This window comes from Lagenorhynchus albirostris, chromosome 2 (genome assembly GCF_949774975.1).
Source record: "Lagenorhynchus albirostris chromosome 2, mLagAlb1.1, whole genome shotgun sequence".
Lineage (NCBI taxonomy): Eukaryota > Metazoa > Chordata > Mammalia > Artiodactyla > Delphinidae > Lagenorhynchus > Lagenorhynchus albirostris.
Genome location: NC_083096.1, coordinates 183461445 through 183533533, shown reverse-complemented (window position 1 = coordinate 183533533; position 72089 = coordinate 183461445).

Here is a 72089-nt window from a genome sequence, read left to right as displayed (position 1 = left end):
GTTCTCATCTGTAAATTGGGGACCATAGAGTAGTGCTTGAAACTTTGGGTCATTTTGAAGTTTAAATACCTATAAATTTCATTTAGGGTGGAGCCTAGGTTAATTTCTACTAGTTAATGTTTATTTGTTCAATGTTTTGTGAGTACTTTCCCTGTACCAAGCACTGTTCCTGGTGCAAAAGACACAGTCATGAACAGGAGACAAAGATTCCCGATTTTAGGGAGTTGGCATTCACTTAAGCGGAGACAGAAGATAATCAAAGTATAGAGGGAAGGTATGCAGTGTAAATGTCATGAGTGCTGTGGGAAATCAGGCCTGGAGGGGTGAGGTGTTCCCATGCAGAGTGGGGCTGGGCTCAGAGCTGTAACCACATGGGGAGATGAGGAAGGGCTGCATCTATCGGCCAGGGCAAGGTACATTACACTAAACACCCCGCTGATGTTTCTTATTCATGCCACATGTGTCCACCCATGTTGGTTCTGCTCCGTGTCATCTGCCCTCCAGAACCAGAATCGTGAAGTTCTCCGAATCTGGAATATTCCTGGAATTGTTGCCACGAGAAGAGAAAAGAGCCCATCACTGTTGAAGCTCCTTCTCAGACCAGAAACAAGCCACACGGCTCGCATTTCACGGGCAGACAGACAGCACAGTGGCCAGAGACGCTCCTCCTTCCTGGGCAGGGGTAGCCATGCCTGTGGGCCGGGATGCAGTCCACCAGGGATGTTTGAAGAAGGATCTAAAGGAGGTGAAGGCATGAATTCTCTCTCACTTGTAGAAACCGAGGCACCGGGAGTTTGAGTGACTTTCCTGGGGTAACTCAGCCCCGTCAATCTGTAAGTTCAGCTGGTCACATGACTGCGATGACTGTGTGGGGCTGGGGTGAGGACATGGTGCACACAGGGCCCTGCATGGGACCCCCTCTCACTTCTCTGATGTGTCCTCTGCAAAGTGGCGCTTTTCTCTGGGAAGACCAGGCTGGGTTTGCCCAGTTGTCACCATCTCCTGTCCAGCCACCACGCAGGCCACCTAGAAGCCACCTCTCCCTCCCTTGCACCCAGGCTGAGTCTCATTCCCAGCACCCGGGCAAGCTGGTGCACTGGCTTCTGAGGAAGGGCCGCCTAGTGCCGACGGCTGGCGTTGCCTGAAGCCTGATGGGCACTGGGCTTCAGGCTCGGGGCATGCAAAATGCAGGAGGGGGAGGAGGTGGCTGTCCTTCCCTTAGTCCCCTCCCCAACACAACGCAGCTGCCAGGCACCCTGGGCTGCTGTCCCAGAGCCCTGCTCCTGACCCCTCTCCCCTCTCCCCTCTACACATTTCCCAGCCTCCACAATCAAAACTTGCCTGGGCTGGTCAGTGGTGGGGGAGGGATTTTTAACCTCTATGGTACCTGATGCTTAGTTAGGTTTATCTCTCTGTCCAATCTCTCATGTGAATCCTATGAAAAGCAAGCGGTGGGGATGGGGGTGGACAGGCTGTTAGGAACAGGGAGAAATAAAATGGGAAGCTCTGCGTTCCTAAAACAAACAAAAAGTCAAAAACAACAAAACTTGCCTGGGAAATGTACGTCCCAAATCTGCTTTCCCAGTTCTGCGGTCAGCCAGAGCCAAGGCCTCTAACCGAGGGTGATTCTGTTGCCTCTCTTCTCCCTCCTGCCCCCAAGAGCATCTTTGCGGGGCGTGCACCTGTTCTAGACAAATGGTAGAAGGTGGGCAGGGCCTACACCTAAGGGTGAAAATCCAAAGAGTTACCTCGTGCCGGGTGGGTTCTAATCTCTGCTCCTTACACAGAGAGTTTCATTTAATGCCCGTGTTTCAGAAAGGAGGGACCAATCCTCTAAGTGTATCATTCCCTGCCCGGGAGGTAGGAGTGAAGTGTCCTGTGTTTGACCCACGTGCGTGACTCCAGACCATGCCCCTAGCCACTCTTGCTGTGATTCCAGGAGGGGCTCTCCAGGGTGCCTCGGGCCATGTTGGCAATTCGTTGGGACCCCATTGTTCGTTTCGCCTCTCAATAAAAATCTCATTTTATTGCCCCTAATGGTTGGCTCTGCTGTCACCTCATCCTCCATCTCCCACATTGTCTTGATCCTTGAGAATTCCTCCATTTGGGGCACACGTTCAGTGGTTCCCAGAGAAGGTAGTGCGTGGACACCTTGGCCTGACCCTGGTAACTTGGACGTGTGTCCATCTTCTAAGCACTTTTCAGCCAGTAGGCTCTGCACCCTGGCTGCTCCTCTGGCCAAGATCAAGGGTGCTGGTGAGTAGGACCAGAGTCCTCCCTCCTGCTCTCTGCCTGGGTGGAGGCACCGAGCCCTGGCCTCCCCTTCCTCTCCCTGAGCAAGCTTTTCTGGGTCCACCTCAAAGGTGCCAAAAGTGCTTTGGGGCTGAGCCCCCTGGGGTCACAGCAGGAGCGGTTACATCCAACCCCCCGAGAGCCTAATCAGTTTTGCTTCCTGTCTACCCTACTTAGCCTTCTATGAGCAATAACCAGGAGCCTCTTTCCCCTAAAACCACAAGGTCCAACTTCCACATTTGCTAACTGTCCAAAGCAAAGCAGATGGCCGATCCATTGTGTCCCCCAGCACACCTCCTGTGCAGGCCTTGGGCCTGGTGAGTCATGCTGGGCAGCCAACATGGCTGTCAGGCCATAAGGTCCAGTTCTCCTGCTCTACGCCTTTGGTTCCTTGAGTGCTGGCACTCTGCAGAAAGTCCTAAACCTAGAATTGTCCCAAGACTGGGAACAAGGCCGGGATGTCCCCTCTCATCACTGCTTTTTAACATTGTACTGGAAGTCCTAGATAATGCAATAAACAAGAAAAGAAAATCAAAGGTATGTGAATTGAGAAGGAAGAAATAAAACTGTCTTTGTTCACAGAGGACGTGATTGTCTATGTAGAAAATCTGAAAGAATCACCCCCCCAAAAAAAATCCTCCTGGAACTAACAAGTGGTTATACAAGGTTAATATACAAAAGTCAATCATTTTATATACCAGCAGTGAAATTTAAAACATATTACTATTTCTATTAGCACTCCAAAAAAAAAGACATACTTATGTATAAATCTAACAAATTTGTACAAGCTCCATAGGAGGAAGGCTACAAAGCTATGATGAAAGATATCAAAGAAGAACAAAATAAATGGAAGGTGTGATAGGGAGGGTGGGAGGGAGGGAGCCACAAGAGGGAAGAGATATGGGAACATATGTATATGTATAACTGATTCACTTTGTTATAAAGCAGAAACTAACACACCATTGTAAAGCAATTATACCCCAATAAAGATGTTAAAAAAAAATCATTGTCCAAAGATCAGTAAGTGAACTGATTTTTCTTTTCATGAACTACAAAATTGAGTTTAAACTTTTTGTACACTTCATTGTATTTTTGTTTCATATTTTTGAAAGATGATATTTTCAACAATGTTTAAATAGAAATTTGGTAAATAGATCATTATTTAAAATTAAAATAAATAAATAAATAACTGGAAGGATACTCCATGTTCATAGATAGAAAGACTCAATATTGTCAAGATGTCTGTTCTTCCTAACTTGATCTATAGATTCAACACGTTACTAAGCAAAAGTGCAGCAAGTTATTTTGTGAATATTAACAAACTGATTCCAAAATTTATACGGAGAGGCAAAAGATGCAGAATAACCAACTCAATATTGAAGGAGAAGAACAAAGTCAGAGGACTTAACCTATCAGACTTCATAACTTACTATAAGACTACAGTAATCAATACACTGTAGTATTGTTGAAAGAATAGACAAATAGATCAACAGAACAGAATAGAGAGCAACAGACCCTAGAAATAGACCCACATACATATAGTCAACTGATCTTTGACAAATGAGCTAAGGCAATGCAGTGAAGCAGCGACAGTCTTATCAACAAATAATCCTGGCACAACTGGACATCCTCATACAAAAAAAAAAAAAGAATCTAGACACAGACCTTACGTTCTTCACAAAAATTAACTCAAAACAGATCATAGATCAAAATGTAAAATGAGAAACTATAAAACTCTTAGAAGGTAACGTAAGAGAAAACAGAGATGACTTTGGGTTTGGCGATGACTTTTTATATACAACACCAAAGGCATAATCTGTGAAAGAAATAACTGATAACCTGGACTTCATTAAAATTAAAAGCTTCTGCTCTGTGAAGGACAATGTTAAGGAAATTAGAAGACAAGCTCACACTGGGAGAAGATATTTGCAAAAAGCATACCTAATAAAAGGCTATTTTCCAAAATATACAAAGAACACTTAAAACTCAAGAATAAGAAAATAAGCAATCTGATAAAAAAAAATAAGCCAAAGACTTGAACAGACACCTCATCAAAGAAGATGTACAGATGGCAAGTAAGCAAATGAAAAGATGCTCCACGTTATAAGTCATCAGGGAAATGCAAATTAACACAACGGGATAACATTACACACCTGTTAGAATGGCCGAAATTTACAACACTGACAATACCAAATATTAGTGAGGATGGGAAGCAATAGGAACTCTGGTTCATTGCTGGTGAGAATGAAAAATGGAATAGCCACTTTATGACAGTTTGATGGTCTCTTAGGAAACTAAACATACTCTTGCCATACATCCAGCAATCCTGGTTTCTCGGTATTTACCCAAGTGAACTGAAAACTTATGTTCACTGAAAAACCAGCACATGGATGTTAATAGCAGTTTTATTCATAATTGCCAAAACTTAGAAGCAACTGAGCTGTGTTTCAGTAGGTGAATGGATAAACTGTGGTCCATCCAGACAATGAAACATTATTCAGCCCTAAAAAGAAATAAGCTCTCAAGTCATGAAAAGACACGGAGGAATCTAAAATGCATATCACCAAGTGAAAGAAACCAATCTGAAAAGGCTACAAAGTGTACAAGTACAACTATATGACATTCTTGAAAAGGCAGAACTATGGAAACAGTCAAAAGATTAGTGGTTATTAGGATTTAGGGAGGAGGGTCAGATGAATCTGCAGAGCACAGAGGAGTTTTAGGGCAGTGAAGCTATTCCGTATGATACTACAATTGTGGATACATGTCATTATACATTTGTCAACCCTGATAAAATGTACAACACCAAGAATGAATCCTAATGTGAACTATGGACATTGGGTGACAATGATGTGTCAATGCAGGTTAGTCGATCAGAATAAACGTGCTGGGGGCGTCAATAGTGGGGGAGACTGTGCATGTGGGGAGAGGGGCACATGGGTGATCTCTGTACTTCCTGCTCAATTATGCTATAGACTTAAAACTGTTCTCTAAAAAGTTTTTTAATAAAAAAAATGTAGCTAGGACTTTTTGGAGTGATGGAAATATTCTGTCTTGGTTGTGATGATGTGTACATTCATCACAGCTCATTGAAATGATGGACTTTAATGTAAGTTATATCTCAATAAAGTTGATTAAAAAAACAGAATTTTCCCTTGAGTCGGCTTCCCTGCCAAGAGCCAATATTTTATGAGCAATGTGTTGTGTCCTATGGCTTTGGCCCAGCTAGTTTTGGGAAAAGATGAGATTTCCCACATTTACGTCTCAGCTCTGAATTTGGAGTCTGTTTATATTTTATCCCATCAACCAATCAGAATGGGAAGGCTCCCAGGCTGACTAGAGTTCATCACACTGGTGGTGTGTGTGTGTGTGTGTGTGTGTGTGTGTGTGTGTGTGCATGCAGCATCCTCCCAGAGACTCTGCCTAGAGTACAGAGAGAAGGGAAGTGGGTACCAATCTTGAGGCAGAGGACCAGGGACCAGGTGGAGGTCACTCCAATTTAGTTCAACTCTGCCGGGCTTGCCGAGCTTGGCTATGCAGTCCGTGTGCCCAGAGCCTGTGAGGGAAGTGGGGAGGATGAGCACAGCTTCCTGAAGGAACAAATACCAGGAACAATGATTTATCTATCCTTGGTGGGGGGGGGAAACAGGGGATCTAGAAATCTCTAGGGGCATTTGGGATGATTTCATGGTGATGATAGAGGCTCTTACCTGTGTCTTGATGTGGGGCAGGTTTCTCCAGGTGATGATGCAGGAAGGGCAACCCAGGAGGTGGGGAGTAGGGGTCTGGGGGGTGGGGCAACAACACCTCTGAGCATGTGCAGCTGCCCCTCTGGCTGTAAGGACAACGTGGGTCCAGGACTCACTGAGATGCCCTGACGGGCAGCCGATTTATTCCAATGAGCCCACCCATGGTGTCTGGCTATGACAGTCCCAGAACTGAGCTTTGCCTGAGGAGGAACTCTGGGCTGGTTGCTGTGGCCAGGACCCATGGGGAGGGAGGGACTTTGCACCTGGGCAGCTGGAGGGAGGTTGGAGAGTGCAGCTGGGCAGCGACATTGAGAATGGATGAAGGGGACAGACCCACAGGACACGTCAGAGGCAGACTGGTTCTGTAGCACAAATAAGACAGGAAAACGGAGAGGAGGGTGGATGGAACTTTCTAGAACTCTCAGCCTGGGCGACTTGGTAGAATGATTAACGAAGATAACCAGAAGTATCACTGAATGCCTATATGTGCCAGAGACGTTGGAAACTAAATAACGTTTAGGTAAAGAATTCTAATTTTATCTTCACAGACCCTCCAGGAGGGGAGTGATGAAGAAACAAAGTCTCACGGAGGACAAGTGGCCTGCCCGAGGTGTCCAGCAGGGCTGGAGCCCCAAGCCGCCCTTGTGTGTCCCCCAGCTCCCAATTCATCAGAGCCAATGCTGCAGGGTGTGGGAGTGATGAGGACGGTGGATCTGGGTGCAGAGATGCTGGGGTTGGTAGCTGTCCCCACTGTCCTGAGAAGGTCGCAGCAGGGAGCTTGGAGAGGGTGTGGAACTCGGGGGGCAGTAGGTGCTGGAGCAGGAGGAATGGGGTCATTATGCCAGCAGTGTGGACCCCGGTGGATGTGCCCCAGCGGGGAGCGTGCAAAGAGGTATGGGAAAGAGTTATGCAGGGAACTTCCAGAAGCTGAGCAAACACAGACTGACTCCTGGAAGCTGTGACCCCTGTTACCTCCCTGTCCTTCACCTTCTTTGTTTTTACCACATCATCTTCTCCTTTCTCTCCATCTCAACCTACCAACCTCCTTAATTTCCTTAAATAAACCATAGCTGAGATAGATAGAAACTATCGACAAAGGCTGAGCACAAAAACCTCACCTGGATTTTTTCTTTTAAGAACAAACCAAACCTAAGCAAAATCTGAGCTTTGATTTATAAGATCACTCTCCCCAGCACACTGGGAAGATGCGAGTGACGGCTACTGTGTGGGGTGAGGCACCAAATGAACGGGGACGATGATCCTTAAAAGCATGGCGGCCACGGCTCGCTGCCCACGTTCACATGCCATGAAAGGAAAGACAGGAAGCACACAGCGGCCCATGCTGGGACGGGGTCTGATGACTTCATTCCCTCCCCCAACAAGAAGGCACAGCCTGTGAGCCCAGGGCATCTGGCAGCAGGAGCAGGCTGGCCGGGGGTGGGGGTGGAGGGCCCAGGAAGGAGCTGGGATTTGGGGTTTTGTTAATACCAGTTTTTGTTATTCATCTGCTGCACTCCCCAAGCTTGGACCATCTCAATATGCTTTGAGGTCTTGAACTCTCTTGGCTAGTTCATAAAGGAAATATATATGTGTTGAAATTTGGATGGGACAAATGCTTAAAGATGTAAAGAGAAGTCAGATGAGATTCACCAAGTGAGAAGCAGCTTAGATGTAACCTGCCAAGCGCTAAACGCCCAGATCTCCACGTGATCTGGGTGTCTCCAGTCTCTTGGGAGCTAGACTGTTCCTGCCCAAAGAGATGCGGAAGCAGTTATGGGAAAAGTCCCCCAGGAGCTGGGAGCATTCCTCACTGGGGGTCTGGAGGAGTGCTCTGCTTACCCCCTCCACTCTTATTGTTCCAACTCCAGGGACTCCTCAGGTTTTCTTCTATGAGAACCTGGGGCCAGGCTGGGGCAGGTAGAAGCTGACAGGACATCAGGGCCCTCCCAGCTGCCCAGGCCTGGGTTCGATTTCTGTGCGGCAACTGATCACACTTGACTTGTTGTCACACGTACTATTTTGGCTGCTGAGCTCATGTGGCTGAGCTGTGATAACAACAAGATGCCTTCTTCTCACACTAACTGAGTCATGGCTCTGGATCTGATACAGATATTTTTGGTGTGGGTCAGAATTTTGTTCTGTTTCTAAATGTTCTCTTTCTCCTCCTTTTTAAACCAGAGTGAGGTTTAAATTACAGACACTGAAATCTCCAAGAAAAAGGGTCACGGACAGCTTTGATTTCAGGGCCTTCGAGGCCCCGCCCTGCCCTCCCCCTGCCAGGGGTGGGGTGAGGTGGGGGAACCTTTCCCCTCTCTTTCCCCTCGTCCAACACAAACTTCCCACAGAACAGATTTCCTGTGCCAAACGTTTCCTGATGCTGTGAATCCTGGTTCTGTTAAGTGACATTGATTGAAAAACATGAGATCAGTCACAACATTTATTCAGCATGTAAAATGTTGTACAACACCAGGGTTTCGGCTGGCATGTAGAGGAGTATGCAACATTAAATTAATAACTTCTGAGACCTTGGGACCCCAAAGTAGCCAGCAGATAGGCCTCGGGGAAGAGCAGATGAGTCAATGTGACCGGTTACTTGTCATTTACAATTTAAGTAAACCCCGCATGATAACGTGAACACCCCGTTGGAGACTGGATAAGCCTTTCCATTGGAGGCGGTGTTATTAGTTATCACCAGGTCAGCCTCCCTTTCGTTCAGGCCTGACCTCTAAATTCTTCATCCATTACAGGTGACACTTGGTGACACTTCTGCGAGAAGGAAGCCAAGTAAGCGAGGATGCTGGGCCAGGGCGGCTGCTGCTGAACGGCCCAGCAGAGGAAGCCCTCAGCAGGCTGACTTGGCAGGGGTGGGTCCCCAAACACATTCTCCGGGTGACTGAGCTGCTCAGACTGTTCCGGGCAGGCGTTCTGGAAAGTCTTAGGCGCCTTTTTTTAGTCTTATTTTTATAGACCCAGGTTGTTATTGGCAACCATTGAAAAGATGACTAAATAAATCAATGATGCAGGCCTTGAGCTGCCGGGGCTGGAACCAGGAGTTGGTGTGTTTCCATTTCTGTCCTTCGCATTCCACTCCTGTACACTGGGAACTACCCCCCGCACCTCCAGCCTCAAGGACCGAGGGAGAAGGAGTATTCCCACGGACGGACTCTGGACAGGGCTCCAGCACTGAAACGTTGGCCAAGATGTGCCTTTTCTCCCCTCCCCTCTCCCTAGTTAAGGACACAAAATGTCTACCCCTTTGCTGCCTCCCCTGACCTTAAACTTGTTCCGGCAGCAGTGTTGCTTTGGGTAGAATCTCACACAGAGGACCCTACAAGAGCTTAGTAAGTAGCCCAGGGTTCTCTCAGTGGAGGGAAAAATAGGCAGGTACCACCTGCAGGAGGACTGGAGATCAAATTCAGGGGAGCCTTTCTCCCAGGAGGGGCTGTGGGACCTGAAGACCCTCGTTGTCTCTGTTCCAGAGTTGGCAGGAAGGCCCTCATTCACGGGGGACCCCAGGAGCAGCCCCTCTGGCTTTTCCAAAGCCTTAGACTTGCTCTCTGGGGTAAATGAACACAGCATGCAGAGCCAGAACTTGGATAAACAACTGGGGACTGGCAGCAGGTGAGGAGGATGCTACTTCCCACCCGCCTCCTATCACACTTGCCCCATCGCCTGATCTGGTGGTATCTTGGTCTTCTTTGGGTCTTGAATGTCTTTGAGGAGCTGTTGAAAGCCCTAAACTTCCCCCTGGAGTTCTGCCCCTGGGCAGACCCCAAAGATTTCACTGCCACGTCCGTGGCACCTTCTAAGGGCTCCCTTGGACTATTCAGGGCAGTGGCAAGCGATGGAACTTTCCACGTCTACACTGTCCAACACCATAGCCACCAGCCACACGTGGTTGTGAGCACTTGGAATGTGGCCAGTGCAGCCGAGACTCTGACTTTCAAATCCTATTTCATTTTGATTAATTTATAATATTTAATCAGCCACAGGTGGCTCACAGGTATTACATTGGAGAGCACAGCTCTCAGGGTAAAGACTCCTGGTTTCCATTCAGGGATCGTTGGCAAATATGAAATGCCAAGGGGCCCCTTGGCTTGTGTGTATTTACACATTGACCTTAGCTACTTTCTGCTTAGGGCCTGGGAGCAGGTGGGTCCCGCAAAGGCGCCTGGATAGTGAGCGTTAGGGATGGTCCAGTGGGGTTTGTGCCCAAGCTATTATGAAGCTGCCAGGCACCAACTCATCTATCATACATTTGTGCCACTTGAAGGTGGGCACTGAAAAAAGCTTGACATTCTGGGAAGCCTCACGCTTCCCCTGATAAGAATGCAGCTTCTTTTTGGAGGGAGTCAGGGATGACCCTCATGGACACACAAGCTAAGACATTTTGGAGTGTGCTGGCTTTTTTATTCCCCCAGAAATGCCTTTCCCTGTGGCTTCATGGGGGAAAGGAGGGGATTCTCTTGTGAGTTCACTTAGAAGATATGAGTATCATTGATGGAAAAAACATATTTTTTTATGGAAAACATCTCCTGGTCATTCCCTCCTCTAGCAGGCTTGCTCACTCCTTACTGAGGGGCGAAAGCACACTCTGTCAAGGGCAGGCGCTCCTGTGTATCGTAGGTGCCTTACCCGATGCCTGCCTCCAAGCGTTGTATCCATGCCTGGGTCAACAGAGCTTTCAGCCCCGAATCCCAGCAGACGTTTCAGAGCTGTTTTCCCCACTACAACACTTTTTCAGTCCAGGGAGCTCAGTGTCTCTGCTCTTGAAGGTACAGGGCTCAGAGCTTAATGCAAAGGATCCCGTGATGTGACCTTGCCCCCAGGGCCATGTAGCTGGGCCAGAGAGCCAAGGTTTAAGAGCAAGAATTAATTATATAACAATGCAAGATGGCCAATGGTGTGATGATGTGGAAGCCTCTTTCCCAGCCCGAGGTGGGCCCCCATCACTGGGACATCCATGTACAGTGGGGGCATGGCAGTCAGGGATGGTCCAGACGGCATGACACCCCGCCCCAGGACAGCCAGGGACAGCTCAGCTCTGGTCGCAGGGCCAGGGACCCAACCAGTAGTTCTGGTTCTCGGGGATGCTGCATACTTTCCAAGATTCTGGGCCCTATACTGACCTTTCTCTCACTTTGAGACTTAGTGCAGAGTTGAGTGTTGCATGGTATGAATGGGTTTTGAAAGTCTCTCCCAACTCAGCAGTCTAAGAAAGAGAAGAAGGAAAGAAAATTAAATCCCTCTTCAAAAAGGGGGGCATAACTCCCCACCCCTTAAGTACGGGCTTCACAGAGTGACTTCCTTCCAGAAAGGATAGTGTGGAAAAGGGAGAAAAAAGGACCTTCACAGTGGAAAAGCCTGACAAACCCTCCTCAGTGGGTGGTCAAGGTCAACATCAACATGATAAATCATGCTGATAGCAGGTATCCTTGATATGTGATGAAAATAACACCTTATTTCTGTGATCTTCCTCCCCAAAACCCATCACCCCAGTCTAACCATGAGGAAAACATCAAACAAATCCCAGTAGAGGGTCATCCTACAAACTACCTGACCAGCACTCCTCAAAACAGTCAAGGTCGGGCTTCCCTGGTGGCGCAGTGATTGAGAGTCCGCCTGCTGATGCAGGGGACACGGGTTCGTGCCCCGATCCGGGAAGATCCCACATGCCGTGGAGCGGCTAGCCCGTGAGCCATGGCCGCTGAGCCTGTGCGTCTGGAGCCTGTGCTCCGCAACGGGAGAGGCTGCAACAGTGAGAGGCCCGCGTACCGCAAAAAAAAAAAAAACAACAAAAAAACAACAAAAAAAACCAGTCAAGGTCATCAAAACAAGGCAAGTCTGAGCAACCGTCACAGCCAATAGAATCCTGAGGAGATGTGATGACTAATGTTATATGGTGTCCTGGATGGGGTCCTGAAGCAGAAAAAGACATTAAGGAAAAGCTAAGGACATTTCAAATAAAGCGTGGACTCTAGTTAATAATAATGTATCAACATGAGTTCATGACTTGTTACAAATGCATTGCTAATGTAAGGTGCCAATAATAGGGGAAACTAGATATGGTCTTTTTTTTAATTACTGAAAGTTTGTACCCTTTTACCAATATCTGCCCATTTCTCCTACCTCCAGTCCCTGGCAACCACTTTTCTACTATTTCTATGAGTTTGACTTTTTAAAAAAAAGTATGTACTCATTTATTTATTTTTAGATTTCACATATCAGTGATACCATGCACTATTTGTCTTTCTCTGGCTTATTTCACTTAGCGTAATGCCCTCCAGGTTCCTCCATATTGTTGAAAATGAAAGGATTTCCTCCTTTTTTTAAGGCTGATCAATATTAAATTTTAAAAATTCCCTCCTTCCTCTTGCCCCTAGCTCACCAAAGCGTGTGTTAGGGAGTGTCCCGGACATCTGCTTACATCTGCCCTTCAAATTTTGGGCTCCTGGCAGGTGGTCCAACTCATGACTATACCCAACATCTCCTTGGAGATTGGATAAGCCTCTCAATTAGAGGTGGTGTTAGAGGTGGTGTTATACCCACCTGTGTCAGGACACCCTATTACAGAGGCCTCACCTTGCCTTCTGGGTACTCTGCACACCCTGCATTTTCAAGCTGCATTTTCACAGTTAGACCCCGAGTCTCCTAAGTGTGTCTGGTAGTCCAGTGAGTGAATGTAGGGCTGTCTGTGGCCTGAAGCATCCTCTTTTAACACAGTGGGGAGGATGGCTCTAATGCCTTTGAAAACATTCATGATTCCTCCATGAATGTCTGGTAATGGGATGGGCATGTGATGGCTGATTTATCCCAGGAGCTGGGCACTGCCGCCTGGACCGGAGGACGCACATATGCTTTCACACGCTGCCCTTCACCGCTTCCTCCCAGTGACTTATTTCCACCCAGAGGTGGCCCCCTGGCTGCCTTTTCTTCCAGCTGACAGCTATCCACTGTGTTTTGTGGCAGATTTCCTCTGTGCATGATAAGTAGTCCTCATTTTCTCTCCAGCAGTCCCACAGCCAAAAAAAAGCAATAAAAAGCAATAAAAAGCAAAATGACACACAAATTGTATCCCCAAAGAGCTGTAAAGGCCTAAGATATTGCTGCATGTGATCATCAGATGAGGTTCTTTGCCTTTGAACAAATAACCCCCTTAACAAAGAAGACTATTCAAATAAGGGAGGGGCGGGGCTGCAGGGGAGGGCAGGGACTAGGGACGTTTCTGGCTCCCCCAGGGGCTGGGGTCTCTGAATGCATTTGGAGTGGGTCAGAAAGCGTCCCTTAGCTCGATGGCAAGTGACATGGTGACACATCCGGCAATTTTGTGCTGTAGGACAAACATCATTGCTCTGGATTTTAGGTTAGTTGGGACGAGTTTTCTGCCTTTTTAGAAGCCTTGAGACACACTCATCTCTGGTTCGTGAATCCCCATGTTTTTCGGGGGTGTCCGCCCCCAGACTCTCCTATGGAGGGTCCCCATGAACTGATGCCCAGACCCCAGGCCCAGAGATCCTGGTTTGATTAGTTTGGGGGATCTCAGCGAGTGTGCTTCTGGAAGTAGGTACCTCCATCGTGCAGCTAGGGGGAGCTCCAGAGTCTGCACCCTCAAGGAAGTGGAAAGTTCTCGAAGATGCAGCCTACTGGCTCCTCTGTACCCCGGGACCCTCTCCTCCATCATGGTTCCCCCAGCAGGGAAACATGTGACCTGTTCTACTTGACCAGAGAGAAGGACAGGGGAGGGGCAAGCGGTGAGTTCTGCCCAGTGGGAAGTCCTGCACTGGTTTAATTTCTTTCTACTACTGTACGCCAGGAACCTCCTCAGCCCATCCTCACACCTGCCCGGTGTGCTGATATACCCTTGGGACAAGGGAGGAATCAGGTGGCAGCATGAACCCAGGTCTCCCTCAACCCTGCAGACCATGCCTGGTTTGGAGTTGGGGTCCACGATCGAGCACAACAAGTAGGTGCTGGAGGGAGAGATAGGAACAGTCAATGGAGCTGATGTTTGCAGGGGGAGCAGTTGAGAAGACTTCAAGTGAGGGGCTTGGAGAGGGTCTGGCTGTGCCCCCAGAAGTGGGCTGGGTGGTGGGAACGACAAGGTAAAAGGTGTGCTGCTCAAGAGAACAGGGGGACGGTGGAGGTTGGGAAATCCTGAGTGGGATCTCCATGGTTTACTTTAAACATGAACAATATTTTGCATTTGACTATTCCCCCAATGCTTTTCTACAATGACATTGTGCATTCACGCTAGAGAAGTCACCTCCCATCTTTCAGTGGGAAAACAGTCAGGGGAGGCTTTCAAGCTGGGCACGATATCTGCCCCAAATAATCAGGTGCTACTGCTGGTGCCTATGCTCCCCCCACTCCCCGGAACCTCATTTTCCGTGGGCTGCAGGCCGCATCCACCATCCCCAGGTGTGGCGACCTGTCACATGTGCACCATCAAGGTGACCTTGTCCCGAGCCCATCGCTCACGCCCTGGCTGACATTTACGGCTGCATCTCATCCATCAGGGCTGCAGTCGGTCTCAAGGAGCCTCTGAATGATCACTTACTTCCCCCTGAGGCGGCCCCTGGAGGCACAGGGCCGGTAGGAGGGAATCCAGTGGGTGTCATTGGGAGGAAAGGCAAATCCTGAATCAAACCCCAGAGAGAATCACCAGTGGCAACGCGTCAGGGAATCACAGCTGCAGGTTCGGCACCTCCTGCACTTGTGTCTCCTTTCTGTCCATGCGTGTGGTGGATTGTGCTGTGAGCCCAGCGTCGCAGGAGCGTACTCCATCCAGGCCCATCCACATAACCTCCTAAGTCAGCACAGGGATCCGGAGCATTTAAAATTCTGACCCGGGTTGAAACATAAAGATGTTTCTGGATATTTCAGCCATTAGGAACCCACTTCACCATGGCTCCTGAAACCCTAGCGTTCTGGTCCAGCATGGATTTACTTCACACTGCCCCAGAGATAAGCCAGGAAAAACTGGGCAAAAGTCACTGGTGTGTCGAAAACTTGGCCATCTCTACCATTTCTACCTTTATCTCAGAAGCTGGACTTTTAGACATGTCAAGCCACCTACAACATCCTAGCCCAAAGTGTCAAGCCCAAGGTGATTCTAGCCCAAAATGTGACAATTGTGAGCAGAAAACGAGCATAAAGCAGTGGAAAGAGCTGACAGCAGTAGGTGCTGTAGTCAAGCCACACTCTGTCATCTGGGTGATCTTTACAGTCTCCGTGTGACCATGGGGCACAGAGATTCCACTGTGCCGAGCACGGATATGCCAGGATGCAGGTGCAAATGGGGTGTTCGCAACGGGCTAGGTCATTTCTGGGACACCGGCTGGTTCTCCTGGGCTGTTCTCTGATAGGCACTCTGCTACCTTCCTTTCCTTATATTCATTCATTCATTCATTCACTCATTCATTCATTGGATAAATGTGCGTGTGTCTTGGTAATATTTCCTGATTTGATTTAAATGGCTGGATACTTTTGTAAACACTGGTGGGTGTGTAAGGAGATTAAGACAGTCGGGGTCCCCTTTTACCGCTGTCAGGCAGGAAGGGAGGAGGCCACCAGGCCACAGAGGGACAGAAGTCGACAGTTTATTGAGGATTTATTATGTGCCCTGCACTCTCACAGGCCCATGGCACCTGGTTTTGGATGTTAGCCCTCACTCTGTAGAGTAGGTGTTATCTGTTCCTGTTTACAGCTTAGGGACACCAAGATCTGAGAGTTTGAGTGATACGCCCACTGTCAGGGCTGGAACCCCAGGCTGTCTGAATTCAGCCCTCACCTTCCTGTTACTTGTGAAGCAAGGCAAGCAGCAAAGCTGGGATCCAGACACGGGCAGGGCTGGAAGAGCTCACCTGGAGCTGGGGAAAGGCTCCCTGACACCCTCCTGTGCAGGTAGGGCATGAGCAGGGGCAGAGAGGATGGGGAGATTTCGCAGGAGGAAATCGAGTGGGGTGTGAATTGCCGGGGGATAGAATGGCAAGGACCAAAGAGCAGAGGTGGGTGAAGTGTTGGCTGTCGTTGTCATGGAATAGCAAGTGGCCTGGAGCCACCCCACATGAGGGAGGAGCAGAGAACAAGGGCCAGTGGGGACTGAGATGCCCTCTGGGGAGCAGCTAGAGTTCAGCAGACAGCAGATCATGCCCACCCTTCTGTGTTACGAATGGTTATAAGACCCAGGGTCAGGGTTGCAGAGAGAGAGAGATGATGGCGGAGACCCTGGCAGTGGCCGAGCCCTGGGGCCCAGTCCCACTGCCCTGCCCTCTCTCACTAGGAGACTCATACACGGGGCTTCCCATGGAGCCCAGAGTTCCTCTGGACCCAGGACTGAGCACTTGCTGTCCCCCTGCCTCGAATGTTCTTTCCTTGACTCTTACCTGGCCCCATCTTTCAGGTCTCAACTAAGGACTTCCCTGCCCAACCCAAGCTAAGGTGTCATCTTCCTGTTGCTCTATCCCAGTAGGATTTCTATGTCATCTGTGTCTGATCTAATGGCTTGTCTGTTGACAGCTTTTGCCCATTTATCTATTGCTTTGTCCTCTTCTTATGATTTGTAGAAATTTTTCATTTATTATGAAGACGATCACTTTGTCCTATAATCACCAGTATCATCTCCCAATAGCTGCTTCTTTTATTTGTGATGTCTTTTGCCTGTGGTCACCTGGGACAGAAGTTATAATTTGATACAGTCAAATGTGTTAACTTTTCCTCAAATAATTTCCTCTTCGGTCTTGTTTAAGAGAGCCTCTCCCATGCTGCTGTGCTCAAGGTAGCCTGTAAGTTCTTCAACTTGTCTTCCATTTTATTTTCATGTTGGTTTTCAAATCCATCTGCAGTTTCTTTCTATACATGATGTGAGCATCTAATCGCATTTTCTTTTCATATATGGGTAGACAAGGCATGAGGTGGTCCCACTGATGAGTAACGCCTTTTATATCAGTGAAAAGAAGATCTACTGTTAGAAACACAAGGCCCCAAAATAAGTGGCTGAAACAAGATGGAAATGTATTTCTCTGTTGCGTAAAAGTCCAGAGGTAGCCTTTCCTGAGATGGTTTGGTGCTTCTGCTCCAGGAACTCAGGCTCCTCCGTCCCTGGGGCATGGCCCTGTTACCGAAAGTGGGGTCCAACTGCTCACCACTATAAAGCCAATACTCAAGAGGCACGGTTGGTGGAAAGGAAACTGGCCTCTACCCTAGTTGGAGGCCGGCAACTAGGGGAGAGGGCGGATTCCTATCCAAAGGCCGACTCCCCACTGACAATCAGTGGACAAGAGTTTTAATAGGTGGAGGGAGGGAGCTACATGCAGAAGCAGCACAGTCAGCTCTGACGGTCGTCTTGAAATTGGTCAGGCGGTGGTGTGATCAGCATCATCTTGATTGTTTTAAGTACGGTTAGTCTTCAGTTCCAGGGTCGGTTTTTTCCCATTTCTTTGGACCAGTTCTGAGAATTGTGGCAGCTTGTTATGGCTACAGTCTGGTCATCGTGTAGTTAACTACTTCTACCTAGTCAGAAGTTTGTTTCCTTCTGTTCTGGATTTGCTAGGAGGATTCTGGTTCACTGTTGTTCTGTCAAGTTCTGTTTTGTTTTGTTCAGTTTTATACATGCCCTGGATGTTGAGTGCTGCAAGGTGGGAGCAGGGGAGGGAGACGCCGGCCATCCATCTCCCTGTGGAAGCAGATCCACCCATGACAGTCCTAGACTCTTACCTGAACTGCCTCTTACTTCCCAGGATAAATAAACCCACTTGACTACAAGGTACTGTTTGTTAACACATTGTGAGATTCAATTTTCAAATATTTAATGTAGGATTTTTTGCTTTTATGGTCTTTGTGAGGCTGGCCTGTAATTTTCTTTTCTTGTGACATCCTTGTCTAGTTTTGATATCGAATTATACTGGCATTAAAAAAAGAGTCAGGTATTTTATTTGCTTCATCTATTCTCTGGAACAATTTTTATAATAAAAGAATTTTCTCTTCCTTGAAGCTTTTGTGAAGCTCTTTGTTAAAAACCACCAGCACCTCTGTCTGAATGATTTTTATAATTTTTACCTAGAAAATTGTCCATCTCTTTTAAGTTTTCAAATTTATTGGTAAAAAATTATTCATAATGTTTTTATGATTTTAAACTCTTAGGTTTCTAATCCTATGTATTCATGCCTTCTTTTTTCACCGTGATCATTCCACTCAGTTGACTATTTTAGTTTCTTTTCAAAGAACCAGATCTTGGTTTTATGGATCCTTCATATTTTGTTTGTATTTTGTGTTTGTTATTTTTTGGTTTTATCTGTTATTTCTTTTCTCCTTTCTCTCCTTTCTTCTTATTTTAGTGGGTTCTTGAATTGAATGATTAGCTCATTTATTTCATAACTTTTTAAGAAATGCATTGAAAGGTGTCATTTACTTTTAAAGACGGCTTTAGCTATGTCTCATGAGTTCTGATAAAAAGCAGCATATCTTTCAATCAATTCTAAATAGTTTGTTGTTGAGATTATGATGTGTTCTTTAACTCACAAGTTATGTTGTATATATCTTCATACACATTTTCCCACTTGTTCATTTTAAATATTTCTCTGTTATTTGGCTTTTGGTCTCTTTTAAATGGCATATAACTAGAATTTTTATTATCCATTTAGATAGTTCTCTGACTTTTGTAGGTAATTAATGATTGTCAAGTTTATTGTGAGTATCAATATATTTATATTTATCTATCAACTTATTTTTGTTTTGTATTTACACTTGATTCCATTTTCTCTCCTTTCCTGATTTTGGTTACAAAAAGCTTTTCTTGTATCCCTTCTCCCTTCTAGTTTGAAAGGTATATTATGTCTTTCTCTATATTCCAGCTAGTACACAAATTGTTAACATAACTGTTATTTTTCTAACAGTCTATAAAGTTATTTGATGTTTCTGTACATCTCAAGCTGCTCCCATCTTACATTGTTGTCTGAAATTTTAATTCAGTATTCTTGAATTAAAATTTTAATTAGTTAAATAAATTTACCAAAATACTTTTATCAGTTTCTTTGCTCAGAATTGTCTCTGGCAGGTTGCTCTTTCTCTTCTTGCTGAAATACATCCTATAATAGTTTTCTCTGAAATGATTGGAGGATGGTAAAGCATGTAAATATCTTGTGTTCTTTTGCCCTTGCTCTTGAATCACAGTCTCACAGGGTACATTGAATGCTACAGTCACAATTTCCTTAGCACTTAGATGCTACTTATTCATTGTCTTCTGGTGCTATTGTTGCTGGGGAGACATTCGTTGTCAGTTTGTCATTCCTTTGTAATAATAAGGTTTCATTTTAGTGGCTTTAAATATATTATTTCTCCTTTCTGTTCTGCAATAGTTTCACCATGATTTATTTATATTTATCCTGATCTGCACTCAATGTAGCTCATTAGCTGAAAGCATTTGATTATTTTTCATCAAATCGTAAAAATTTCTAACCATGCTTTCTTCAAATATTGTTTCTCCCCCACTTCCTGTATTCTTTTCTTCATGCATGTTGGAGTCTCAGTTTCTCTTCTATCACTTTTACTCATCTTTCACCTGTATTAACAGTACTGTCTTCTAGTTCACACATCCTTCTGTGACCAGGTTCACATCCATTTGTGATTAAAAAAGAAAAAAATCCAATGACTATATTTTTCACTTCTAAGAACTTTAATTGGGATTTAAAAAAATGAGCTGCTTTTAAGTTGTATCTGATTTATAATCTTTTGTTACTTTTTTGGATATTATTTCTTTATTTACCTCTTTGAGGCTCTCAAAGGTATTCTAGAGTAATGTGGGAGGTTTTTCTAATCTTTGCCTCTCATCAGTGGTGAGCACCTTAAGCTAAAGATGTGATGTGCTCGCTGCCACTGTTAGCTACATCTCCATTATGGTCTTCAGAACCTTGTGCTGAGTTGGGGGTCTCTATTCTCTCTCTCATTCTCTCCACCTGGCACCTCACCTTGTTTAGTTGTTTGACAGTTATTTTTCCTCTGCCCCGGAGAATCCTGGTCCAGACCAGTGTTGCATTGAAGGCACCCATCCCCCTGACAGTGATGGCTGTCAGGGATGGAGTCAGGGGGCTGATGGGCAGCTCAGCCCACATCCAATGATGAGGCTGCTCTGCTCTCAGCTCTTCCTAGTCTCCTTTCACATGCTTCTGGTTTCATCCATGAACTTGGCTGAGGTTTCCCACAACATAGGGGTGCCAGGGTCCCTGCCAGCCTCAGGAGTCAAACTTTGAACACTTCTGATAGACTCTTGGCCCCAGAGCCCATCATGCCCACAGCTTCGGTCTCTTTCCCACCACTCTGTTATGTCAAGTCCATGGAGAGCTCTATTTTCTTTTTGAGCATTGATAAGTACCTAAACTATTGATATATATGTAATTGACCTTTGCTGTGTTAGAGCAGAGAAAGTAGTTCAAGTTGCAAAGTTGAGATGCAAAGTTGCCTGGAAGTTCAGCCCCAGGTCCCCCACACACCTGGTTCAGTATGGGGCTCATCCAGGGAGTGAATGCAGAAGAGAGTCCATTTCTCCAATCTCGTGTATTTCAGGGGGTACAAGTCCCCTCCCTTCCTTTGAGGGTACAGAAAGGGAGCTCCCCAGTGCTGGAAGGAGTAAGAGTGCAGTCCATTTCTCAGCTGAAGGCCACTGGTGGCTCCTTATTGGGGTTTTGGAGAGGAGGCTGCAGGAGAAGGGGACACAGAGCCAGCAGAACAGCCTAATGCAAATTGGGCCCCCAGTCAGCCAGTGTGTGAGGCAATCGCTATAGTGGAAGATAGTTAGGCCATTCCTGGATGGGCTGGCGGCACCGCCTTTCCTAGAGAGATGTTAAATGAAGTTATGGCAGATGCAGGTCCACTGACTTGGCAAGAGAAGGTGGGCACATTCCCATCTCCAGTTCCACTTATTAGCTGCTGCCTGACATGATAAACAAATGAAATTGGAGCTGATGTTAGTAAAGGTCATAACCCGACTCCATCTGAGTGTATACACGTGTGTGTGTGTGCGCGTGTGTGAGTTTGTGCATTTCCTCAGCTGATCCATGTTGGAACACAGCCTATTTGACATTTCTGGCTCTCACCCCAAGTCTATCTGCATCTCCTTTATGAGGTCCTAGAGCTCACTAAGGCTTCTGACCCCGCACTTGGAATTGTACTGACTTTTCACAACTAACAGCCAACACATTGTCAAGAAGGGATTGTTGATGGTATCGTGTCTTGCAGGGAAAGAGAGAAGACATCCTGAAAGCCTGGAGTATTGCAAGTAATTGTTGAAGCGAGAAGTTTACAGATCTATTGCTCCATATACTCAAGTCCAAAGAGACTGGGTCCTCGACTGCATGGAAATCTCTGAAAATATTTGTGTTCAAAGCCCCTTGGTAAACACTCCCTGCAGTGCTGTTGGAGTACAAGCAATAAGAGATGTTTTGTTTCAGTACACTCTTCCTATGATTTTAAAAGGAAATGGGAGAAAGACACAGTGACAGTGTCATCTGGCATCCACAGAATCTGCTCAGCCATGACAGAACATCTATTCTATGCACGAAGGGGATTGTGAAGACTACAACGTGCTACACAATTTGTGTTGGAGTGATGAGCGGTAAAGTTTTCTCCTAAAAATTTGGTCAATCAATCTCATTTTTAATGTAGCACAAACCCGGTCCCATAAAAACAGCATTAAAAATTGGACGACATTAGACTACACTGAGGTGGTGGTGTTGATTTGAAAAGAAGGGAGATGCTGCTATTAGCCAGAGTCTGACCAAGCAACTACAGCCACCAATAGGTATCACTGTCCACATGTCTCTAAAAATTCTTACTTCTCTCTGTGTATGGCCTCTATTGAGTGTAAAGACCTACTGTAAAGACCTATCTCATCATTCACTCTTTTGTCCATTTAGCAAATCATTTTAAGCACAGATAAAGGGTTCTTAACTAAGTTGGAAGTAAGGATACAATAGAGAACAAGTGGGGGGAATTATCTGCCCTCATTTTATTTACAGGAAACACAGAAGACAGATGGACACATGAAATTACCATCCACAAAACCCAGGGAAACTGGAGGATAAATGACCTGGTTTCTTAAATAAATATATTAGAAGGGAGGGAAAGAGAGAGAACATCAGAGGGACATCTTGTAGGTTATTAGACTTAAGACATAATCACTTGCAATGTATAGACCTTAGTATGAAGACAATTGGAAATTTCACATTGACTTGATATTTGATATTTTTAAGAAATTATTGCTAATTTTTAAAGTTGGGATAACAGCATTATGGAACTACACTTTAAAAAATTCCCTATCTTTTAGAAATACATATGGAAATATTTACAGAGGAGAGATCTTGGATTTGCTTCAGACAACACAGTAGACAGAAGACTGGTGGGTGTAGGTGAAATAAGAGAGTCATGAATCGATCATGGAGGGAGCAAGGATGTGGGTACATGGGGATTCATTAGATTGTTCTGTCTACTTAAGTTTACATCTGAAATATTCCATTGAGAAGATGAGGGTAAAAAGTAGCATTGCTTAAACATTAAGAAAGAATTCAACAAATGAAATAATTTCAGATCATGTAATTGCTAGAAAAGAATACAAAAGGGCAGTGAGGTGACTGTGTTCGTGTGGGAGGCGGTCGCCACTGTAGGTTCACCCTGTCCTTTTCTTTCCTTGTCCCTCCTGTTCTTTCTGTTCACTATGTTCTTGACAATTTTGTGTTTCCTTGTGCTCTATGAAGGCAGGAATCCTATCCCTCTCATTTCCTGGGTCATCCCTGAGACCAACATCAAGCCTGGTGTAGCAGTTAATATACCTGAGTGAATAAATTTGTATATCAGTGGAAATTTTTGCTAACTGGCCTTGTCTCATGATAACTTGGGAGTTATGTTAATCCCATTCTTTTTCCCTATTCCCACCATCCTGCTGTATGCAGTTTAGGTCACAATTGCACACTGGTAAATGAATCATTAATTGTCTCTACTCATTTCATGGGTCACTAGGATCTTTTTTCTTTCCCAACTAAATTATTTCTCAAGGGCAGGCATCCGTCTCCAGTTTCTTTATGACTTTTCACAATCAAGGCATTTGAACACCTAATGTCTGGGTCGAGCACTGTGTTCCATCCGTACCTGCCCTCATGTTAGAGTTGCATTATCCTCTCCTTGGTTAGTGACAGTGGGGCTCTGTTGTTGGAAGGGAAAGGAAGCCTGGATAATTGGAAATTCCCCACCTCAGACATTACTAACTAAGGTTAGGTACAGGCAGGTTAGTTTATTTCTTGGGGTTTTATACCCTGCTGTTCCTTATGAATATTCTTTCAGAAAAATGTGAAAAAGGAGAAGTCAGGGCCACAGAGAAAACAAGGAGTTGAAGAAAGATTCTCAAAGCCATTTCTTTGGGAGTCAAGAGCTTGGTCTAATCAGTCACAGGAAAAGCCAACCTCAGATCCCAAGGACCCTGAAGAATGTGTCCCAGCCCCTTGCCCTTTCCCTCCCCTGCCTCCTTCTTTTCTCCTTCTTCCCTCTTACTCTCCTTCTCTTGGAGGTGATCAGATCCAAAAGGAATAAACCAGGAAAATGGTGTTATGGTCAGTTCCACAATCGCTCATGTGGCTTCAGCACACACCTGTCACCACATGGGTGCTGGGAATTCAGAAGAACCAGGCCTCTAGTTCATACTGGACTTCTCAAGTAAAAGGGTCAGGTCTCAGAGATTGGACAATCTTAGTAGATGGAGAAATCTTCTCCCTCCCTTAATGCTTCAGCCCCACCATGGTCTTCATACTTCTGTCCCACTGTGGCCTTCATGCTTCTGTCCCACCGTGGTCTTCATGCTGCTGCCCCACCGTGGTCTTCATGCTTCAGCCCCACCTTTGTCTTCATGCTTCTTCCCCACCTTGGTCTTCATGCTTCTGTCCCACTGTGGTCTTCATGCTTCAGTCTCACCTCAGTCTTCATGCTTCTGCCCCACCTTTGTCTTCATGCTTCTTCCCCACCTTGGTCTTCATGCTTCTGTCCCACTGTGGTCTTCATGCTTCAGTCTCACCTCAGTCTTCATGCTTCTGCCCCACCTTGGTCTTCATGCTTCTGTCCCACAGTGGTCTTCATGCTTCAATCCCACCTCCTTGGTCTTCATGCTTCTGCCCCACTTTGGTCTTCATGCTTCAGTCCTACCTTTGTCTTCATCCTTCTGCCTCACTGTGGACCTTTCTCTATGCCTGGACATTGCTGGTCTTACTTTCAGCCTTTTTGGTCTATAGTACACAACCAAAAATTGGTATTTTATCTCCTATTTGTTCAGGGAGGAAAGTGTTGTGGAATGGGGTGGGCTTGCATTGTGGATTCAGAAGACGTGGCCCTGACATTTACTGGCTATCAGATCTTGACCAAGTTACTCAATTTCTTTTCAAAAAAAAATTTATTTATTTTATTTACTTTATTTTTGGCTGTGTTGGGTCTTCATTGCTGTGCATAGGCTTTCTCTAGTTGTGGTGAGTGGGGGCTACTCTTTGTTGCAGTGTACGGGCTTCTCACTGTGGTGGCTTCTCTTGTTGCGGAGCATGGGCTCTAGGCACATGGGCTTCAGTAGTTGTGACACTCAAACTCAGTAGTTGTGGCTCACGGGCTCTAGAGAACAGGCTCAGTAGTTGTGGCACACTGGTTTACTTGCTCTGTGGCACATGGGATCTTCCCGGACCAGGGCTCAAACCCATGTCCCCTGCATTGGCAGGTGGATTCTTAACCACTGTGCCACCAGGGAAGCCCTACTCAATTTCTTTGAACTTGTATTTCTCCTACAAAATGGAACTAGTCATTGCCACCTGCACAGTGGGGATAAAGATCCAGTGGGATAAGATTTGTGAAAGACTGTGGATTTGAAAGTGCTCTCTGAACGTTAGCTAGTTGTGATTGCTGTGTGTTGGCTACTATCACCAAGGAGTCCAAATTTAATTATAGAGGTGCAGTTCTGGCCTGTGCTTCTTTTCTAGTCTGATGACTCTTTGTGCTATTAGCAGCACAGAACAGGTGGTCATTTCCTGATAGGTGGGTGAAGGATATGAATCTATTCCACAAACATTTCTTAATGAAACATCTACAGTATATTCTCTCTGCTTGGCCCTTTGGACAACACAAAAATGAACAAAACACCATCTTGATATAGTCTCCTCCTTTTTTCTTCCAGAAGGTTCTATTTTTGTCTGATGGTATTTGTGGTAGGTAGCATAATGGCCCCTACCAAAGATGACCATGTCCTAATGCATAGCACCTGTGAACGTGTTCCCTTACACAGAAAAGGAGAATGAAGGCTGCAGATGGAATTATGGCTGCTCATCATCTGACCCTGAGATGGGGAGAGTTTCCTAGATGACCTGGGTGGGACTAACGTCCTCAAAAGGGTCCTTAAAAGTGGACGAGGGAGGTAGGAGAGAAGGTCAGAGAGAGAACAGTGTGAGGCAGGCTTGACCTGATGCTGCTGAATTTGAAGATGGAGGACAGGGCCACCAGTCAAGAAATGCAGAAAGCTTCCAGAAGGTGGAAAAAACAAAGAAGTAGATGCTCCCTGGAGCCTCCAGAAAGGAGTGCAATCCTGCCCACACCTTGATTTTCGCCCACCGAGATCCACTTCATATTGCTGATTTTTGGAACAGTGAGAGAAGAAATCTGTTGTTTTACACCACTATCTTGCATAATTTTCACGGTAGCAATAGAAAACTAACCAAATATTAATTATTATTCTCTTCTTCTTAAACAGTCATTGTATTCAACACATATTTATTGAGTTCTTATTATGTGCCAGCCTCTGAATAGGTGATAAATATAAAATGATGGGGGAAAACCCAGCATGTTCAGTCCTTGCCCTCATGGAGTTTACAGTCTGGCTGGGGAGACAATGCCAGTAAAGTATATGTGGAATTACAACTGTGCTGAGGGCCAAACAGAACAGGTGTGTGATGTGTATCTTCTGTGGTCCCAGCAATTGTCAGAAAATTACCCTGAGACCACCTGTTGGCCCCACCCTGGTACTTCCTCCCCCAAGGATAACAGAAAGTCAGGGCCAGAGCTGGGGGTTGTAGGCCACCTGTCTCAGGTGTTGGGCAGCTGAGCCAGGAGGCTGCTCCTTTAGAGTGGACCACTGGACCAACATCCTCAGAGGCCAGAGCAGCCCAATGCCCTGTCGTCTTCCTCCTCACCATCGATCAATGGAAAAGACACCAGAGGCATTTACAGTGCACAGCTCATCAGTCAGGCAATCAATTAATTAGGCAATCATTTTTGTACTTGATTTTCATTATGGTGAGTTTATTTTCATTTCTTATGTGGGAAAAACAGGTGCTCACATGTAGCTTCATCAGCTTCCTGTGCTGTTTGAATCACATAGTATCTTTAAAATAGGTTTGTTTTGGGGGGAAATGTGACCTGAAAAACCCCACTCATATTTGCTCACTCCTATTACTGTTTTTGTTATGGTGGGTGTTTTTTTGAATTTTATTTTATTTTTTTATACAGCAGGTTCTTATTAGTTATCCATTTTATACATATTAGTGTATATATGTCAATCCCAATATCTCAATTTCCAGCCTTGGTGTCCAACCGCTTATTCTTTACATCTGTGTCTCTATTTCTGCTCTGCAACTGGTTCATCTGTACCATTTTTCTAGGTTCCACATATATGCGTTAATATACGATATTTGTTTTTCTCCTTCTGACTTACTTCACTCTGTATGACAGTCTCTAGATCCATCCATGTCCCTACAAATGATAGTGCTGCAAAGAACATTGGGGTGCATGTGTCTTTTTGAATTATGGTTTTTTCTGGGTATATGCCCAGTAGTGGGATTGCTGGATCATATGGCAATTCTATTTTTAGCTTTATAAGGAACCTCCATACTGTTCTCCATAGTGGCTGTATCAGTTTACATTCCCACCAACAGTGCCTTTTCTCCACACCCTCTCCAGTATTTGTTGTTTGTAGATTTTCTGATGATGCCCATTCTAGCTGGTGTGAGGTGATACCTCATTGTAGTTTTGATTTGCATTTGTCTAATAATTAGTGATGTTGAGCAGCTTTTCATGTGCTTCTTGGCCATCTGTATGTCTTCTTTGGAGAAATGTCTATTTAGGTCTTCTGCCCATTTTTGGATTGGGTTCTTTGTTTTTTTAATATTGAGTGGCATGAGCTGTTTATATATTTTGGAGATTAATCCTTTGTCCGTTGATTCATTTGCAAATACTTTCTCCTATTCTGAGGGTTGTCTTTTCGTCTGTTTGCAGTTTCCTTTGCTTTGCAAAAGCTTTTAAGTTTCATCAGGTCCCATTTGTTTCTTTTTGTTTTTATTTCCTTTACTCTAGAAGGTGGATCAAAAAGATCTTGCTGTGATTTTTGCCATAGAGTGTTCTTCCTATGTTTTCCTTTAAGGGTTTTTGGTTTGTTTTTGTTTTTGTTTTGTGGTACGTGGGCCTCTCACTGTTGTGGCCTCTCCTGTTGCAGAGCACAGGCTCTGGACGTGCAGGCTCAGCGGCCATGGCTCACGGGCCCAGCCACTCCATGGCATGTGGGATCTTCCAGACCGGGGCACGAACCTGTGTCCCCTGCATCGGCAGGCGGACTCTCAACCACTGTGCCACCAAGGAAGCCCTCCTCTAAGGGTTTTATAATGTCCAGTCTTACATTTGGGTCTCAAATCCATTTGGAGTTTATTTTTGTGTATGGTGTTAGGGAGTGTTCTAATTTCATTATTTTACATGTAGCTGTCCAGTTTTCCCAGAACCACTTATTTAAGAGACTGTCTTTTTTTTTCCACCAAGATTGGGAGAGTTTAGGAATGTCCGTGAAGCCGTATCACATCACACCCACTGTTAGTGAGGTCTGTTTCTTCCCATAAGTTATGACTTTTCCTTTTTGCACAAGAAAGGAGCTTAAATTTCAATTACTGGGAGTCTGTGAAACAGGTCAGGCACCCATGTATTGCAATAGACTGAGGCTCACATTATTTCCTAAAAGGCGATTTCTTGTCCACATTCCAATGGCTTCGAGGCACTTCCCAGTGCGTTCAGAGCTGCTGTGAACCGAGACCTAGGGGCATTGGGCCAGAAATGAGCCAGAGTGTAGACCCAGAATAACAACCACTTACCCACACTTCTCACTGCTTCCGGGATCAAATCCCTCAGCCCAGGGCTGGCCGATCCCAGACTGAAAAGGCATCTTTGTGTATCTGAGTCCACAGTCAGGTACAAATGTAAGCAGACTGAGTGAGTGGTATTTATGTTAATTACTTTTCCCCACTGCGTCCCTGAATCTAGAGGGACTGCATACACAGTGAGCTTTCTGCTTTCAGGTAAACGTGCTCTTCCTCGGTCTTGAAATGAGATTCAAGGATCTGTAAACCGCCTCCTCCTCACCACACCCTCCCCTCTAGTTTTCCTTTGTTTGTGATATGAAGGGTTAATATAAAAATAGAAGTTGTCAAGGCATTATGGAGTGCTTCTTTAGTTCCCATGGAAACCAAGCAGTGCAAATATGTGAGAATTTTTTAACTTGGCCAAAAATTTCATCCTCCAAAGATTTAGGGTCATTCTGCCTTATGGTTTGGAGGGAAATTTTTCTTAAAGATTTTTCAAGAAATTAATAAATCGTTTTATGTGTCCCCCCATCTCCCCCCACAAATTCAAACCACAGATTATTATTTTTTACGTATTCAATTAAAAGGATCTTTTTGTGCTGTTTCCAATACAAACCCTTGAGGGTTTAAAAAAAATCCTTTCGAAAGTTTTCCTCCCCAATCTCAGAAGGCGGGAAAAAAGATTATTTCTTTCCTTCAGTTTAAAACAATTTGGAACAAGCTTGGTCACCACCCCTGAGCTGACAACAGTGACATTCCAAAGGAACATCAGAAACAAATAAATATTTTGAAGGAGCAGAGCCCTGAGTTAGGGCTGCCTTTTCCTGCTCCTTTGGTTGGTCTGATAACTTGCACTTGGTCAACAGAAACCTCTTCAGGGCATCACTGCTGCAGCTGGAGAACAGAAAAGACACAAAGTTAGGGCTTTTGTCACTGTCACTTAGTTTCATTAAAGGGCATTAGTTCTCGGCAATTTGTACCAAGTGGCTTAGGCAGGTTGGAGATTGCAGGAAGGTTGGTAGCTCCCAGCTGGTGGTGAGGCTAGCAGGGACTGAGCCTCTGAGCATCTCTTCTCTTGCTGTCCCCTGCACTGCCCTGCCTGGTTCCCCTAAACTGCCCTGCCTGATCCCCCATGCACTGTTCTGCCTGCTCTCTCTGTGCTGCCCTGCCTGGTCCCCATTGCCAGGCCAAGGACCAGCCCCCATCTGTGTTATGGCTCCTGGGGTTTCTCAGCCAACCCCTCCCCAGGAGAATGGGCCTCAGTCATAGGATGCCACATAATGGGGGAGGTTACACCCTCTCCAGGACTGACTCATACAGAGACAAGAGTGAACCCTGGTTCAGGGCCAGGCCACGCTTGGCCTGAGACCCCTTCCTGCTCAGCACTTTCTGTCCTGTGTCACCTCCTTCCTCCACCTCAAGTTCCTCCTGACAACACCATCCCTCCCCCCTAACCCCCCTAAGTCACCAACCCTTGTCTCAGGCTCTGCATCTAGGGAACCTGAGTTGTGGACAACCCTCCTCAGTGGATTTTTTAAGGTCAGGGATGAAGAATGCCTTCTGTTGTGGGTTGAATTGCACTCCCCCCACCCCGGCCAGAAAGAGATGCTGAAGTCCTAAACCTGAGCACCAGTGAATGTGCCCTTATTTGGAAGTAGGGCCTTGGCAGGTCATCAAGTTAAGATGAGATTGTTGATGGGGGCCTGGTCCAATATGGCTGGTGTCCTCTACCTACACTTTAGTCAGGATCCTCTGACCCCTTCTTGACTAGGCAGGCCTCCACCTTGGTCCCCATCCTGTCCTTGGCTCACCTGACCCAGCTGTGGCAAGAATCCTGATGAATGAAGTTAGCCAGAATCCCTACCCTTGATGTCCCCTCTTATTCATTTTCCATCTACTGACCCCCTAGCTCTGCCTGTTGGCTATACATCCCCTGCTGTCTATGCTATATTGAGCGTTGAGCTCAATCTCTCTCCCCTGTTGCAATAGTCTTGAAAAATGTCTTCCTTGCCATTTTAAGAAGAGTCAGAGTAATTTTTTCTTTAACACCTTATAAAAGTGGAAATTTGGATACAGACATGCACATGGGGAGAATGTCATGTGAAGATGGAGTCAGGGATGGGGTGATGCTTCCACAAGCCAAACGTTCCAAATACCAGCAAACCATCAGAAGCAGGGAAACAGGCAAGGAGCAGATTCTCCCTCTGAGCCTCCAGAAAGAACCAGCCCTGCAGACAGTTCGATCTCAGAATTCCAGTTTCCAGAACTGAGACATGATGAATTTCTGTTGCTTAAGCCACCCAGTACTTGGCGCTTTGTTACTGTAACCCCAAGAAACCAATACACTTTCCCTTTGCATCCTTGGAATCCCCCCTCCCAAAGCACCTTGCCCATCCTCTGTAAACCCAACGTGCCCCCAGGAAGCTGAGTCACAGGGAATTTGCTGCAAGGGCTGAGTTTACTCACAGGAAGTGGGTGTGGTGGCTAGCACAGGTGCTCAGGAGAGGTGGGTTTAGATGCATGGGGAGGAGGGCTGCTATCTGATCCAGGAAGAAGACAGGGGGAGTCCTGTCTCAGGCTGGGTTCTCTGGATTGCTGCCCCTCCCCTCTGAGCTGTCAGAAGCCTGCATCTTGTGAGCTCCCGGGATGGCCGAGCCCATCTCTGTCTGAGAGGAGGTTCTCTGCTAGTCTCTACATTAACATTCTTCCCATCAGAAAAGGCAGTGCTCTGTGTGATAAATTATCTCTGGGGCTTTTTAATGCACTTTTCCACATGAACAACAATGTTCACTGGATGTCAGTCATCAGGCAAACATAATTAGATCTGGCTGGAAAATGTTACATTGTGAATTAAGTTGACTGATGGGGAAATGTCAGTTTTATTAACATTCTCCCTTCAGATGATAATTTTATATCTATAAGGAAGAATGACAAAGGAGTTACTGAAGGCATCAGTTTGGAATGATGGAGCCCTTTTTTTAATTATTAATTAATTAATTTATTATTTATTTTTGGTTGCATTGGGTTGGTTGCTGTGCGTGGGCCTTCTCTAGTTGCGGTGAACAGGGGCTACTCTTCTGTACGGTGTGTGGGCTTCTCATTGTGGTGGCCTCTCTCGCTGTGGAGCACGGGCTCCAGGCATGCGGGCTTCAGCAGTTGTGGCTCGCGGGCTCTAGAGCACAGGCTCAGTAGTTGTGGCTCATGGGCTTAGTTGCTCCGTGGCATGTGGGATGTTCCCTGACTAGGGCTCGAACCCGTGTCCCCTGCATTGGCAGGCGGGTTCTTAACCACTGCGCCACCAGGGAAACCCTGATGGAGCCCTTTTAATAAACCCTGCCTTTTGTTTCCATTCCTTGTTTTTAAATATTTCATCTCTGTATGGGTAATTGTTTCCGTGTTGTTGGCCTGTGATTGGGCAAAAAGTCAAGAGAGCAGGCTGTTTGGCTGAAAGCCAATTCAGTGTAAAATTTCAGGGTGATGTAGTCGTGGCCTGCATGGCAGCAGTTAAGTAGGGACGGTCTTAAAGGGAAGTTGAAGAAGATCCTGAAAAGATGGTTCAGTGGTATGCAGATCAGCACCTGGGCTGACGGCACTCAAACCCACCCCTCACCAACTTCATCTTCCCAGGAAAGCGTCCTCTTCAGCTGGAAGGTTTCAACATTTGCTTGCAGTTGTCCTTTCCAGTTTGTATGACACCCAGGAACAGGTCCGTTTTGCCCCTCTCACCTGGCCCCTTGAAATGTCTCTTTACTGAGTAATTCCCCACCTGCATGTGCATCTTGGAAATATCTTCTCTTTGAAACAGTTTGAGCCTTGTTTTTCAAGGTAAGTCAGGTAACGACATTCCTCAGCTTCTGTGGTTTCCAGATTCTCCCAGAGTAACACACAGGCCTTCCCCCTGGCCTACCAGGCCCACCCACTTCACACCTGCCTTCCTGTGCTGTGGCTCCTCCTATGGTCCAGCCTCTGAGCCTTTGCCCTTTCTGTTCCCTCCTCCTAGAGCTCTGGTCCTAGAGCTCCAGGAAGGTTCTCAGCTCCTTCCTTTGTTTTGTGGGTCAGTGTCCAAACGTCACCTATGGACAGACTACGCCCCCCCCCACAAAATCTGCTCCCAGCTCCCTCTCTTCACCTTACTCTTTCTTTTTACCTGCACCTAATCACCTCTGAGATATTTGGTACCCCCAGTACGGGCTCTGGAGGTTTCTACAGAGAAACAGCCAAAGCCACACGCCAAGACAATGACACCCGTGCACTCAGCTGAGATGGCTGAGGGGCTCAACACACTTTTCTGAGTCTGAAATATTTATGGAGTGTCACACACGCTATAAAGAAGCTGTCACAGTCCATGGCATATGTGTTGGCATGTTGGCAGGACAGAATGATCAGAAACCAAGCTTAGAAACAACCCCATCCCCTGGCTTTCTTCCTGGCAAGTTCCTGGGTCTTGTCCAATCCTGCATCTCTTAGTTCAGACATCTGTGTGCCTCATCCTTCACGGTGATCACAGACACGCCCTCATCCCTCTCCAGTCCCCAGGAAACCCTCACCTGTCATCTATCCCCATTCTCACCTTCCTCGCAGGTCGGAGGATGGCTCCCATCCCCCTTTCAGACAGAAGAGAGTGGAAATGAAGGAGGGCAAGAGGCTTCTCCCCCCTGGAGTTGGTGGGGCTCTGATGGTACTGGGCTCGCTGCTTAGAAATCACACGTTATTTACATTATTACATTATTGTATGTTCGCAATGTGTGTTCTGTGGAAAACTACTTACACAGATTAGAAAACATGTTTTCTGAATACAGGACATAAGTTTTGAAATATGGGGGACACTGGGCTCCATGAAACAGACTTCTGTCACGCCTGGGCATCTCAGAGCACCACATGCTTTTGTGAGTCTCAAAGGCGAGGCTGAAACACTGTAACCGGCTGACTCCGGGCCCCAGCGGTTCACATCCTGCCGTAGTGTCCTCTGTCCACCAGCACGTCCCTTCTGCTCATGCTGCCGGGGCCATGGGCTTGCTTTGGCGGATGAGATTTTCAAGGACATGAAGAAGGAGGGCTTGAAATGTGTGGTGGGGTTGGCTGCACCCCTTTTCACCATAAGAAAAACCTCTCAGGCAGCCACTAGTCCCAGCAGGATGACGGGCATGTGGCTCATACCGACTAGCGTGGAACCCAGCCCAGCTGAGGCCAGCCTGGACCGGCCAGGTCCAGCTGTCCTGCAGACACGTGGCCAGTGGGTGTCACTGAGCCTGAGTCCCAGGTGGTGGTCTGCGCAGCATCCTTATGGCCATGGTTGACACACTATGCAAAGCTCCTCTCTTTTTTGACTGTGGAACCCTTTGTTCATGGAGCTGTTGCAGAACAGGCTAGGGGGGACTCTTGCAATCCACCCTGGGCCTTTGCTGGAAAACGCGTTCAGAGCACTGTGGAGGCATCTGCAGTTACCGATGGCAGGGCTGGGGGACACTTGCTGTGTATCCCCTGCTCAATCATGTCTTAAAAACCCATCTCTGTTGTTTTCGCCAAAAAGGAGAGAAACCTAGAGGCTAGAGGAGGCCATTCAGGACGCTTTCTCTGTCCAAGGGCAAGGGTGACCCTTGACGACCAAGGTATCCATGCTCTGGGCTGTGGCCTGTCAGGGAAAGAGGTGGGCATGGTCCTTCCACCAAGAGGAGTCCCTCAGGGTCACAGGCCCCAGAGCTACAGTGCATGGCCCTCACCGTGGGGCATGGGTAGCATTTAGAAAACCCCTGTCCATTTGGAATGCCGCCCCTGTGAAGGTATGGTCACAATGGTCCTTCTCCATCAGGACTCAGAGTGATCCATCCATTTTGGGGGTGGCCTTTTGGCCTGTTCTTTGGGACACAGATGCCCATACATGAATGGCTGCCCTCTGCCTCTGTAGGCCCCTCTTTGTTAACGTAAGACCCTCCCAAGTGACAGGTGTAACAGGAGAAGGAACCCAAGTTGTCTCCAGGGCTTTGGAACTTTTGCCCAGATTCTTGATTTGAATGAGAAAAACCAAAAAGACCCATTTCAAGTTTGGTGTAACCTGAAGTTCCATGAGGCAGAGGTAACTGGCTTGTTCCATGTGGGAGCTGCTGGGCTCAGCACCAAAGTTCTGAGGACTCTCAGCCTAACGGCACCCTGATGGCTCGGGCTCCGGGGACGAGGTGTCCACAGGTACTGATGTTCATTTCTGGAAACTTGGAGAACCGGGTCGTCTCCTGCCACCACTCCCAGGGCTCCACACGTCTTCCCACTGCAAAGCTGCCAGTGGTGGTTCTCCCTGACGTCGGGACTGCCAGCAGGGAGCAGGGCCTCCTGGTCCTAGGGTGATCAAACCAAATTTATGGATAAGTCCTCATCCAGGAAAAGGCAAGTATTGCCTTACTTTTTGCCAGGGTAAGAAATCATGGAAGAGGCCCAGATAACTCAGAGAAGATGAAGAGTGACCTATCTAAAATGTGTGATCCATCAGCACTACCCTTCCTCCGGCTATTGCCTCCCTTCTGGCTCATAAGGAGGTAGTTTTTCAACCGTCTGAAGCACCACCAGGCTTACTGAGTCCCTGGCTTTGGAGAATGGCAAGTCAGGTTAAAAGACCGAGGAGGAAGTGGGATGAGCTGGTTGCCTTTCTGCCCTTGTCCTTAAAGAGGCAGGGGAGGGGCCCCAGCACTTGGCATTGATTTCTTTCTTCACGTCGATGGTAGTGAGGGTATTGGAAAGACGGCAGGAAGATCGGTCCCTCATCTTGAAAACAACCCAGAGATGTGAGCACAGCCGGCCACTCCTCAGCTTTACTCCCTTTTCAGAAGTGTCGTAATGGACTCAGAGAGAGTAAGAAAATGGGCGTGAAAGGGCTTTGATGAGACGTAGCCTCAGGCAGAATCGAGGGAGACCTTTGTGAACTAAGAGGCTTAAGAAGACTTATTTGTTTTTTGCTTTTCCCCTTCAAATTGAATTCTTTCTGTCTTAAGAAGAGGCCCCTAAGGTGAGTCTAACCTTTTCTCGATTCATTTCCTGGGTAGGACCTGAAATAAACAAGAGCAAGTGGGTTACTCACCACCAGGTAGGTAGCAGTGCATGGAACTTGAGAAAACTAAACTGAGGAAAATCAAAGGTGTGGAGCAGAGAAATGTCAGACCCTCACTAGCCCGCAAGGGAGTGTGTGATAGATACATAAACCAGAGGCTGGCAACTGTGGCCTGCAGGACAAATCTGGCCCTTGCCTTGCTTTTGTAAATAAAGTTTTATTGAAACACAGCCCTGTCCACTTATTTCTGTATTGCCTGTGGCTGCTTTCACACTCCAATAGCAGAGTTGATGAGTTGCCACAGAGACCACTTGGTCCACCGAGCTTAAAATATTTACCATCTTGACCTTTCCAGAAAAAGTTGTCAACCGCTGACATAAACAAATTCCTAAACAGAATTCCTGGATCTGAAGTGGACTTGTAAGACACCCTAGGTATCAGAGAGGCATGTTAAGAAAGTAAGCTGACCAAAGTTTTCACCATCAGCCCTCCCAGAGTGGGTGCTAGCATGTGAATATTTTGTATTTTATTTTTTGTTTCAGCATTTTCACCCTGTAAACATCTCTCAGGGGCAGCCAGCTAACAGCCAGTGGTGGGGACAGACATGGGTTTGTTGAGTGTGTTTGAACATGCATATTTATTTATAATAAGAAAATAAATCATGAACGATTACACATTTTAAAAAGCTGACAAATACAGGAAACATCACAAATCTAGGCCAATGAGGTCATTATCTTATTTAACCTCCTGATACAGCTCTGGCCTGGTGCCCCTATATCACAATTCCACATGGGGTGAATTGGCCCAGTGGGCAGTTGGAGGATTCTGGGAGCCATTTCTCTATAGGGACACTAACTCTCATGGGTTAAACTGTGCCCCCCAACCCAAATTCATATGTTGATGTTATTTGGAAATAGGTTCTTTACAGAGGTGACTAAGGTCAAATAAGGTCATATGGATGGGATAAATCTAATATGATTGGTGCCCTTATAAGAGGGAGATTAGGACACAGACACACACAGAGGGATGACCCTGTGAGGACTCAGCGAGAAGACAGCTGTCTACACACCGAGGAGAGAGGCCTCAGGAGGAACCAGCCCTGCCCACACCTTGATCTTAAATGTTCAACCTCCAGGACTGGAAGAAAATAATTACGTGTTGTATAAGCCACTCGGTCTGTGGTACTTTGTTACGGCAACCTTAGCAAACTAATATATTAGCAATAATTAAACTATGGAATCTATTCCACTGACATGAACTAAAGGTCTCCCCTAACCAATTTCCCCTTGGCAGGATCCCCAACGCCATGGCTGCTCCATCACTATCTGAGCCAGGGGTCAAGGGTGAGTGCGACAGGGAACTTGAGTGGAAAGAGGCAGCCCGGAGGGACCCCAAAGCTTTATGTTCATTGGCTTTCTGGCAAATCCGTCGGCCATTCCAGCCCAGAGGCAACCACTTTTTCAGGAGGCCCTTGTCCCTAGAAGGAACTAGTCCCAAACAGATCATCACCATGGGATTCCTTGCTTCCTTCAAAGGCATCCAGACAGAGGCCAAAAGTAACACAGCTGTGCTTCTCAACTCTGCTGACACTATTTCAGATCCAACCAGCTCTGACAACACACTTGCTTAAAATCCTCAGGGGTCCCCTAGAGAACCCTTTAATCTTGTCTGACATTCTCACAATTTATGTAATCCCCAAAAGATGCTACAGAGCTCTGGTGGAATGATAGAAGTGTGGACACTGTTGTCTCTATAATATGAAGAAAGGAGAAAAAAAGTTAGAAAATACAGAGCAAAAGAAAGGTCAGAAATCCAGGAGTGAAAAAATAAAACAGGGATAAAAATAACAACAGCTCACATATTTGCATTCTACAAAGCATCTTCACAGGCTAAGGGCATACACAGGTTTCCGACAGCTTTGTTTAAGTTCACTGGGCTTGGGGAACTATCGTAATAACCTTACAACATAATCTCCATTTTACAGGCTTGTATACGTCGGATACCTGCTCACCACTGGGCAGGGCTCATCCAGAGACAGAGCATTTTCCTCCAAATGTTCTTCCTACATTTCCACTGCAGGCTCAGTGGTGGGTCCATGGGACAAGTGAGGAAAGGGAAGAGGCAGGCAGGACAGATATCCAGAAACAAGCCATAGTGAGCTTGACTCCTGGGAGGATGCCCGGAATGTGGAGGTTTAGGGACACACATTGAACGGGAGCCCCAGGGTTTGACCCAGATAGGGATTCTTCAGTGAGCCAGTTGTCAAATGTCACTTGGATTAGGGAACTTAGTGCCATTGGTCCTCCATGTCAACTGCCTGATGACAGACTCATTCCATACCCCTCCCTGGACAATCTCCACCACCTAAAAGCCTACCACTTCCAAATCCAATCTTCAGCCCAGACAACACTGCCCAGCTCAGAACACCAGTGTCATCAATGGCCCATTTGAAATTTCCATGCGGTTAACTCACAGGCACCACGACCTCTCAACACGTCACCAAGTCCAAAACGGAAGTCTCATTTCCCACCAATCCCCCCAGGCTGCCCACCCCCTTCTTTTCCAGTGGATTTCATATTGGGAAAGGACAAGGCCACTCGACCAGCAGCTCATTCAGAGCCCTGGGGGTTACCCTCGACCACTCTGTCTCCCTTCTCCCATGCACCTGACTAATCTTCAGATCTTGCTGATTTTACCTCTGATTCTATCTCTACCATGTTTAAATTTCTCTCTACTTTCACAGCCACCCACGGTAATGAGCTTGGTGTTTGTCATTAAATAGTCATAAACCCTTGCAAAATTCATTCACGTCATTGATCCTGCGCTATAAACTTCCTTTCGTTCCTTACTTATTTTTCTCTAGATTGTCAGGGTTCAAGATCTCCCCTTCTCGTGTGCATCCCATGTCCATTGCCTGTGGCTGGGGATGTGCCTCACCCTTTCACGATTAGCTCAAACAACTACTGCAGACAGGTTCTCAACGAGAGGCTTTCTACACACCCACGGGTAGATCTGTGGTTGGGTCTGAGATCTCACCCCTCGTGTGGAACAGCTGCGTCATGGGAGCCCCCTTTTCCATTGGGTGGTTTGTCTTCCTTCTTGATTTGTAGAGTTTTATACATAGTCTGACATTCGTTGTAGGATGGTTACATGTGTTATAAACTGTCATAGTCCATTCGGGCTGCTTGACAGAATACCATAGGCTTGGGTGACTTACAAACAACAGACATTTATTTCTCACTGCTCAGGAGTCTGGGAAGTCAAGATCAAGGCGCTGGTAGATTTGCTGTCTGGTGAGGGGTTTATAAATGACCATTTAGTCTCTGTGTCTTTACATAGTGGAAGGCGTGAGGGGTTGTCCCTGAAGTCCTTTATAAGGCACTAATCCCATTCGTGAAGGCTCTGTCCTCATGACCTAATCACCTCCCAAAAGCCCCATCTCCAAACACCATCATACGGTGGGGTTATGTTTTAACATATGAATCCTGGGCGGACACAAATATTCAGTCTACAACTAAATATGGACTAAATATTCCTCCAAGTTCATGTGTTGAAGCCATAATCACTGGTTTGTCTGTATTTGGAGATGGGATCGCTGAGGAAGTAATGGAGGTTAAATGAGGTCCTAAAGTGGGAGCCTGACCCCATGGAATAGTCTCCTTATAAAAGGAGAACCAGGGACCTTGCTCTCTCTCTCCATGCATGCTCACTCACCAAGGAAAGACCATGTGCAGACATATTATGAAGACAGCCGTCTGTACGCCAGGAAGAGAGCTTCACTAGAAACTGACCACGCTGGAATCTTGATCTTGGACTCCAAGCCTCTGGAACTGTGAGAAAATAAATCTGTTGTTGAAGCCCCACAGTCTATGCTATTTTGTTATAATAGCCCAAGCTGACTAAGACACATGGATTATAAACATAATAAACATATTCCCACTTTTATTATCATGTCTCTCATAAGATTATTTTATAAGATAATCTTATAAGAAATCTCTTTCTCTAAGGTAGTCAAATGTATCAACCTCATACTTTATGGTCTGTCTTTTGCATCTTGTTTAAAAAAATCCTTTCTCCTCTGATGTCTTCTAGATAGCCCCTCATTCTATCTTTGAAAAGAACTTGTGTTATTGGTTTTTCACACTTAGGTGTTGAATCCATCTGAATGCTTATTTTTGTGTACATTACACAGAGGAGTGATTCTCCTTCCCCAAGACCCACTGGGGAGAGCCCCGTTTGGGTGACCTTCAGCCTCTTCCCACCACAGGGAAGGGGAAGGGCATATCTGATTGGTAAACTGGGGAAGAAGCCTCATTCAGCCCCTTCCTTCAGGCTGTCACGAGCCAGTTCCCACAGACTCTGCTCCTCCCGTGCACCTCCATCCCTGACCTGAGAGGTTCCCTCTCCCCTGTTCTCTGCAACTGGGCGGGAGGCCTGGCCTCTCGCATGCAGAAGAAGAGCTGCCTGCTCCTACTCTGACCCGCATCCTCCATCATAGCCCTTATCCATCACAAAGGCACTATTTTAGCCTTTTTAAAAAGGTATGTTCTACAGTTTAATGTATATTTCAGTGTGTTCAGAAGCCAGCAGGATAAAAGAGATGTTGCTTATTGCATCTTCTCAAAGATCCCGATGGAAGGAGTGAAGTAGCAATGTGTTGCTCTAATGCTCTGTTAGTACCCAGTGGCCCTGGCATCATGATGGGAGGACCATTCTTACCCCGCTGGTTTGTAATGGTTCCAAGGGGCAGGCGGGTCTGTGCTGAGTGCTGCCTTCTGTGCCCCGTCAGGGCTTTTCCCACATTTCTAGGACTGGAGCGTCTGTCTTCACATCTAGAAAGAGGCACCTCCAACCTCACCTTCTCTCTCATCTTCAAAACATTCTTAACTATTCCCAACTCTTCATTCTTCCATGTAAGTTTCAAAATAGGTTTGTTAGTTTCTATAAAAAATCCTGGATTTTTATTGAAATTTCATTGACTTTATAATTTGGGGAGGATTGACAATTTTTATGACATTACATTTTTCTTCTCTATTGATGTAGGTTTGCTTTCTTTCTTTCTTTTTTTCTTTTATTTTTTTTTTAAACCAACAAAATTTAGTTATCTTTGTGAGCATCTTCCACATCTTTTGTGGACTTTATTCTCAGTACCTTGTATTTTTTCCTATTGTAAATGATATTTTAAAAAAGTATTATATTTTGTTATTGTTTGTTCCTGAATTAAAGGCACTCTGCCAGTTTTGAGGGTTGGACCAGGTAACCAGAATCTGTGCAGAGCTCTCTTATTTATATTGCAAGCTGATCTCTGTTCTCTGGGGCTTTCTGTGTGCTGGTCACAATGGCTGTGAATAACAATGCTTTTTGTTTCTCCTTTTCAATCCTTGTAACATTCATTTCTTTTTCGTGTCTTACTGTGCTGGTCAGGACCTCAAGCACAATGTTGAATACAAATGCACATCTTGTTCCTGATTGTAAAGTGACTGGCTGGCTTGTCTCCATCAAGTATAACATTTGCGATATGTGCTCTGATGAATATACTCAATCCCAGAGGCTTCATGACCCACAGCAAATACACACACACACACACACACACACACACACACACCCCTTGATTCTGTGAGTACTACCCATATACATGTATAAATGCACATACACCTGAAACAGATACTGCCCCAGACTTTACTCATCCTGATTACATGTGACTCCTGACATTTTCTCTTCTGTTCAGTTCTGCTCTCTTCTATCTTATCTCATCCCACCTTGTTCTGTTATGATCTATTCCATTCTCTTCATTCAATGTGCTAAATTTAATAATTTAATATCTATGAGGTTTTTTTCTCACCAAAAATGATTTTACACCCTAAAATTCATAGCAACATTCAGTTGGAAAGCAAAGGTGGCATTTATCTTCTACTTGTAGGAAATCGATTTCATTTTGTTGTTTAATCATGAATGGGGTGAGGTGTGAAGTGTGTGAGAGAGAGAAAGGTTGAGGTCAACTCCAGGGATCTGGTCCCATGTCCCTGGAAAGATGACCTTGTCCCCTTCTGAAGTGGGAGGAGGCAGCAGTCAGCAGACCACCAAGTGGAGATGCAGCTGGATGGAAGGGCCTGGCTGGGGTTTGGGGACACAAGTCCTGGACTTTCCCTGGTCCTTTGCTCCTTTGCAAGTCCCTCATCATGTTAACCACACATGTGTTTCCCTGAAGGTTGTCAGCCCCTCCTGGTAACTCTAGTGTGTTCTGACCCCTCGTGGAAGGAGCCGTCCTCACGGGTCCTAGGTTGTTGACTGGACACTTGTCTTCATCACAGGTTTGCATTCCCTTGTGAGGGTCCTCAGGATGGTGGGAGAGGATCCCTCCAGAGTGGGTTGGGGTTTGCGGCCGTCGAACATTCCAGAGGAATCACTAGACCACATTGATAAGCCTGCACACCTGCATACACAGCTCCAGGTTATTTTATGCTCAGACAGATTTTGGTTTGGGTTTTTTTCATCCTGAATCCAGGCAGAGACATCTGAACTTCCTCATCTCTCCTCATACCGGTAGGGGTTCATACCATGACTGAGGTTGCAACAGTTACGGGTTGCATTTTTATTCCGGGGTAGCTCTTGCTTCTGACTCCCCAGGTTGGTTGAGTTCTCAGCTTCCTCTGCTGTTGACACCTGGTATTAAAGCTCAAGCTCATATCGACAAGCCCACCTGCCCCCTCACCTGTCCCCTCACCTGTTCTCTCACTTATTCCCTTACCTGTCTCCTTACTTTCCCACTTCACCTGTCCCCTTGCCTTCCCACCTTACCTGTCCCCTCACCTGTCCCCTCACTTGCACCCCTCACCAGCCCCCTCAGCTGTCCACCTCACCTGCTCCCTCACTTGTCCATATTACCTGCCACCTCACCTGCACCTCTCACCTACCCCTCACCTGTTAACTTCATTCAGGAGCAGCAGCCTTAGCTAGGGAATTGTCACTCTGGCTTCTCATTCTCTTACCATGCCTGAGACAAGGCATGGCCTTTCTTGGAAGCTCAGATATGCACTTAAAATACATTTTGTTGTGTTTTATCTGGCATATCTGAGGTTAATATTTGGGTTATTTTACGATGGTCTGAATATTATTGTCCCTCTAAAGTTCATATGTTGCAGCCTAACTCCACCCCCTGAGGGTGATGATGTAAGGAGGTGGGGCCTCTGTGAGGTGCTTAGGTCATAAGGGTGGAACCTTCATGAATGAAGTGAGTGCCTTTATAAAATCGACCCCTAAAGAACTCCCTCACCCTCTCCACCATGTGAGGACACAGAGAGAAGACGGACATCTATGAACTGGGGAGCAAGTCTCATCAGACGCCAATCTGCCGGTGCCTTGATCTTGGACTTCCAGCCTCCAGAACCATGAGCAGTAAAACTCTGTGGTTTATAAGCCCCCCAGTCTAAGGCATTTTGTTACAACAGCCTGAACAGACTAAGACACATTTTGTCTGCCACCTTGCCAGAATTGCAAGTCCTCCAGAATAACCTTTCTAAACACAAACATGGCTACATCATTCCCTTGTTTAAAATTTTTCTGAGTTTTCCCTTTGCCCTTAGGATAAAGTCCCAAATCTTCACTTGGGCCCCGAGTGGTCTCTGCAGTCCAGCCCTTGACTCCCCACCCATGTGCAACCTCCTGGTTCTCTCTCCCAGGACCTCCAAGTCTCTAAATGCCCCACCAAATGTCCTTCTTACCTCTTGCTCCTCAGAACTGCTCTTCCCTCCATATCCAGCTCTTGCCTAACCTCTGCTCCTGTCCCTTCACCTGGCTAAGCCTGTTCCTTTCTCAGATCTCATCCGAGGCCCATTTCCTCAGGAAAACCACACACATCCCCCAGATTGCATTGTTCCTGTGTTTCCTGCTACATACTTACATCACACCCTGTACTTTTTCCAGAGCACTTTATACAAATTACTATTTAATAGTCATTTATAGGTGTAGTGATTAGTGTTTCAACATCTGTCTCTGAACAGTCTGATAATTAGTGGTTTGAAGTCTGTCTCACCCAGCAGACTCCAAACTGCAGAAGGGCAGGGGCATCTCACTTTTCCCAGGATCCCCACGCCTGGCGCTGTGGCTGCTACTTTGCAGGGTGGCAACACATGGGTTGTATGTGTATGTACACAAAAGAATGAAAGAAACGCAAAGCTGAACATGTATTTTTCCTGCATGACCTCTTTCCCTGCAAGAGTGGGGTGGGGTGTAGATCAAAGCTTTATTGAGATAGAAGTCACATACTATAAAACACTCCCCTTTTTATATGCTTTCTTTAAAAAACTGAGGTAAGTTGATTTACAATATTGTGTCCGTTTCAGGTGTACAGAAGAATCATTCAGTTATATATATATATATATATATTTCAGATTATTATTATATATTTTTTCAGATTATTACTATTTCCATTACAGGTTATTACCGATATTGAATATTGTTCCCTGGATTATACAGTAAGTCTTTGTTGCAAACGCTCCCTTTTAAAGTATTTAAAAGTATATTTACAGAGTTGTGCGACCATCACCACTATTTAATTTCGTAATAGCTTGCACCCCAAAAGGAGCCCAGGACACACTAACAACCATTCCCTAGTCTCCTGGCAAACGCAAATGTACTTTCTATTCCTATGGATTTTGCAGCTCTGGACTCTTCATATAAATGGAATTATGCTATGTATGGATTTTTTGTGTCCGATTTTTTTTTCACTTAGCATAATGTTTTCACACTTCATCCATGAAGCATGAGTCAGAATTCCATTCCTTTTTATGGATGAATAATAGTCCACTGAATGGCTGTACTGCAGTCATCAGCTGTTGGACCTTTGGGTGGTCTCCACCTTGGGGCCATTGTGAATAGCACTGCTATGGGTGTTGGAAGCCTGTGAATTTGAGTCTGGTCCAGACCCCTTGTTCACTTGCCTCACGCTTTACCTTCTTTCAGAGATATTTTTGCAGAGAATGTCTCTGTTTGGTAAATTCCCTTTAGAATAATGTCTGGCATTCTGGACTCTAGTTTTTAACAGATGTCAGTCATGGCCATAAGAAAGCACACATTCAGAAAATTAATGTTCAGATTGAGTAGTAAAATCATGATAAGTAGATAAGTGAACATCCCTCCCCCTCCCTCATAGTCCAGGGAATCATATTTTTGTCTTGTGCTTTTTCTTAAATTTTAGTTCCATTTCTCATGGGACTAGCACGAGGTCCATCCTTTTCATGGCTGATGTTACTGCATGTCTGTATATTATGTATATGTGTGTGTACATAGAGGGGTACGAATAACTCTAAAGAAGTTCCCCCCAGATTCCCACTCCCTGCTAATTCAAACACTAATCTAGATACCACTGTGAAGGAACTTGGCAGGTGGAATGAAGGTTACTCATGAAGATTACTTTAAAACAGGAAGTTTATCCTGGGTTAACCAGGTGGGTTCAGTGTAACTATCTGAGCAGAAGAGAGATTCAGATAGATTCAAAGCATGAGAGAGACTCAACCTTCCATTGCTGCAGGGAGCCTGTACAAGGGAAGCATGAGAAGGAATTTGGGCTGTCTCTGGGCACAAAGGCCAGCCCCAGCTGACAGTCAGCAAGGAAACGGGTCCTCAGTCCTACAACCACAAGGACTCAATTTGGCCAACAACCTGAATGCACTGGGAGGCAGAATGTCACCCAAAGAATCTTATTCTTGTTTTCTAGTCAAGAGCCCAAGCCATCAGACCCTTTGATTTCAGCAGAGCATAGATTTAAAATACATGGTGCTTGGACTGCTGACCTTGGGACTCTAGGAGGGTGAATGGGTGTAGTGTTAAGCCTTTAAGAGTGTGATAACTTGTTACAGCAGCAATAGAACACTAAGACATGCATGCAGATGTTGTGAGTTTTCTATTATAATTATGTTATATGTCATGCATTAGCAGTAAAATGTATATAATGTATTATACAGCATTTACCATATAATGAATTACACACACACACACACACACACACACACACACACACACACACACACCTGTCCTGCTAAAATGTTATCTCAACAATCCAGCTCCCCTCCACTTCTTTGGAGTTATCTCAGGTCTGGCTGGAGGGTGGTGGGGATGAGCAGTGAGGAGGTGCAGCCACAGGGGTTGCAAATAGGGTTTGTTTGTAATGCGTTGGACAATTCCAACCAAAGGTCTCTTCACATAGTACAAATAAACAGATTACCATGAGAAGATGTTGCAGAGTATGCAGTTTTGTTTTGTGAGGTTGTTTGTAGACGCTGTGTCAGTAAATTAAATGTCTTCACCTGCTCAGCAACAGGGTGAGCCTTATTCACTGCAAGATGAAGAGTTAGAGGTTTTTAATTAGATATTAAACCACTAGCAAATTACATGTGAATTATGAGGCCAATTATTAATAAAGAGGAATCCAGGATAGCATGAAAGAATTGTTTTTATTGTAGACAGGTAGATATCAATAGGTACGTAGCTAGATATTTTACTTTTTTATGGAAAGATCTCTGTTTCCCAGCAACACTAGAATATGGAAGTACTTTCCACAAACAAGCTGTTTCTCACCTCTGTAACCTCAATATGACTGTCCCCACTGCTGGCAAGTCACATTCTGAATTCTTCCTTTCCTTGACTATCTCCTCTGCAGCTTCTAAGATTCTGTCCAGATGCTCCTTCCTCCTGGAAGCCTTCTCTGCTTGCTCTAATGACACGAACTGCCCTGCCATGGTGCTGGTATCCTCCTCTGCCTCCCCGACTAGGCCGGGGCTACTTGATGGAAGGGTCATGCATATATATTTTGGTATATGCTGGTATATACATATGCTAAGAGGTCATTGCAATAAATATATTGTGTATACATTGAGTGTGTATATAAATATTGTGTATATACTGTGTATATATATAAAATACTGTATATACATTGTGTGTGTGTGTGTATATATATATATATATACAATCTTGTATATACACTGTGTGCACATATATAGACACACAATGCTGTACATACATTGAGTGTATATATACACAATACTGTATATACATTGTATGTGTATGTATAAAATATTATCTATATATCTTGTGTGTGTATATATACACACAATATTGTATATGCATTATAAAATATTGTGTATATATATAGCATATGCTTGTATATACACACACAATGTATATATACACACAATATTGTGTATGCATTGTGTTTATATATACATAATATTGTATATACCTTGTGTGTGTGTATGTATATAATATTTTATATACATTGTACACAGACAGACTCACATATACATTGTTTATACATTTATCTTCTTGATCTTTGTCCTTGCAGAGTCTGTACTGTACCCAGCACACAGAAGGCATCACTGAACATGTGCTAAGTGTTGCATCTTGAATATGTCAGTCATCATCCCAGCCAGGCCTGTTGAGAGTACTTAGGGCATTATCAATGGCCCTGCTGGGAGCACGGGCCTGCCCAGATGCTGTCCCAGGCAAGCTGAGACCTATGGCCACCCTGCATAATGCTGAGAGGCCCAGAGGAGGGAAAGTGAGTTGCTGGTTTGTGGCCTCCCGTGGTGGTGCTGGCTGCCGTGGTGGTGGCCAGGTCAGCTGGCCATTGTGCAGCCGTCCCGGCAGAAGATGACCATGACTCTGTGTAGAATTAGAGCAATAGCATCTTGGGGAAAGCAAAGCTTTGGGAAACTTTTTAATGATTTATTCTTACTCATGGGAATGGGAATGCATGATTTTACCATACTGTTTACTCACAATTTGCTGGGACCCATTGGATGCCCATGTCAGCCTATAGACCTACCACCTATGGGCCAAATCTGTCATCTGTGGCCCCACTGCCCGCTTTGTAAATAAAGTTTTATCGGAACACGGCCACCCTTTTTCATTTGCGTATTATCTATGGTTGCTTCAAGTTACAAGGGCAGAGTTGAGTTGTGGTGACAGGGACCCATATGGTCCACCAACCGAAAATATTTAGTGTCTGACCCTTTACAGGAAAGGGTTACGAATAGTACAAACCTCTGAAATGCAAGAAGCACTCATTTCATATAATACCAGCCTAGAGCAGCTGATCCAAGATGATGGGGGCTGGGAGATGGTGCCATGGTCAGGTCCTTGTAGGCAAGGAAACACTTTCCCTCCCCCCTCTTAGTTTCTGTGACTGGGGCCCATGAATTAAACTGATAAGACAGATGAACAGGAGAAAAGGTTTATTACATATGCACATAAGGGCCTCCAGGAAAAGGAAGTGAGGACACAAGGAGGGGGCTAGACCCTGGGGCTTCCACACCATTTTAACAATGAGGGGTGAATTGTGAGCAGGGGCAAGGCAAAGGCAAAGGGGTAGGGAGCTGGGGTGAAACTGAGCAGAACCCTGGCTCCTGGCACAAAAGCCTCTGTCCCCTACTCTGAGTTCCAAAGGGCAGGTTCAAATAGTTGCTAATCAGGGAAGGGAAGGGATGAAGAGATGAGGGAGAGGCCAACAAGAATCAATAGTGCAGCCTTGGGGCAGAGTCCTGGTTCCCCCTCAAGGGATGCACATACCAATATCTTTGAGTTTTTCGGCAGAACTAAAACCCCTACCAAATGAAGCGTTCTTCATTCCAGAGAGAAGGTTGCCATTCACCCACCACCACCTGATGCCAGAGGACACCTGGATTGAAGGAATGTGGACCCTGATCCTTACCAGCAACCCTGCTCCTGGACTATAAAACTTCTCACACACCCCCACCCCCTGCCCCAGTGTGGGACACAGTTTCCAGGGCGTTAGCCCACTGTGGCCCCCTTTGCCTGGCAAAGCAATAAAGCTATTATTTTCTACTTCACCCAAAACTCTGTCGCTGAAATTTAATTCAGTGTCGGGGTACAGAGGCCAGATTTGGCTTCAGGGTCAGGTCAGCATCAGGGGGACTAGTGGAGAGAAGGGTGATGTTACCGAGGTTTCTTGTGCAGCCCCATCTCCCTCTCTGGTCATGAAGTTTGTCCCTTCCTTCCTGGAAGAGAGGTGGACATCTTCCAAGGGACATTTGCATACTGCTTTTGGGCAGATCGGGAGGGCAGAGAGTTCATCCCAAGTCTGCTGTTTCTCAATTGCCTTTGGCTCAAGATAATCTTTTTGCCAAAGTGGCATATTTTTGGGTGGCATATTCTGATCCCCTTGAAACCAAGCAGGACCCTGTGGGGTTCCTGGCCACAAAAGCTTTTCCGTGTTCCCCATTTCTTGATTATAGGAAATAGGCTTCATTCAGCCTCCATAAACTTCCCTGAGTTCCAACAGGCACGGTCAAACAGTTAAGCAGGGAAGGGGGGGATGCAGAGACTAGGGAGGAACAGTCAAGAAACAATAGTGCAGATTTGGGGCAGGGTCCTGGTTCTCCATCAAGGGATACACATAACAATATCTTTGAGATGTTTTGCAGATACTGAAACCCCCAGCAGGTGAGAGAAGTTAGACAGGTTAGAAGGCGAAGGTTGATGATGTTGACTCCCATTTACCTCATCACCAACCAATCAGAGGAATGTCCATGAGCTGACCACGCCCTCTTTGAACCATTACTATAAAACTCCTCACTACCCCCTCCAGATCGGGACACACAGTTTTGAAGGCATTAGCCCACTGTGGCTCCCTTCGCTTGGCAAAGCAATAAAGCTATTCTTTCCTACTTCACCCAAAACTCTGTGTCTGAGAAACAATTCTGTGTCAGGGTACAGAGTCCAGAATCAGCATCACCCTTCATCCTACAACTTACCAGCTACACTAGGTACTAATGGCCATTTATGACCTAAGCAATTACCTGAGCATTCCTGCCTCAGTTTCCTCATCTGCAAATTCAGATACCATTGCCCACCTCCCACCCCCCACCATCTACCAGGAAACTGTTGTGCCAGTCATCAGGAGAGATGATGCCAAAAACCACTTTGTGGTTTAAAAATGTGACACTCCATACAAATGCAGTGGAATGCTGGCTCTGAGTGGGCCCCAGGGAGGGGGCACTGATGGACCTCGGAGAGTTCAGTCCAAATGGAAACCGCTCACTGCATTTAAGAGCCACTGTTCCAACTGCCGCTAAAAGGAAAGTGTTTAGGGATCCTTTGTCCAAGCAGAGGGTTTGAATTTACCAAAGCCAGAATTTCCCTGCGGGAAACAGGGCTAATTGTGAAATGGCTTTGGAGTTAACTGTTCAGTTATTCTCAAAGAATGAGGCAGGATTTTCATTTGAAATGCATCGCCCTGCCCGTGACTGTGAATGCTTGGAGGGGTTGGTTTGAAGCCTTCTGGGCTCTTAGAACTGTCTCCAGTAATTTTCCATCCCGAGATGCTCCTCGCCCACTGAGGCTGGGAGGAAAGTGTCTCCAGCAGGCTGGACGCACTGGTGGGTCTAAAGAGAATTCTGGATGCAGAAACTGGAGGAAGAAAGCCAGACAAAAAATAAAGCTGCTTCGTTATGTGCACACGAACTATTTGTGAAGAATTCCGAGTCTTTTGAGGTAAAAATCAATTTATGGAGAAAAATAAAGTCCACCCACAATCAGGTTGCTCGCTCTGTTCACTCTGTGGTCACATTTGCCTGGAAAGCAAGCTCCCCGATAGCGCTTTATGGAGAGTGCAAATTACTGTCGGATTTGCACACTTTTTGTGCGTTCCATTGCACAATATAAATTGCTTGATTAAGCCTTAGTCAATTTGTTTTTTAATTTCTTTGAATTTTTTAAGCCACTAACGTTTTAAGGGGACAAACACCTAAACCATGGAACGGAATGGTAGATGGTATTGGCATTTGACCTGTTGTCTGTGACCATGGGTGCCAATTTCCCCTACAAAAGGAAATTTACAATGGTGTTTATAGATGTTTTGAATCAATGCATGAGAAAACGTTTGCAAATCATATCTCTAATAAGGGGTTAATATCCAAAATATATAAAGAACTCGTACAACTCAATAGCAAAAACCGCAACAATCCAATTAAAAAGTGGGCAGAGGATCTGAATAGACGTTTCTCCAAAGAAGACGTACAACATGCCAACAGGTGCCCACAGGTACACGAAAAGGTGCTCAACATCACTGATCATTATAATCACAAATGCAAATCAAAACCACAATAAGATATCACTTCAGACCTGTCAGAATGGCTACATCAAAAAGAAAAGAAGTAAGTGTTGGTGAGAATGTAAATAAGTGTTGAAATAAGTGATGAAATAAGTGTTGGTGAGGATGTAAAAAGAAGGAAACACTTGTGCACTGTTGGTGCAGCCACTATGGAGGATAGTGTGGCAGTTCCTCAAAAAATTGAAAATAGTACGACTGTACAATCCAGCAGTTCCACTCCTGGGTGTAAATCTGGAAGAATTGAAATCAGGACCTTGTAGAGATATCTGCACTCCCATGTTTATTGCAGCTTTAATCACAATAGCCAAAAAATGGAAACAACCTAAGTGTCTGTCAACAGATGAATGGATAAAGAAGATGTAATATATATATATATATATATAATATATATATGTGATGGAATATTATTCTGCCATGAGAAAGAAGGACATCCTGATATTTGAGACAATGTGGACGGACCTTGAGGGTATTAAGTAAAATATGTCAGGCAGAGGAAGAAAAACACTGTATGATCTCACTTACATGTAAAATCTAAAAAAGCTAAATCCATAGAAACAGAGGATAGAGTAGTGGTTGCCAGGGTTTGAAGGGGTGGGGCGGGGGGAAATGGGGAGATGTTGGTCTGGTGCAAACTTCCAGTTATAAGATAAATAAGATCTGGTGATCTAATGTAGAGGTGGCAATTATAGTTAATAATACTGCATTATACACTTGAAAGCTGCTAAGGAGTAGAGTTTAAATGTTCTCACAAAAGGGAAATTGCAATTATGGGATGTGATGCAGGTGTCAGCTGATGCTACAGTGGTAATCATTTCGCTGTATATAAGTGTATCAAACCAACATGTTGTACACCTTAAACTTACACAATGTTATTTGTCCATTGTATTTTAATAAAGCTGGGAAAACCCTCCCAAATTATGTATGATTACACTTTATCTCTTGAAGCCTGGCCCACTGAGATGTTGGCTGGTCCCAGAGCACAGCAGAGTCAACAGGCTGGGTGCCAACTATGGCAATGCATGGATTTGAATCCACGTCCTGCAGTGGGACCGCCATAGACTCAAAATATGTGTCCCCACCAAAATCCATATGCTAGAATCCTAACCCCCAATGTGATGGTGTTAGGAGGTGGGGTCTCTGGGAGGTGATTAAGTCATGAGGGTGGAGGCTTCATGATGGGATTAGTGCCCTTATACAAGGGACCTTAGAGAGCCTCTCACCCCTTCCACCACATGAGGACACAGTGAGAAGATGGCCATCAGTGAACGAGGAAGACGGTCCTCACTGGACACCGAATCTGCCGGCACCTTGACCTTGGACTTGCAGCCTCCAGACCTTGAGCAGTAAACACTGTCATTTACAAGCTGCCCTGTCCAGGATATTCTGTTACCGCCATCTGAACAGACTACAATTCAACCCCAGTCTGCAAGTTACCGACCCATCTGTGCCTGAGCTTCTCTTAGGTCATGACAGATGCACTTGCCTCATAAGCTGTGAGGATTGAACAGGGAGGTCCATCCATATAAGTGCTAAGAGACCTACTACACACCAGGCGCTGTGCTGAGCTCGTCTTTGTGACTCGTCCAGATTCCATTTTACACCCCAGCCATGATGAAGCCTGAGGAAGGGTCCGTGCTCTGTTGATCCTTGTCTCCATATAGCCGGGTGCACAGTAGGCCTTCAGTAACCTCAGTGCCATCTGAGTGTGCAGGCCGTTCATCTCACTCCAAATTCACTCAGGACCTCTGTGTCCAGCTCACCTAAGTCTCATCGGGGCCCAAGCTCATTCAAGGGAGGCGTTGGTTGACTCCTGGAACGGGCTTAGAAATCGTAAATCGGGGTTCTTAGGGCTTGTTTCCTTGAGTCCACAGCTGGTCTAAGTAATGCTGTCCATCGTAGGGGCTGAGAGCCTTTGCAGACAGTGGGGCTGTGAGCACCTTGAAGGAATGGCTTGGCCTTCTCACCTTGTGTTTGTGTGGGTTTGCTGCCCCTAGAACCTTCCAGCAGGAGGCTTGGACACATAGCACATGCTGGCAACATGGTTATTAATTAGATTGAGTTTCATCCACAGGTGGGAGGAGAGGGTGTGAGGGCGTAGGGAGAGCACAAGCAGGGTGGCGGCCGCCCAGGGTCACAACAGAGCTGCAGGCCGACCCCAGAGTTTCCACTCACCTCTGCCACCTGCTGTGATGCCATGAGGAGGCCACAGCGAGAGGTGCGGGCTGTGTGCGCTGATCTCTGCATACAGCCTCTGTCCTGCCTCCGCAGCTAAGCCTGAACCCACAGGCTGGTGGTACTCATGGCATCCCTCTGGCCAGTCTTCCTTCTCCTCCCTTACTGCCCAGTGAATGCCCAGGTCCCTCAAGATTCAGGCCTCAGGCTCTACTCTTCTCTTGGGACAGGCTGCCCCCAGTAACACCCTGAACCCAGGCTTCAGTTACACAACAATATTGACCACTAGGCCTCCAGCTAGTAAGGAGCAAAGGCTCTTTACTTAGGGCCTGTCACAGCAAGGGGGCAGCCGGCACCCCCTGTGTTTGGCAGAGACTCAAAGGCAGATGTGGAGTAGGGGAGTTTCGGGGAGGAAAAAGGGAAGGTTGTGGGTGTGTCCTGATGGGGGCTGTCAGCCTGGGAAAGCTGGAGGTGGTCAAGGAAACAAGAGCTTCCCATGTGGTGGGTGAGAGAAGAGTTGGCTTTCTCTGTCTGGTGCTGAGCTGGAAGGAGGAGCAAAGATTAGGGAAGTGATCGATCAAGTCCTGGCCGTTTGGGTCTGATTGCACGGAGGTTTTGGTGGGCTTCCTGGGCTGGTTGCTGCAGGTTTTGGGTCAGAGATCAGAGTTCTAGTTCACACATGGTCTGGCCATTGGCTGTTTGTATATTCAGTCTCACTTCCCACAGATTTGAATGTCTGCACGCGTGGGCTCCCAAGCTTCTATTGCCCCTCAGACAGCTCTGCTTGGATGCCCTCGAGGTGCCTTACACTGAGAACTCTCCACCAGCTTTCCCAACTCTACCCTGCTACCCCTTGTCCCAATCTCAGTAAAAGGTCCTGTGTCCATCACTGCCCAAGGCAGACATTCTGCTCTCCCATCCCTCCTACTTTTCCCAACCAAGCCCTTTAACCCCAGACCCTGCTGAGCCACCCTCCCACATTCTCCCAACTCCACCCAAGCTCAGTGCCTTCACCATTACCCAGGAAACTCACATCACCTCCCTCCCGGACCTCCCTGCCCCAGTCTGGCTTCCCCAAGCCTGATCTCCAAGTGCAGGTAGGGCATCACCCAAAGTACAAACCTGACCATGTTGTTGCCCTGCCCCTCCCCCACTTAGTACAGCAGCACCTCCCACTGGCCCCTCACTCTGGGCTCAGGAACCAGGAACTTCACCCACATGAGGAGGGATGTAGGCGTGGGAGAGGGAGAAGGGGTTCCGAGACGTTCTCCTTCTCCACCTGTCTAGATGTGGGTGATGTGAACAAAGACTCCTGCTTCTCCAATTAGAAAGTCACCCTCTGGGATCCCTCCCTCCACCACGAGGGCCCCCCCCCCGGCCCCCTAGTCTGCTCTCAGATTACTTAGGAGGCTGCATTACAGTGGCCTCGTTGGAAGCCTGTCTCCCGAGTTAGGCTGTGAACTCCCTGCTCTGGGACCCCAGGGACGTTCTGGTCACCATGGAAACCTAGGCACCCAGCATGAAGTCTGCACAGGTAACCATAGTGGGTGATTAACAGTCATTTGTTGAAGGAATGAAGCCAGTTTCCACCCCTAAACACCTGTTAGGATTACACCCAGCACTGGGTGAAGTACATTTAGTGCACTGGGCACGTAGCCATCAACTGGTGAGGGCCTGGCACCATGAACACAACTCCCTATGTTGTGAGCGGCCCACCCAGCCATGGCCACATGCCTGTTGTCCTTAAACAGAGCCAGGAGCAGCCCCTGGTGAGCCAGCAAGGATTGTGTCCCAGAGGAAGGAAGGGCAGCTGTCTGGTGGAGAGGAGAGCACCACATTAGGCGCCTGACACCTGCCGTCTGGTCCTGGCAGATCAACTCCAAAGAGAGGGCGGCCGTTTGCCCTACAGATGGGTGGGGAGGCTGGAACAAGTGTTGCAGAATGTCAAACACTCTGCTGACCCTTATGTGTGGGTTGGGTGCACATCATCCCCCTTCTGGGTTTAGATGTTACCATTGTTTCCGTTTGTTTATTGCACTGAAATTCACATAAAGTGGAATTAACCATTTTTGAGTGAACAATTCTAGTTTCAGTGGAACAGTTTCACTTAGCACTTTCATGAGGTTGTGCAACCACCACCTCTATCCAGTCTCCAAACCTTTCATCCCCCCAAAGAAACCAGTTCCTGTTAGTGATCTCTCCCCATTCCCCTCTCCCCCAGCCTCTGGCAGCCACTAATCTCATTTCTGTCTCTAAGACTTCATGGAAATGGAGTCATTCAATGCATGGCCTTTTGTGACTGGTCTCCGTTCTTGCAGAGACCCTACTGTCCCTATGTGAGCAAGTGAAAGAGAGCGGGGTGATCTGTCTCCCATCTTCCCTTCCCTTGGCTACAGTGTCTTCCTTCATTTTTTTGGCACCTTGGGCATCAGACAGCATTTAAATAAAAGGCCACCCTGCCTTAAAAGGGTGCTCCTGACCCCTCCTTCTCCCATCTCTCCTTTCTCAGCCAAGGAAGCTGAAACTGTGAGTGCAGTGACTTGCCCAAGGTCACCTGATTCTCTAACAGCAGAACTGGGGCTGATTTTCTGAGCATGTCTTGATCTCCAACTTGATGTCAGACACTGCACTTGGTGTCTTCATCAATTATCTCTTTTGGAACCTGCTCTTGGGGTTCTGTGCAGGTCCCTTTCCACAGCTAGGCTGCTCCATAGTCTGTCTTTAAGCCCTGACAATGGAACCAAGGATGATTTCTTGCCAGCGTGTCAGTCCTGGGCTAGTCTACAGATGGCTCCAGGAAATTAGCATAAATTTCCTGGGATTCCAAGAAAGAAACTGAACCCCTGTAACAACTGCAGTTATCCATCAATTGTCCACCACTCTTTCATTGGTAATGACCGTGGGAACACAAGTCCCAACTTTGAGAACACAAGTTTGAAGGTAGGTTCCATCCATTTAACGTGTAATTTGCTGTTAGAGTTATTGCTGTAATGGATATTATTGGGAGGTGAGAGCCCCATTCACTGGAGGCATCCAAATAGAGATTGAAGGGCCACCTGACAGGTATGCTGTACTGGAGGAAGAAAAGGGGTTTTACCTGGATGCCCTCTGAGGAGGGCATTATTATAATCCATGTTTTGCAAGTGAGGAAACTGAGCACGAAGGTTCAGGGACTTATCCAAGGTCCTATATTTTGTACAGGGCAGAACGGAGATTCAAATCTTTCAGTTTCCAGAACCTGCGTCCTTCACTGATTGCTGTATTTCCACCAAAGATCAAAATTATAATTTCACATACTGTTTTGAAATCTGCTTTTTCATTTAATAAATGTATCATGAATATTTTTCCATGTATTTGAATATTCTTCAACAGCATAATTTTTAAAAGCTACATAGTATTCCATCATATGGGTGTAGTATGATTTATTTTACCCAGCCCATATTCTTCAACATTTAGGTTGTTTTCCATTTTTGAGAAGTTGTAAATATGACTTGGATAGATGTCCCGGGAGATAAATCTCTTTGCTTTCCCATGGTTATTTCCTTCTCATAGAATCTCGAAAGCAAAGTTCCTGGGTCAAAGAGTATATCATTTTAAACTATACACATATTTATTAGGCTTACTATGAATTTCTTATGATTAAGACTATTTTTAAAACCTGCAAGAATTAATGTGTCAAACTAGCATTTACTGAGCCTGATGTAATGACAAATTAGGCTTCTGTTTGCACTTGACTTCTGAAAGCAAATGGAATCAGCAGTGATTAGGAGAATGTACCAGTGGCTAAGGGACAAGAATGTCAATACAAGCCCAATTATTGTCATCGCTGATGGTTGATAGGTATTACCTGAGATGGAGAATAAGATTATGATGATGGTGGTGGTGGTGATGGTGATGATGGTGATGATGATGATGATAGTGATGGTTATGATGGTGATGATGGTGATGATGATGATGATGGTCATGATGGTGATGGTGATGATGGTGATGATGATGGTGATGGTCATGATGGTGATGGTGATGATGATGGTCATGATGGTGATGGTCATGATGGTGATGATGATGGTGATGATGGTAATGGTGATGATGGTGATGATATTCATGGTGATAAAAATAATAATAATAAAACCACCTCAAGAGGTTTTAGCAAATGTCAACCTTTTATACTCAAAGCTTTATATGCATGACTCATTTAATCCTCCCAGAAAACCTATGGGGTCCAGGATTGTCACCTTTGGCAGAGGTAGCTAGTTGTCCCTCAGCATCTATTTCCCCGTTTTCCTTTTAGCAATAGAACTCTGCTGTGATATTGTGATTTGTAATAAGAAATATATACTTAATCTTCATCCCAGTCCCTGGCACAGAGCTCTTGAAATCCTGGGAATTTCCTAAGTCATAAGTCACCTAAGTCACCTTTCCTAAGTCACCTTTCCCAATAAAGGTGTCTTTTGTTATGTTAATAAGGTGACTTTTGGACTGTACCTAAGGAAGGGGGGGCTGGTTACTGGGGGAACCAATCTTAAGTAGAGAGATGGAAATTTCAGTCCCACCCCTGACCTCCCGGGAGGGGTGAGGGACAGGAGGTCGGATTGATTGCCAATAGCCAGTAATGTAATCGATCATGCTTGCATAATGAAGTCTCCATAAAAACCCAGAGGCCTGGTTTAAGGAGCCTTTGTGTTGGTGAGCCGGGAGGGTGGTGCCTCCCAGTTCCACGGGGACAGAAGCTCCTGCTTTAGGGACTGTTCTCGACCCCTGCCCTACAAGCTTCCATGTGGCTGTTCATCTGTCTTCTTTATAATAAACTTGTAAATGTATGTAAGTATTTCTTGGAGTTCTGTGAGCTACCCAAACAAATTAATTGAACCCCAAGAAGGGTCATGGGGACCTCCAGTTTATAGCCAGTTGGTCAACTTGGACATATGATTGGCAGTGGGGGCGTCTTGGGGGACTGTGCCCATCATCTGTGGGATCTGATGCCATCTCCAGGTGGATAATGTCAGAATTGAATTAAATTAGTAGGACACCCAGTTGGTGTCTGCTGAAAATGGAGATTTGCTTGGTGACACACACTGGAGCAGCATGCCCTGAGTTTTAACAGGATGCCCTACTGCCTGGCAAGAGGCTCTATTCCCAGCCTCCCTTACAGCTAGACTTGGCCACTGGACGAAATTGTCGCCATGGGAAAGTGACCAGCAGTCAGGAAGGCAAATCCATGGCATTTGCTTTAAAGGAAGTTGCTTGCCCTCTTCTTGCTTCCCTTCCTCTTCCCATTGGCTGGATCATGATGAGTGGATGGTGGGCAAGCTTCAGCCACGCAGGGGACAATTCCCAAGGGATTATTGAGAACGAGGATGAAGAGACCCCAATCCCTGAATAAGCTTCTGGAACAAGGCTGCCTAACTATGATGGCTATGTGAGAAAAAAGCAGACATTTATTTTGTTGAAGCCATTGCAGTTTGGGGTCTGCTTGTTGGAATAGCTGAACCCATTTTAAAGATGAAATAACTGAGGCTTGGCCTAGAACCCACAGCTAATAAGGTTTGGGACAGGGATTAAGCCGAAACAGTCAGACTCCAGAGTCTGCCCTCTTGGGGTTTCCTTAAACGAAGGCCCTAAACCCTCTAATATAAATGAGTCATGCCTCCCAGAGAAATTAGTGAAAGAATGGGTCAGAGTCTAACCATTTTAGAACAATTATTCTGGAAATATCAGTGAAACCTCCCTGGGAGATAGAAGCACAGTCAGATGGTTTGACAGAAAGAAAAAGGACAAGACTTGTAGTCAGTGTGAGTTCTGGTGGCATTACCTACTTGGGGACATTATTGAGTTCCTCAGAACATCCTGAGTTTCCTCTTCTTTAAAAAAGGTGACAATGACACCAGCTCATAACTCTGAAGATTAGGTAAAATAATGTGGCTAAAAGGTTTATAACAAAAGCTGACCTAGAGAAATAATTCAATAAATGGTGCTTTTCTTTTCACAAGTATGACTTTTCCATCAAACGAGCTGCCTGTCCCTGGGTGCTCCCCAGGAAACAAACCCACTTCCTGCACCTACCAAAGGCGGGTCTTGGAGACTGGTGCCCTGACCCCAAAAGCCCTGCACTTGAGAAGGGTTGAGGTCCTAGCTGGCCAAGAGGCATGATTCTCAGGGTGGGAATCACGGAGCTCCTGCTCGAGGTTCTTGCTCCAAGCCCTGGACACAGCCGGTCAGAGATGGGCAGAGCTCATGAACCAGGGCTGTGTTGCTTGCCTGCAGCTTTCACCCTCTGAGAGAGGTTCCTCTGCCCTTGAATTCCCATCTCATCCCACCAGTCCTCAGACCCAGCAGGATATAAAGAGGATGCACTGTCAAGGCCCCACCAGCCAGCCTCGTCCAGACTCATCCTTGGGTCCTATGCCCTCAGGATACTCAGACACGCTCAGGAATTAGATGCGGAGCGATGAGGAGTGAGGGGGAGAGGAGAAGGCCAGGGAGGAGGCCATCCTCTTGCCTTGTCACTATTTATTATCTGGTATAAAACAGGAAATGTACACTCTGCTAGCAGTTCGATTTAATTAAATGCTTAAGAAAAATGAAACTGAGGACAGGACAGTTTAAAGAACAATTTTGGAGATGACTGGGTGGCAGGAATTACCTTTAGCCATTCATCAGGCAACCTGGATGCAGGGGCAGGGGCTGCATGGCCCGGGGAGTGAGGGGGGGCAGGCAAAGCTGGCCCAGCTGAGCCCAGGCCAGGTGGCTCTCAGGATGTGTAGGAGGGGAACCAGACGTCGGTAAGCTCGAAGGCGTGTTCCCAGGGAGGGCAGAACATTCCAGAGGGCAGGGACAGATGCCAGACAGTTCTTTGCTGAGAGCTAACCCTGAGTCAGCTGCCCCGAAGGAGGAAGGACCTGGTGGGAGGGGGCTGTGAGCGTGGGGCCCAGGGCAGTGGGTGCAGCTGGGCGGGCTGACCCACAAGGGTTTGCGAAGTTGCTTGAGACCTGGAAAAAGGTGAATGGCTCCAAAATGTGCCAAGAAAACTGTACAGTCCATATGAACGATACTTTAAAAGCCAAAACTGAATATTTTCCCCCCAGAAAATGTGCAAAGCAAACTGTGGCAGGGATGAGTTGGGAGGTGACTGGGGACCGTACATCTGATATCTCACATTGGACCTGGAGGAAGAAGGAGGGCTCCAGGCTGGAAGCGGCTCTGGGCTCCAGTCAAGAGCTTTGGCTCCTGACGTTTGTTCAGTAAGAGTCGTAGTGAAATAATTCAATATTTCGGACCCACAGCATCCTCATCTGCAGAATGAGGGTGGTGAAGATGGCGAGGATGTTTACGAGCTGAAATGGGCAGACTTGAATTCTGTGTAAGGTCCATGGGGCCCCAGAGCCCTCAGAGCTGCACCCAGGCATCTCTGCCCACAGGGACTTTCCAGTTTCCCTCCCATCTTCTCCTGGACGCCTTCTGAAAACGATGTCCTTTGATGGTTGGGGCACCCCCAAACCCAAATGTAAAAGGACAGATGGTCCACTAGGGCCATCAAGTACCTTCCATGGCCACGACGTGAAAATAACACATCAGCTGGAGAGAAAGTCTGGTCCTTGTTCCATTAGGATAAGGTGAGACCCAAGAAACAGCTACTGAAGGGCCGCAGAAAGAAAGCAGAGGTGGCTGCTCCAGGGAGGGGTGCGGGGGCCACTGGTCAGGCTGCAGGCGAGGGCAGGACAGCGCCTGCAGCTTGGAGGGGCTCCCGACTGAACAAACATTGTCAGGCCAGCCTAGGACAGCCTCGCATGAATCTGGGAGGAAGAAAGTTCCTCCCGCCCCCCTGAGTTGGCTTCATTATCCTCACGTCATCATCCGTTGACCCCTTCCTGATGAGGGCTGATGGCGAAGCTGTTGCCCGCGCTCCCAGGACAGCCCACAGTCCAGGGATTAGTGTCCGGGGCCCCAGGGACCTGACCGTGCAGCTCCCCGCTCTCACCAGATGTACCCCCTTCCCACCCGCTAGTCCCCTATCAGGTGGACCAGCCTCACCCCACTCACTCCTCAACCTAGAAGATTTCGCTTCCCCATCAGCTCACAAATTATTTAAATAAGCCACTCGCATCCTGCTGGTTCCCTCTGCTCCCGAGTGCATCCCCGAGGGTCCCCGTGTAAGGCAGGGTCCTCTCTCTCAGGCCACAAGGACCTGTGACTAACAGGTTGCTGCCCATCTCATCTGTCCAGTGTCCGGCATCTCCTACTCTTTTGGGGAGGGAATCCTTCCCTCATCAATGGGGTGAACAGGAGGTGATCAGAACAAGTGCTTGGGAGGAAAGTCTGCAGAGGGAAATAAAAAAAAAACTGATAGTGAGATCACTCCCCTGCCCTGCTTTCTCCAAGGACAGGGAACAAGAAAGGTAGAGGGAACTGAGGTTTCCCCACTGAGTGAGTCCAGGATCCCTCACCCTCTGCATTGTCAAGGTCTGGTCTGGCTTCTCTTTCCCTGAGGTTTTGAGGGCAGAGACTGGGTTCTGCATCCTCACTCCTAGCATGGGGTCTGGTCAGGACTGTTTGCTGAATTAGCAAAATAATGTGACTGGGGAGGAGTTGTCTGACCCCAATCTAAGTGCCGGTGGATTACACCCATGACTCTGGTCTCTGGAAGAAGTTTGACATCACTGAAAAAAAATAACAACAATAGAAAAGACCAGAAGGGTGTTTTTCCCCCAGCTCATTGTTATGTTTTGCAAACACACACACACAGTAAAAATAATTGAATATACTCTATGCCCCTGGGAGCACAGCCTACACAGAGGAAGGGGAGACGGGAGTTTGGTTACTTAAGTGCTGTGGGCTCCAAGGCGAGGAGACAGGTTGGTCACGTGGGCAGGGAAGAGGGTCTCCATGCCTCAGTCCTTGGACTCCGGCTGCCTGAAACAACAGCTGAGGTAGGGGCAGGAGGCATCTTTCAGGAGAGCAGGCTTAGGTTTCCTGCTCAGCAACAGCCTACTGTTCCCTTCTAAAAGCAAGGAACATATGGAAGGAAAACAGGGAAAAATACCTGAGCTTCATTGTTCTCACCTTCGGGGCAAAGGAAAGATGCAGGGTGGTTCGTGACCTAACACAGCTTGGGAATTTCCTGTGAATCTCTTGCTTGGTTGTTGACGAGTCACCATTACCAACATGGACTATTTTGATGATAGAATCTAAACAGTGCCTGTCTTTGAGCACATTCAGAATAAAATCAACCAGCAATTCCGCTCGTACGGATCTGCCCAAGAGAAATGAAGATGTACAGCCATGCAGAAACGTGTGTGAATGTTCACAGCAGTGCTATTCAAGATCGCCCAAAGGAGAAAACAGACCAAATGTCCATCAGCAAGGGAATGGATAAACAAAGTGTGATATATATATATATCGTGGAATAATATTCAAACAAAGAAAGGAATTTTGATACATGCTGCAACAGGGATGGACCTTAAAAACTTTATGCTGAGCACAAGAAACCAGGCACAAAGACCATGTGGTACAGGATTCCATTTATACAAAACGTCAAGAACAGGCAAATCTATGCAGATCAAACAGAGATGAGTGGTTGTCCATGGCTAGATGGGGTGTGGAGCATCGGGGAGTGAGAGTTCAGGGGTGCAGTGTTTCTTTTGGAGGTGATGAAAATGTTCTAAAATGGATGGTGGGGATGGTTGCCCAGCTCTGTGAATGTACTAAACATCATTAATTGTGCATTTTAAATGGTGAATTGTATGGTGTGGGAGCATTAGTTCAATAAAATGCTTAAAATCTAAAAAGAGAGAAGGAAATCAAGGTCTCCCAAATTCCCTGTTGCGTCTCCACATCCCCAGTCATGTGCTGGGAAGGACAGGGGTCCTGCTTTTCCGAGGTGGCTGGTGCCCCCTATATGGCCACTTCCCCCCACCCCACTGCCTGCTCGACGTCCATCTTCCCATTCTTGCTGATTAACAGCCCGTGATCTGCCCGGGGTGGTCACATACCCAGGCATGCGCACTCCTGTGCTACAGACCCTCTGGCAGACCTTGGTCCAGGTGACTCCTTCTGGCCGATGAGAAAGAAGCTGCTGGTGTGCAGGTGGGTCCTTTCCCAAGTGAGGAGACCCCAATATGGAGAAGGGCATGGCTCTTCTGCTTTAAAAAAATTACTATTATTATTTATTTTATTGAAGTATAATTGATTTACAATGTTGTGTTAATTTCTGCTGTACAGCAAAGTGATTAAGCTATACATATATACATTCTTTTTCATATTCTTTTCCATTATGGTTTATCACAGGATATTGAATATAGTTCCCTGTGCTATACAGTAGAATCTTGTTGTTTATCCATATATATATATATAATGTTTTGCATCTGCTAATCCCAAACTCCCATTCCATCCCTCCCCCAGCCCCTCTCTCCCTTGGCAGCCACAAGTCTATTCTCTATGTCTGTGAGTCTGTTTCTGTTTTGTAGATGAATTCATTTATGTTATATTTTAGATTCCACATATAAGTGATATGGTATAGTATTTTTCTTTTTCTTTCCGACTTACCTCACCTAGTATGATGATATCTAGGTCCATCCATGTTGCTGCAAATGGCATGATTTCATTCTTTTTATGGCTGAGTAATATTCCATTGTATATATGTATCACATCTTTATCTATCCCTCTGTCAATGGACATTTAGATTGCTTCCATGTCCTGGCTATTGTAAATAGTGCTGCAATGAGCATTGGGGTGCATGTGTATTTTCAAATTATAGTTTGGTCTGGAAATATGCTCAGGAGTGGGATTGCAGGATTATATGGCAACTCTATTTTTAATTTTTTGAGGAAACTCCATACTGTTTTCCATAGCGACTGCACCAATTTACATTTCCACCAACAGTGCAGGAGGGCTCCCTGTTCTCCACACCCTCTCCAGCACTTATTATTTGTAGACGTTTTGATGATGGTCATTCTGACGGGTGTGAGGTGGTGCCTCATTGTGGTTTCAATTGGCACTTCTCTAATGATTAACAATGATGAGCATCTTTTCAGGTGCCTATTGGCCATCTGTGTTTCTTCTTTGGAGAAATGTCTTAAAATTATTTTTAATTGAATCAATGTGACATGTAACATTGTGTAAGGTGCACAACATGTCATTTTACTATATTTATATACTGTGATATAATTGCCAATATAGCAAGATTTATTGTGTTACATGATTACAGTACAATATTATTGTTTGTAGCCATTATACTGTGTGCTAGATCTCTATGGCTTTTTTTTATTACACATTACAAGTTTGTGCCCTTAAACAACATCAGTCTTATCAACCACCCTCCCGCATCCCCCATCCCGTGGTGACCACCATTGCACTCTCTGTTTTTTTTGGGTTTTTTTTACAGGTTTGCCTTTTTTAGATTCCACATATAAGTGATATCATATGTGTTTGTCTTTCCTTGTCTGACTAATCTCACTCAGCATAACATGCTCAAGTCCATCCACATTGTGGAAAGATTTCCTCCTTTCTAATGGCTGAATAATATTCCATTGTGTATACATACTACATCTTTTTTATCCATTCATCCGTTGATGGGCATTTGTGTTGTTTCCATACCTTGGCTATTGTGAATAAACATGGGAGTGCAGATAAGTCATCAAAATCCTGTTTTTATTTCTTTGAGTATATAGTGGGATTGGATAGTGGATCTATTTATAATGTTTTGAGGAACCTCCATACTGTTCTACATAGTGGTTGGACCAATGTACGTTCCCACCAACAGTGCAGGAGGGTTCCCTTTTCTCCACATCCTACCAGCACCTGCTCTCTCTTGTCTTCTTGACAACGGCCATCCTGACAGGTGTGAGGTAACAACTCACTGTGGTTTGGATTTGCATTCCCCTGATGGCTGATGACGTTGAGCATCTTGTAATGTGCCTCTTGGCCATTTTGATGTGCTCTTCTGCTTTTTTTTTCTGCACAAAATGTGGACCCAATGCTGACTTTCTTCCCACTGCCCATGACTGAAATAATTCAAATGCTAACCCATCCACTCTGTGTTTGTAGAGGTGGGTTCCTCATGGTGAGTTGAAGGGAGGTTTCTGGAAACCAGGAACACTGGTTCTCTGCTCAGACCCCAACACCCCTCCACACAGGGTCCTTGATGAGGAGACAAGCATTTGTGAGGACAATGGCCTAGGACAGCACAGAGGATGGGTCCCATCTGTCACTCTGCACGCTTAGGCCTGGCCTTAGAGAGCCCCTCCCCTACCCCTCTCAACACCCCCTTAACCTGTTCTGTCTGTGGTGCCAAATAGAGGGAAGCAGCAGAGGAGTGCTGGGTAACAGACCACAGAGCCGCTGGGGAAAGAACGTGAGCAGCATGGCTGGTGTCGTGCTTTGGCTGCCCGGGGCGGTGAGCAGAGAAAGACAGACTGGCCCAACTTCTGACTCCCAGGGGAAGAGGGAGATCAGAGAGCCCCACCAGAGGGCTCCCTTTCAATGCATGCTGAGTCCATCTCCAGGAACGGCCCTTCCCTGGAAACCCTGGCCAGGGACCCCCATCTGGGAGGGTATTGGAGGAAGGCATCTCAGGTTCCTTCCCAATTCCCTCCCTGGAAGAGATGCTACAGAGACCTCAGTGGGCCGACAATGCTGGCATTCCTCCTGGACCTGTCTCATCACTGTGAAAGGAAACTTGAGGATGGGGAGTCTTAGATCCCAGCCCCTTCTGGGCTGCATCCCTGCCCTAGGGTCTTGGGTAGCATCAGGGCCCAGAGTGAATGACTCAAACCGAAGTGACAGGCATTCTCCCTGGGGTAGAGATCTAAGGTTGCAGCTCATGGTCCTTCCTCTGTGTTAATATCTGCAGCTCACCAGGCCTTGGTGGTCTCAGGTGATGCCCAGGATGTGGTCAAGAGTAGAGAGGTGTGTCTTTGGGAGTTGGTGCTTTGCTTGAATTTGCAATGACATTAGAAACCCATAGGAGGAAGATTTCTTTTCCCCCTACATTGATGTCCTAACCCCCAGAAGCTTAGAATGTGCTGTATTTGGGGATAGGGCTTTTAAAGATGGAATTAAGTTTAAAAAAGGTCATGAGGGTGGGTCCTAATCCAATAAGATGTTGTATCTTCATAAGAAGGGGAGATCAGTACACAGACACACACACAGGGATGACCACGTGAGGACACAAGGAGAAGATGGCCGTCTACACCTCTCTAAAATGAGGAGAGAGGCCTCAGGAGAAACCAGCCCTGCAGACACCCTGATCTCGGATCCCAGCCTCCAGGACTGGGAGAGAATAAATACTGTTGTTTAAGCTGCCTGGTCTCTGGTGCTTTGCTCTGGTTCCTGAGCTGATTAATGCAGGGTGTAGACAGAGGCTCTAAGACTCTGAAGGTAAAGTGAATACACTCCACAGAGGTAGAGGTGCCCATGAACTTGGGGCTCTGACAGGGAACTCAGAGGGGAGGGGGTGCAGAGAAATAGGACTCGAGTCACCACCTCCATCTGGGAGCACACAGCACCATCCAGGGCCGTTCGCTTTGCTTCCTGTAGGTCTAGGAAATTTGGAATCATTTGTCAAAGTCCCACAGACCAGCCCCAGTGTTTGCATTTTGACTGATATCTGATGATTGAGATGAATGTGGCAGCACACCTGAGCCCAGATCCTGGAGGCCCCGATGGAATTGTTGAGTCCCAAATCTATGGACAATCTAGGGGAGGGGGGGGCAAAGTAGAGAAATTGACCATCAATCGTTTGGGCACAGGGGGTGGAGGGGTTACAGTATTGATCTACAAATATCATTACATTAATTTGTGACATGGTTTTCAACTCCATCAAAGAGCTGGCGGAAGGAGGGGAGAAAATAAAGAAAAGAAATTGTGGGACACAGACCAAATCTGCTTTCATGACACCATGTTTCTGATTATAGATATAATAGACAATTACTTCAGAAAACTTGGGAAATCCTGTGAGCATCAGGGGTGGAGTTCAAGCTTCTCATAACCCACCAGAGACACCGACGTGGTGCTGGGTGTGATATTCAGTAGAGACGGTTCGTGTACGTTCTTATCACTAAAAATCTCTATCTTGATACAAAAATTCCTCCCCACACCGCGTCTGCAGCTACACAATGATGCACACTGTGAATGAGCCACGCTCAACGTTTCCTCTATTTATAGGATCGAGGTTCCTCCTTATTTTATGTAACCGTGCCATCCACGGGTTTATGCTCGAAACTGTATTTGCATCTCTGATCGTTTCAGCAGGCGAGTTCCCAGCATGGGGTTCGCTGAGAGATGAACAGTCTGGGACTCTGGACTCAGGGTCAGATCACTTATCACTTAGCAGAAAGGAGAGTGAATTTGCCTCCAGCCACACAGGGGAGGCCAGTCCTGCCGAGACTCAGAGCACTCATTTCTGAAACCCGAGCAAAATGAAGTAAACGTTGCTTTGGTTAATTCACGATAGCTCCTAGAACAATTATTAATGTCTGTAATGTTATAAAGAGTCAGTGTTAGGAATCTCATCACTACACCTCAGCTGGGCATAATGACCTCTCCAGGTCATGGGAAGGAAGCGATCTGCCGTCTGGTCTTCCTCCTGGCTGGTCACCCCTATGCCTGCCATTTGACACCCTCAGCTCCCACCTGGACACAGCTCCTTTACCCACCGGTCCCTGATTTGCTTGAGCAAAGGTGTAGTATGTGGTCCTCCTGCACAGTGTGTCCACGGCCCCACAGTGGGTCACATAGTGGCATCATGTGTGTGTCACCAATCGCTGCAGGCACTTCTGCTGGCTGTCCTGCTCTCGGCCATTTGTGACTGGGGCACATGAGAAGGGAACAGAGCACCTGATTTCTGGTGAACTTCAGTATGAGTTTTCTAGGGATGCTGTAACAAAGTACCATAAACTGAGAGCTTAAAGGACAGGAATTTATTCTCTCACAGTTCTGGAGGTCAGAAGACTGAAATCCAGGTGTGGGCAGGGCTGTGCTCTCTCCAAAGGCTCTAGGGGAGGACCCTTCCTGTCTCCTCCAGCTTCTGATGGCTGCAGGCATTCCCGGTGCTCCTCGGTTTGTAGATGTCACTCCAGTTTCTGCCTCTGTCATCACATGGGCATCTTCCCTGTGTGTGTGTCTTGTCTCTTCTTAGAAGGATCAGACGTTGAATTTGGGCTCACCCTAATCCTGTATGACCTCATCTTAACTTGACTGCATCTGCAAAGATCCCTATATCCAAATCAGGTCACATTCACAGGTACTGGGAGTTAGGATTGTAAGCAGCCCCGAAACCTAACAGGTAATAGATTTCACCAAGCTATATTTTAATTTCACCTTTACACCAGGTGCCCCATGCTTCACTAACCTCCAGCCCTTGCATACCTTTCAAATCTTTTGATCACTCAATGCCTTGCCTAACCTGTTGATTCTTTTCTTAGATGAAAGAAGTATGGATGAAGAATAAGTAATTAATGGACGGCTAGACCTTTTCCCCAGCCTCCCCTTCAGTAATCCTACGAGCAAATGGCATGAACAAGATAGCATCTAAAGAAAGATCACAAGGAGTCGGCAAGACTGTCCACAGTGAAAGACGATGAAGACTCTGACCCCCTCCCCAGATAATTAACCGTGACTAGCTTCCCCTTTCTCCCTTTAAAAGCTCTCATGGTCAAGCAGAATCTTCGGAGTTTGTTCTTGGACACAAGTCCACCTTCTCCCCAGGTTGCTGGCTTCCTGATTAAAGCGAACTTTCCTTTTCCAACCAACACTTGTCTCTTGAGTATTGGCTTTTGAGCAGTGAGCAGCTGAACCTGAGTTCAGTAACAGAACTTCACCATAGCTTCTGGGGGACACAGGTCAACCCATAAAACCTGCCAGGCGACCTCACCAGCACTCTGGAGTAAGAACTCACCTTGCTCCACAGCCTAGATTTCCACTCAGCTCATATATTCTGGCTAGAAAATCACACCACTGGCATCTGGAGCACGGGAGCACGGCAGGAATTGGGGAAATCCATATTATTACTTTGCCAGACAGGCATGAGGCTCTGCCTATATTTGAATACAATTCCAGTTAGGCTACCACATGTCTTCGGGAAGGTGTCCTTGGGGAAGGTCCGTTCTAATGAGTAGATAAGAATGATGTGTAATAAACATATGAATTATGAGAATGTAATTGATGCTCTGGAAGGAAAGGGACTTCTTCCCCTTAATGTGGAGCTACATAAATCTTGTTCAGCACATTCACTGGTTTGGAGGGAGTTTGTCTTAGGCTAAGCAAGGGAGCTCTCAGCCTTGGCCCTGCACGCATGAGCAGACATTACCAATCCGGCAGGTCCAGACTCCTGCATCGCAACAATTCTGGCCTAAAAGCTCCACTCTGTACATCCTCCCTCCCACCGAATCCACCCACAGAATTAATGAGGGGGCGTTTATCAGAGTAAGGATGAATGCCAGTCACCAGCCTTGGTGCAGAGAGAAGGAAGCTCTAAGCCTGTCCCCCACCTGCCCCCAAATAAGAACAAACCTCACAGAGGATCCCCGTTTTACTTGGACTTCACTGCGGGCTGTTATCATCAGCAGCCTCACTTACATTGACTGTGCATTTGGGGAATCGAAGGTGTTACCTGCATGGGCCGTTGTCTTTTGTGAAACCAAGGATGCTCGGGCAGGCAGGCAGGTGGGCGTGGGGATGAGAATGGATGGTCCCAGGCCTGTCATTTCTCCTTGAACAGCCTCGGTCCCAGGTTGAGTGCAAGTTACCAAACATGCGTTGCTGCGGACGCTGGAGGTTGAAGCCATTTGCAGCATGTTTAATTTACCTCCAGAGAGGCCAATTTATAATTCAAATATTGCTGCCCTAAATTACACACACGCTTTGAGCTGAGTGGAGATGGAGAGATTTGGGTCCTTTAAAGAAAACCCATAAAGCCCCCACTTCTCTCCCATTCTAGGGAGTTCTGCTCTCTTGAGCAACTTTTCAGCTCCCTGAGAATAGCATGTTTTGAGCAAAAACAGACAGTAAAACTGAAAGAAGAAAATTAAATATGAAAATTTAATTAAATCCCCCTTTGATCATTCTCTCTAGAACCAGCGCAGGGGCTGTTGCCATTCAGACACAAATAAGATAACCTCTCAGGCTAATTAGGATAAGGGACGGGCTTGGAGCAGGAGGGATGTCAATCTCGTGGCCACACACCCGTTCAGGTGGGCCGCGGTGAGGAGAGTGACGCCACAGGCTTTAGTTGGGTGCCATTTCTCTATTGTCCAGCGTCGTCCATCTATAAAGGGTCCTTTGCACTTCCTGGAAGGTCTCCCATTTCTTAGGCAGCTCCCCAGAGTGGGCCGTGGGCTGTCTATGGGGCAAAAGCCCCAGGAGCTACACTGAGAGTTTTGGTCCTTATTTTCCAGGCCTGTGGGGGGAATGTTACCTTTTAAACCAGCTCCATACATCCCACTCTAGGCCCCTGCGTTACTGCATTGTGACAAAAACACAAGTGAAAGAACAACGAGTGAGTCACATGGGACCCAGGAGCCTCATTGTCTGCTTAGGGACATGGACATGTCCCCTGCATGCTGCCCCCCACCTTCTACCCTAAGACTGAGCCACTTTCTCAATTAGATGGAGCTCAGGCCAGTTTAGAGGGTGGATACATGTGCACACATGCATGTGCACACAGATACACATGCATGCACACACAGACACACACATATGTATATGGAAACACATGCACACACACAAACACATGTACATACACAGACATACAAACACAGCCACATATGCACACAGATACACATATGTATATGGAAACACATGCACGCTCAAACAGATGTGTACACATGTATCCACAGAGACATACACGGACACACAACCACACATGCATACGTACATACACATATGCACACAGACACATACATAAAGATACACACACACACACACACACACACACACACACACACACACACACGGAGGGATTCAGTGCCCACAGGGTATCTTTAGAAAAGTGCTACCCACATTTCTGGTTTGTGTGCTGCGATGAATTTAGAAGTCTGAAGTGAGCCTTACATTTTGGGAAATATGCTAACTTAACAAACTTTGCTTAGGAGCAAAAAGGCCCCCAAGGGGGAGATACAGGAGAACAAGAAAGCTGGGTTCAGGTTTAAGTGCAGGAGAACATCCCTGACTCAGGCTGCAGTGGTGCAGAATTGGTGATGGTATAATTTATGGGGTGATCAAAGTCTTTCCTGGAATGATTTAGGAGGAAGTGTTTTGCTAAGCAAACTATGTTGCAAAGGATTTCAGGGACCTTGTTTAAAATATTAAGAGAATCAGTTGTTTCCCAGTGTTTCGGAAGCATCATTTGCATACAATTAATATAATATTACAAATTATTTTCAATGATTGCTTCAGGGCCTTGTGTCCCCTAACAATTTTATTGGACAACATTTTTGTTAGATTGGTTTATAAGAAATTATGTAACTAGTTTTTTTTAAAAAATTCTTGAAAATCTACTTTTTATCTAATCCCAATTGGCCTTCTTGCTTCGTGGACCCAAGGGAAGAGAAGTGGTCCAGTTTTCCCTCCCTGCTCCAAACCGCCCTGGAATCCGTGGCTTAAACATCAAAAATGTAACCCTCCTCCTGATTCTCTGAGCAGACTCAGCAGTTTGTTGGCTGGTTTGCCTGGGATCCTTGTGAGGGCGGGGCTCACTCTTGGGTCCCCTGGGGCCAGGCTCAGCTGGGACACGATTGCATGTGTCCTTTCACCCCAGGCTTCGTCCTGGCAGGTTGTGCTCAGGAAACATTTCAAGAGGGTGACAGTGGAAGCTGCAAAGCACTTGAGTGTCAAGGCCTCCATTACCAGTCCACTTGGCTGGGTCACGGAGTGTCCAGATAGCTGGTAAAGCACTATTCCTGGTTGTGTCTGGGGGGGTGTTTCTGGGTGAGGCCAGCATTTGGATTAGTGAACTGAGTAGAGCAGACGGCCCTCCCCGATGTGAGGGGCCTCGTCTGATCCACTGAGGACTTGAATAGAGCAAAAGTGGAGGGAGTTTGATTCTGTCTCTCTGCCTGACGGCTGAGCTGGGACCTGGGTCTCCAGCCCTTGGACTGGAACCACTGCACTGGGGCTCCCGCTTCTCAGGCCTCCAGGCTCAGACTAGAACTTGCACTGTTGGTTCTCCTGATTCTCTGGTTTTCAGACGCGGACTGGACTTAAGCGTCAGCTCTCTGGTTCTTGGGCTTCTGAAATTGGACTGGAAATACACCACCGGCTTTCTTGGGTCTCCAGCTTGTAGATGACAGAACTTAGGACTTCTCAGCCTCCACAATCATGTAAGCCAATTCCTCATAACACATCTCTTTGTGTCTATCTCTCTCCCACCTACCTGTCTCCTGTTGCTTCTGTTTCTTTGGAGAACTCTGGCTAATACGGCTCCTAAACTCATGCCTGTTATTTCCACCGCATTCCATTGGGTAAAGAAAGTCACAAGCCCCCTCCTCCCACTGGCCCCCAACCCAATTCAAGGGGAGGGAAAATAGACTCCAACTTTTTTTTTTATTTTAAAATTAAAAGTTTATTTTATTCTATTTTTTGGTTATTTATCATTT